We start from the raw sequence: 60,948 nt of genomic DNA, 5'->3' as shown, positions 1-60,948 counted from the left end.
GTCGCGTCATGTGTTACATTAATTTTTATTATATTTTTGACATATCATCAGTCACGTATTCAATTATCTAACTGTTTTATAACAATAATTAAAACGTAGGAGTGCTATGATAAAAATTTTAGAATACAGAATTAGAATAAACGAAAAGATAGAATATGGGTTTTAGATGTTATAATGTATTTTGGGCATTATAAAATTGATGAATAATTCACATTGAAGAAAAATCAATAATAAATTGAGAACAGAAAGATTATTAAATTACTTTCTGCCACAATCATTCAATTGAAGCCACCTGGTGTGGCGCTATATTTGCGTCCTTTCTTTATTTCCCCTTCTTTTCTCTTTCCCATTTTCGTTTCCTGCAGTCCTCAAAAAGTCCCAGCGCGTTTTTCTTTTTCTCCTCGCTGCCCGGAGATGCATCTTCAAGCCTCGAAATCTCCTTTGTCCAACTTCTCATAAAGGATAAGATTTCTGGGTGTTGAGGGTGCTTTCGTTAAATTTGTAATTTTTTTTCAAAAACAAAAAAAAAGTTTGAGGTAAAAAAAAACGAGGATGGTGGCGGAGAAAAACTCGAATTCGAGCTCCGGGAATGGAGATAGAAGCATTAACAGCGAAACCCAGGTGGTGCTGAATGTATATGATCTCACTCCAATCAACAATTACATGTACTGGTTTGGTTGTGGGATTTTCCATTCAGGAATTGAAGGTTGGTCTTTTTTTATTGCCTGATTTCTTTTTTTCTTTTTGCATTTTTTAACATCTGGGTATGGATTATATTAGCTTCCCTTTGGCCCCATCTTGTTGAATTTCTCCGATGTGGATTTTTTTATGGAAATTTCTATTTCTGAGCTGTTCTGCGCATAGCAATTGACATGGAAACAAAGAGGATATGAGATTTTTTCTGATTCATCTTTGGTAGCGTTCTTTTAAATATACATTTTACACTTGCAGTTTTTTTGCTTCTTTTAAAGCAAGCTAAGAATTTTGTATGGAGTTTCTGAGAATGAAGGTGCGATCTTTTGATTGAAGTGCATCTCATGCTCTTGCTTGCTTCCTGGATTTACCTTTTTCGCTGGTTGTTAGATTTACATTTCTATGTTAATTGTTTGTGTTATATGTAATAATGAGTAGATTAGCTGCTTAGGGGCCTAATTATCAATTTATAGATTACCAAGATTTGTTTTGCCAATTGCCCTCTTGTTTTTTGATTAGGCATTTTCCTAAGATACCCGTTTGAGGCAGAATGATTCAGAGGCATTTATTTCAGAACAGTTGGTCTGCAAAAGAAGGTTGATAAGAGTGCCATATAACATAGTTTGGCCTTTTCAGTTCAAATTTGGGGCTGGAAGCCTGGAAGAAGACATTTCCAAGTGCTTGAATAGTTGATTGTTCACAAAGATATGTTTTCTTTTCTGCCAGTAGTGCCTGAAAGAATGCTAGATAAATGCCAAAGATGCAAGTTCTTCTGGATTTATGACGATTGACCATTTTGATATTGTTGGTGTGTGATTTGAGAGCATGTATTCCTTTTTGTTTAGAATATTTTCTGCAGCCAATATTCTTAGTTATTGTTAGGCATTTTTCTTTTCCATTTTATTCTTCCATCGGAATATTGAACGGATCAAAAGCCAAGGTGGGGTAGGGAATTAGGGATAATCTTCTTTAATGGGGTTGGGGAACTTACAGGGATGATAAAATTTTTCTTAAGCTAGTTGGCTGAGATTTGAGTAAATAGGATATATATATATATATAAAATTGGTTGATCATGAAGCTGTATCCACTGGATTTGACTCGTAGAGGTAAAATATGGAGCAATCTGGACTCTCCATATGTCTGTACATGCATACAGCATATCTGTCTCTTTACATGCATGCAGCATGCCAATGAGAAAGAGCTGCAAGTCATTGGTGTATTCTCTGGAGATAGTGTTTGTAGTCAGATTGGTAAATGTTCAATATTTCAACTGATTTTTGTTGCAAGCATTTCCAGATTCCTATATTTTACTGATTGTGCAATCTGTTCACAAGGCATTAATCGGAATTGTTTGTTTCATCTCATATTTTTCTCTTTAATTTTTGGACAAATGGGATCTAGCAAATGATGGATGTCTTAATGTTAAAACAGTCCATGGTAAGGAGTATGGCTTTGGAGCACATGACTTTCCTGTTAGTGGAGTTTTTGAAGTGGAGCCAAAGAGCTGCCCGGGTTTCATTTACAGATGTTCTATTTCATTAGGTCGAATAAATATGCCACAACCTGAATTTCGGACGTTTATCGAGCGTATAGCTTCTGAGTATCATGGAGATACCTATCATCTCATATCCAAGAACTGCAACCATTTTACAGATGATATCTCACAGAAATTGACGGGCAAGCATATTCCTGGGTGGGTGAATCGGCTAGCTCGGCTAGGTAAAGTAGTTCTCTTTATCAATGAACATTCAGCTTTTTCATTAGAACCTGAAAAAGAATAAATTTCAAAATAAATTATATCTTGCAGTTGCATTCTTTCTTCATTATCAACCTGTTATTATTCTATTTGTGAACCCTTCCTATTCATTGATGTCAAAGAACCGCTGACAAGTTGAATCCATTATTTCCTTTGCCATAAATATAGGAGAAAAAGAAAGTTTTCAATCTCATTCCTATATCTATTTTGTGGGTCATTTGGCAACAAGCAGAAAAACAAATTTTTGAGGGCATGGTTTCCAATCCTTGAGCATTTTGTTTACAGGCCACTCCCATCCTTGATGGTGTGGATTCGGGGAAGTTCATAAACATTTTGATTTCAGACATATTTAAAATCTTTTGTACTTCGGTGGCACCCCTTAGGTGCAGCCATTTCATTTTATTTCCTTGTTATCTAAAAGCTATAAAACTATTTGTTCCTTTGCTCACGTAGAGACTAGTTGTTTCACACAGTAGAACACAGCCCAAAATCTGAACATTTTTCTCTGATCCAACATATAGGTTCATTGTGTAGTTGTCTGCTTCCTGAAAGCCTTCAAGTAACTACTGTAAAACAGCTTCCGGAATACCACGAGTGTGCAGGCAAGTGTTCTACATCTCTTTCCTTGAAATAGTTTGAGAAGATATCCATAACTTGTTCATCAAAAAGTAACCGTGTATTGGGTTTCTGCTTCCAGAAGATGGAACCGAGTCTCTCACAACGACAACTCCCCGCGAGTCAACAGAAATTGATGACACAGATCAAGAGAAACATCTCCTGTCACCGTCTAGTGGTGGTGGGGATGTGTCATTTGTTAAAGAGGCTCAAAAGTCGGAAGCGAGTATGTGTCCTAGTCTAGAAACAGGGGAGAGATTCCCTTCAGATAACGCTTGCTGAAATCATTGCAGAGAATGACTTGCTGGGAAGGGAGAGAATGTTGTTGTGAACAGCGTTGGCTTTCATCACCATTTATAAATTGGTCCAGTTTCTGATTGCTTCATTTGGATGTTGTAGTTTCTTCAAATCGTTCTCTCATTTTTTTTCTGCATTTCTTTTTATTTTTGAGTGTACCTCCCTCCCCCACTCAGTTTCCTTTTTCCTTTTTGGTTTGTTCAAAGATTTTGGAACTTGGTAGGAGCCATGTTGTATTGTGTTTGATGTCGCTGTATTGGCGCTTTGGTAGTGGAAGTATTGGCATGAATACGACTTATCCTTGTCTAAGTACTTCTCTAAAACATTCTCAACATAGTACTAAAAATTAAATGACTAAGTTGGATTCACTCAAATGTACAGTTTAGGTAAATCTAAAGCTTGTGATGAACTACCATGAATAGAATGCATGCAGAATGAAGAGAAATAATCTCATACTACTTGCAGATTTAAAAATCCTCAGAATTCTCTTGATCTTAATCCAAAATAGATAAGGAATAATCCTGGGGACAGAGGACATTTAAGGAAAAAAAAAAATGAAGCAATGAGCCCAGATGGCTGACTAGTACGGATTGAGATCAATCAAACATTCACAAACGTTCTTATAATTCACCAACAGTGCTTTTACCAGTTAAAACGATAGAAGACGTAAGAACAAATATGTCATGCAAAAGCCAATCTTGCTATAACATGTATTTTGCACCCAAGAGTTTTGTCTCCAAGTGAATAACTTTTCCGCCCCCACCACTGTACTTTTACTTTTTTATCAGTTTTTTTCCAGATCTGGATATGGACTGTAATTATGAACTGCAACCGTCAAGCCCCAATTTTGAAGTTAGCCAAGCGCACACCTCATCCATCTCTTCCGGGATTGTATAATGCCCAAGCCTGCTTAGCATGCATTAGAACTTAACATGTAGTGAAGATGTAAATTTTTCAGAAACTGCAAAGAAATGCGTAAATGAGGGACTTCAATCACATACCCACTATAGGATCTGAATGTTACATCCTTAAATCCATTTGAACTCAATGCTCGAGATGATTTCTCACCAAATTTATATGACACCACATCGTCACCTACAACCACAAGCACCAAGATTATGAGCATTCCAATATTTTGAATCACAAAATATTTCAGTGTGTAAAACAAGACGTGAGTCTTTGGCTGGAAGAGCTGAAACAGGAACCAAAGACCTCCATAGAAGGATATATGACAGTTTACAACAACCATAAAAATTACAGTCCTCAACAGTTTTAAGTTTGAATCTTTAGTGACTAAGTCTTTAAATTTTTTTTTTAAAAAAGACTCTCTTCAATTAAATTGCTGTGGCAACAACATACTAAGAAAGAAAAATCAAAAGGTGTTCCTTGAAAGTGAAAATCTTCTATACAAGGCAAAAAAATCTCACAGATCAATTACAGAATGACTTACACAAAGTTCATATAACATAGCAGTGATAACCAATTTGTCTCCTTTTGAGAATCTATTTAAGTTTGATTTTCCTTCCAGTTACAAGACAAAACGGCAAGAAGAAGTTTCCAAGTTAAAGTGGTAAAAGTGACGTCAGTAACCATATAACTAGACATGAGGGTATCACAGCCCAAAGTTTACTCAAGCAAGAGAAGAAATGCTATAAACAGTTACCCAGGGAAAAGACTTAGATTGTCAAAAGTTTGAATGTCTCATTTACTCAAGTGAGAAAATAAATGAAAGCATATTTGAGATGTTTGTCTTTTCTGGTAATATCCGGTTAAGAATGCTTTTCCATCGAAGCTCCAGAGCATCACGGAGCTCCAGAAATAACCTTCGTCAGTCAGACGACAAAATTGCTAATATTAGATGGTAAATAGTCTCTTTATCCACAAGATTACATGCCACAAAGGTTTATCACCACCTGCTGGAGGCAGATAAGTTACAGGTGCTGATGGTCACTATCTCCCAAATGAGATACATATAACATAAATCCTTACTATAGCATATAAGATAAGGATCAATACCTTTTCCATGACACAGTAAAATGGGCAAGGATGCAGCACGACTTGCAGCGTCTTCCTGTCCTATTTTGTTACTCAAGATCCTGAATTATTTTAGAAAGGAAAATGTACTTTTTTGGTGAGAGGTGCCAACATTAACCCCAAACAAGAAAGAGAGGAATAACACTATGAGCTAAAAAGATCAAGAGATAATAGATTAGACGTCAAACTTGGAACAAGGAAGCCAGCCACTAAGGCCTACAACTGCACTTAAGTTGGAAGGGTATGAATTGCCGTTCCCATATTTTCCTTGGGCAAAGCAGGTTGCAGAGTAAAGGGAAGTTGCTGCACCCATACTGAAGCCCCCAACAGCCAGTTTAACTACAAGGAAAATTACAGTTAAAGCCACAACAAGCTTGGGAGATAAGCAAGCACTCTGAGGATTATAGGCCTCGGGCCAGTAGGAAAAAGGCATTAAATTTGAATAAAGTCTTCGTTCTTTTTCTACGTTTGAAAGTCCAAGCCAGATTTTTATAATAAAATCAAAGTAAAAAGATGAATATCATCATCAATAGAAGAAAAATCTGTCAAACAGCACTTTAGCTAGACATCAAGTCTCAAGAACTCATTCTGAATCGTCACAAATGGAAAAATTCATTTTACACAATGTCATCCATGAAAGAAACAATCAATTCCATAGAATTTCCTTGCGTACTCTCAGTTTTTATGCATTCCTTAATTCAATAAACACAAGATGATATCGTATCTGAAAGAATATTTCCAAATATCAAAGACGCATAAACAAAGTCTCTATTATAGATCTCAAATGCATTAAATTCTGATTGATACTAGACATCATTCATTGGTATTTTTATGCAGCCAAGTACATTTCTGAAGAACAAAATGACCACTGACCACGCTAATCAAACAAATATTAAGCAGAAATAACAAGGGAAAACAAAGGAAAGAGGGACAACTTTCTATTCATAACAGAGATTGTAGCAGAAGATTATTTAGGAAAAATAATTTAGAATAAACAATAAATGTCTAAGCTCCTATCTTACATTTGATTGGCTAGAAACTTCAAAAAAGAAAAGGAAAGAGTTTATCTCACAGAAGATAGAGTGGAAGTGGCTGTCTAAGCTCCTATAACCATGTATTTCCTTTCATGAATTTTTCAGATGTGTATGCGTATACATGTGTATATGTAGAAGACTTATGAATATATGGCCATGAAAATTTCAAATCAGTATAGCCTTTCCAGATAAAAAGCATCAAGAGATAGGAACATACTGTCAGCAGGCTCTGTTGATAACAAGTTTGCAACATGTGCTGCTGCAGCATCCAAACCCTCTATATCATCTGGAGCATCTTCAGAAAGATCTCCCACATCAAACCCTGATTTACATCAGGATAAAATTCAGGTTATTAAAATTTGGTGTTTGAAATGGCAGAATATAGTTCACAAGAACGAGTTTCAACTCCATATTAGAAATACTTTTCTTGTTCAAAGCGCTAGCAAAGAGTAAGAGTTTACGTGGATGGTACATCCTTCCTCCTATGCCCACTCCCAAAAGAAAGATATAATATCCATACATGACTTTTATCAGGTATCAACTCAAATGATCCTTAAATCCAAATTTGTTCAAGTGAAGCTACATGAATCCTCTTCCTTCCTATTGTAACAGGAAAATTTTTTAAGCAGCCGTGTTTCATTTATTCTTTACCCTAATTTTTAACTTTTCTGCTTTTTTTAAGAAAAAAAAAACGAAAAGAAAACATCTAATTTAACTGTACTTACAAGCTGTGGATGGGAAGCCACCAAATAAACTTATTGGTTGAGTAGGAGCAGTTGGACATATCCATTTAATCTGCATCATGAAATTTCATGCAGCATAATATCATATATATATATATATAGAGAGAGAGAGAGAGAGAGAGAGAGAATATGCAGTATATATTAATGAAATTATCAATGAGAACATAATTAATCTTAATTATTTGAATACTTTGAATGAAAGATGTTTCAAAAGAAAGGTAAGATCACATAAGGATTCCCTAGATTTAAATGCAATTACGCTTACATTTGGAAGAGGAAGAACTTCCAAAAGCTGAGACCAGCTGCCAAACAAGATAATATGAAAAAAATGAGAATTTAAGGCATCCAACTGTAAAACAAGGTTTGGAAATTAACTCACATTCAGAATTTTCATATGATAAACGATAAATTGTTTGAAGGAACCAAAGTCAAAAGTTTGATACGGTGAAAGATCTATCACCAGGGGGTAGGTTACATTCCAAATGATAATCAAGACCTTTTATTAGATTTCAAAGCTCAATGGCCAACATGTGGTCAAATTAAAAGCATATGACAGAAAAGGAACACAAAATTACAATACTGCAAAGAGTAATGTGAACTAGTCTGTTGTTTATACTTTCTGTAACTTCCTGTCAATCAGACTCTAGTTTTGCATAAAACTTCACATCAAAATGACAGCAAGACATAACCAAATGTATCAGAAAATTCTCTAGCATGCAAAGATAGTCACATTATTCTTGTTGTAGGACTAATACTTCCAGTAGATCAGAAACACCAGTGTCACTCTCTATAATATTGATCTTTTAAAGAGAAATCCATCTAATTTTGAAGCAAAAAATCCAATGGAGTCAGAATTATCACGGAAACCCACTTTAACAGCTTCTTATAGAGTTAACAAGTATGTAGGCAAGCAGAGTTTGAAACTTTAAAGCTGTATTTGAAACAAATGAATTCCACAAAAAAAAAATGCAGTTCATTGGTAAATCCACATTTTTGTCCACATTCTAATCACAAAAATGTGGATTTGGAAATCAACTCCACATTTATATGGAATTCATTTGCTCCAAACACAGTGTAATCATTTTGTCTTTATACATTCAAAAGCAGATCATTCTTTTGAGAGAAAACGAAGAAATACACATGGACCCTTTGTATTTATTTAAGGGTTAACTCCCCACAATGGGGTTGACTTTGTTGATCTTTTAGATCTTTTCCCTTCGAGAGAATTGTAGATTTATATACGGGTTGCACCAACTTAATGCCCTATTACGTGTTACTGTATTTTCTTAGGCGTGGTACATATAAAAGCAGAAAATAATATATGATTCCTGTACTTTCTTTCTCTCCTTTCCACAGTGAGAAGGCAGAACTATGTTTCTCCCAAAAGAATAAAGAGCAGGCATCACTAGGGAAAAAACTGACTGGAAATGTATAAAAGTTAAACGACCATATTAATTTTATAACCAATAACAAGGAAGGCCTAGCCAGAAGAGTAGTCTGATTGATGACTACCTAGAGCCATTATCACCAAGGCCATGTAACCAAACCACTGTGGCTTGATGTTTACCCTTGGGCCTAACAACATGGGTTCTTCCAAATTCAAATGCTCTTCTGACACTTCTACCACCTGAAATGGTAACAATACAGCAATAAAATGCTGAATGGAATAGGAATAACAGAATGATTTTAAGTAAAATTCCTCGTCAATTAGATCACCAGGAATCCATAGAGAAAGAGAGAGAGAGAGAGAGAGAAAAAGAAAATAAGATCCAAAAAAGAACAAGGTATCAAAATGAAACCAGAAGCATTAAAACTTACAGGAGACCCCTCATTTTAACTATCAAATAAGTCAAAGCAAATGAAAAAAGATACATGAATTCGTAAAACTTACCAGAACCAACCGAAGGACCGGTAAAGCTCATGTTAGACCCAAAGAAGAGAGAGAAGGCAAATGCCAACTGCTGCGGTTTCCACAAAAGAAATCCTAGAACAAAGGAAAATTAATACTTGTTTATCATAGTAAACAAAAAAATAACATTAATTATCAAAGTCAATTAGTAATCCTAGAAGCTAGCAGCTAGGAGCTAGCACTGAGGCTAATAACGAACCAACAATATCAGCCAAGGTAAAGTTCACCAGTAGTCCAGATTATGTCAAGTTGACATTGAAGTGTTCATCTTGAGCTAAAACGATAACTGTGACAAATGGGTCATTTCATAGAAGAAGTGGAGGCACTTTTTCCTGTGTTATTCTAAAGATGCAATCAACCAAACTGGAGAAATGTATTACCACAAGAGAGCCTAACATTCTACCTAAGACCCACTAACTAGAGTAGCATGAAGGCCATAAGCCATAATTAGAACAGAGCTCCTCCAATTACGAATCAGCCCCTGTGTTGAAATTGTTCAATACCATATTTCGCGTTCATTCTCATTCTCCCTACCTCCCGAAAAATGGAAAAAAACCCGCTATTTCCCTATTTGTGACTAACAAGAGCCATGACACACAGGGAAAATGTAAATTGAAATTCTAGCTCCTTTAAATTTCCAACAGAATAACAAAATAAGGATTAAAGGACAGTAATGAATAAGAAGAAAATAATATTTATCGTTTAGAAAGATTTTAAAGATGAATATAGATTTGAAGAATAGAAAATGGGGGTTTAGGGTTTTAGGTAATACCTGAAAGCTCGATGCCGATAGTTCAATGTGGAAATAGAGACTCTAAATCTCAAGGTCCCCAACTTTCTCTGATAATCCCTTTGTGTTTTTTCTTCTTTTCTGTAAACTGAATATTTTATGCGTCAAAATTAAAATATCATTGTGGGAGATATTGTCAAAGTGCGAGAATCCCTAGGGTGTAAAGCATTCATACGTGTTGGATTCTTGACCCCATTCGTTTGTAGTTGGATCCGGTATGATTACATGAAGATTGGTGAAAGAAATTGTAAAATCTTGAGAAATAATTTTTTGAATTATTAGATCAATTAATGCGGTTTAAAAGTTTAATTAAGTTGAGTTTACCGTTACTAATTTCTAAATATTGTTTATTTTATATTTTATGATTTCAAGATACACCAATTTAGTGAGTAATGATAAATATTTTTATTAAATACCAATTTTCATTTCAAGTTGTAATAGTTATATTATAATTTTAATATCATATGAATTAAATTAATATGATATCAAAAGTACAAAGTTTTAAGCTCATAAATACATACTTTTTATGAAATTTTTATCACACCTAAAAAATTTATTTCTCAATAAATATTTATAAAGATCAATATATTATTTTATATAATTAATTTCATTGGTAGGGAGAGTTTTCTTTTTAAATGAGAAATTGGAAATTTTTTTTTAATCATTGTAAAAACCAATGGAACACTTAAATAATAATAATATTTTCAATATTTTTTTTAAACATAGTCGATAATTATAAATAGATGTTAGCTAATCGACCAGATATGTTCATTAACTGAGTTCGAAGACAGAGTAATGCAATTATTCACTGCATTGCACGTACTTCACGTGATTATTCTAATTTTCATGTATGGGAGAGGCTCTTGTTGCACTAATTCTTTAATTATTAATAAAATAATTATTTTTTAAAAAGCAATTATAATATTTTATGCTAATAACATACAATTTAGATAATATTATATATTTATTATATCTAATTTTCATCTATAAAAAAATCTTAGCGTGTAATTAGTAACCAAACCCAATTAATTTTTTGTATTTATTCTATAAAAATTTTTTCATTTGGAGAATTCTATGGTTTCTCATTATTATTATTGCTTTTTTTTGTATTTATTTATTAATTTATGGAATATAACATGGCAAAATTGAAAACGAAATAGAATTAAGCATGTAAGCCAAATTGACTGCTTAATGCGTCAATATAGTTTTGATTAATTAAAAAGTCAAAATAGATATTCAAGCATACAAAGTTTGATTGTCTAATTTCTCAAATCAACTCCGGTCCTATATGATATGCACTTTTTGTTCGTCTCACCAACTCGGTGCGTTTTGAATTAAATTCCTCGATGGCTATTTTTTAATTAATCAAAATTAATTGATTAATGTACTAATTTTGGGTAATTAGTGTACTAAATTGTTAAATTACTTGATTATTCTTATAAACAATTCAATGGGTGTGCATTAATTTAATTAAACACACGATTTCATAGAATAATTCACGACAAAGAACACCAAGCTACCTGTTTGGACCAAATCCGATAATGTTTATAAAAAATTTATTTGTACCTTATACTTGTTTTAATTATAATTCAAATAATATATAAAAAAAGTGAGCATGTAACAATTTCAGTAAAATTTGAAATAAACCAATTATATCTATACATTCCTCAATTCATTTGTTCTCTTCTAGTACCTAATAATAATTACCCAATAACATATTGTCAACCAAGTCAAGAGGGTCGGCTCTATCTACTTAATTCTTGAAATGCATCAATGGTCTTCTCCATTTTATTTTGCAAATTGGCTTTGAAATTCAACTAAATGACCCAGAATTTAAAATCAACTTAGTTGCAGGTCGTTTTGATTGTAGTGCGGGTACGTTTAGCGACAAAATTATTATCACGAGTCAAAAAGAATAGGAATTATTGAACAGATTTGTGTAAGAGTGGAGTATGATTGATTAATCCTGCTGTAATGAAGGAAGAGAATGATGAAGATGATGATTTTGAATGTTGTTAATCCATTTTTTAGGCTTTTTATCTACATGCAAGGAGATCCCGGTAAGGGAAGAAGAAATTATATCCTGTAGATTTGTGAAAATTTTGGGGGAAAAGATATACCTGATCTCAGGCTATAAATCAAGCTAAAGTTGACTTTAATCAAGCAGAGCTAACGTGGGGAGAGAATTGACATGGCGTAAGAGTAAGAGGACGAGGTGGGAACGTTGCCGTTTTCTTGTATTGTTAAAGCGGCGGAGACGGTGGGATGGTGGCGACTACCGTCGGCTGCCTCGTCTGATAACAAATCAACAACAAGCATCTGTGTCTCAGGCGGCTCATCCACCGGAACTCGCCCTTCAAGCATCTCCACTACAAGGGACATGCTCGGCCGAAGCCTGGCTCGCTCTTGTATACACCATAAAGCTACATAAACCAATCTCTTCACCTGTCTCTCGTCGATTCCTCCGGCATCAACCAGTCTCCGATCTACAGCTTCCATCAATTTCCCTTCTCTCAATTTCTCAGTCAAGATTTTAGGGAAGTACTGCCATCTCCGTTGAGACCTGTCATTCCCGTTTTCGATAAGGCAAACTGTTCTCCGACCACCAATCATCTCTAGAAGAACCATGCCGTAGCTGTAAACGTCGCATTTCTCAGAGATTCCGTTTTCTAATAACCATTCTGGTGCTAAGTACCCTCTCGTTCCTCTGATTGTTGTGACGACTCTGCTCTCGTCTTTCCCCATCAGCTTCGACAGCCCGAAGTCGGAGACGATTGCTCTGTAATTCTCGTCGATTAGTATGTTTTCCGGCTTCACATCGAGGTGGAGGATCCTCGATCGGCAATCATGGTGAAGGTACGCGAGTGCTTTGGCCACGTCAATGGCGACTTTGTACCTCAAATCCCACGACAAGCAACCTCCGCGATGCCGATTTCCAGCGGCTCGTATCGGGAATATCCAACAATCCAGTGATCCATTTGAGATAAAGTCATAAACAAGAAATCGAGCACTGCCGGGAGCAGAATTACAGTAACCAATAAGACGCACTAGGTTTACATGTTGGACGCTAGCAATGGCGGCGACCTCCGATCTGAATTCCTTCTCCCCGTGCTCCTCTCCCTCGATTCTCTTCACGGCTACAGAAGTTCCGTCACTTAGGGTTCCTTCGAAGACAGAAGCAGACGCTCCTTGCCCTAACAATAACTGGAAATTGTTCGTTGCTTCTTCAAGCTCCTTGAATCTGAATTTCGTCGGGAGTCCAGCAACTTTACGAAGAAAACTGTATTCGATCCGAAGCTCTCTGCCTTCAGAAACGAGCTTCGACTCCAAAATCTTTCTCCTCCTGTTGTATCGTCTTCTGATGAAAAGACAAACGAAGACTGCAAGGATCACTGCACTGCCCGCCCCGGTGATGAGAAAGAAACCCTTGGAGAGCTTGAGTATGACTCGAGAGACGATGATGAAGACGACGAGTGTAAGCACGACTGTAAGAGCTATTATATTTGCTTTCTTGTCCTCCATTAGAGCTCCATCATCATCATCATCAACAATTGAAGAAGAGTGTTATGACCAGAGATTTGTACTTTACATTTCTCGAACAATAATTTTTTCTTTTTCCGAGCGGATATTTATATATTTATAAATATATATCTACGTATGGATATATTTACAATTCAAACTTGAAAAGTTATGCAAATATTAATAGTGTGGGGACCAACCGATAAATTTATTTCACCCATCAAATTCAAGCGGGTATATATTAATTAATACATATTTTTCAAATTTAAAATTTTAAAATAATTTTTTTTATAAAAAATCTAAAAAATAATTTATAGAGGCTACTAACGATGCTGATTTTATATTAAATTAAATTACTCTTTTTTTTTTTAATTATAAATCTATATATTCACTAATATAGAATACATAAATACAATTTTTTACATTGTTTTTTTTATTTAATATAAATTTAAATTTATTTATAATTATACTTAATTCTTAATATACATATATATATATATAAAATCAATAAAAAAATTACATATCTCACGTGTCCAATTAACAAATAAAATACTCACATTATTTTATGTACCCATCTAAATTGTTTAATTAAATAAACGAACAAATACTCAGTTATAGTGATTATATTGAAATTATACATAAAATATTGTCAGCATCCACTAAATAATATAAATATTAAGTATGTAACTACAAAATTTAATTATTTATATTAATCACAAAATTAATTATTTGTCTCCGGTTTAAACATAATCAAAAAAAATTCATCATTCCAAGTAGCTGACCCAATCAATCTCTACTTCTCCGCACATTTGAAGTCAAGAGAGACATGCATAGAATAATCAAAAGCTGAGTTGCAGTTGGCGTCAACCTCCCCAGTTCACACGCTTTCATCTATAAATACAAGCATAAATAATTACTGTTAATGGATGTGATATACTTAATACATCGTGTGTGTGTGTATATATATATATATATATATATGTGCAAAGGAAATGGGTATAGTACGGTTAAAATGCATAATGATATCTATATATATATATGTGAATGTATATACAAAGGCAAAAAAAGGGAGATGTGGGAATAGCACCTACATATTTGACAAGATGAGGGATAAGCAGAGGTATGCTGATCGGAAGTAGGCATCATTTTGGTTGGAAAAGATCATCACACTATCAATCCGTCATAAATCACCATTAGATATATATATATATATATATATTCTCAATCAAGTATTTTGTTTGTATTAAATATAGTTTATTTGTTGTTAATTCACGCTTTAAACTATATATTTATATATGTGAATGTAATTATTTGAATTAAAAAAATATATTAAATATTAAATACTTATTTTATTTAAAATATAATAAATTTATTAAAATTTAATCAACGGCAATTACACTCATACGTTTGTAACACCCACCAAAATCTTTTATTTTTTATTTTTTATTAATAAATATAATTATTTATTAATTTATTTTATTTTATTATATTTTATTTTATTTTAATGAAAAAAAAGATAAAATTTATTAAGAATTAAATTAAATATAATTTTTAAAAAAATGAGTAAAAAATTGGGTTCGGAGAATATTTTTGAAAAAAAAAATCAGAAACTAGAGGTCAAAACGTAATTTAAAAAGGTATAAAAAAAAATTTGTTGCATGAAATTCAATTTTAAATCCACCGATGGCCAAATCAGGGTGAAAGAACCAGCCAATTAGCTGGAAAACACCGACGAAGCCCGGCACTGCCGCCGCGGGGGATTTCACAAACTGCCTCCGATGAGGCCCTTCCTGATTTCCGTTTCGCGTAATTTTTTTACCGTTGTGATCACCGTTTTCTTCTCTACAGGTTAACCGAAAACCGAAATGAAACACCCAACCGCAATGTGAGCTGGAGGAGCTGTTACACCGGAGAGCCCCAACGCCGGTGAGTTTCGGTTTTTCGTATTTTTTCTGGCCCACTGAGACCCGTTAGCGTGTGTGCTCGTAAGAATCGATGCAAAATCGACCGAATTCGGCCAAAAGCGGACGAAAATGGTCGACCCAAGGCAGACAGCCGCCGCCGTGCTGGATTTTTGAAATTGGCCCAACGGGCCCTAAGACTGATTTTGGGTTTATTTGGAACATTTGTAGGTATTATAAGCGCGTTTCAGTTACTAGAGAAAAATTCATGGAACTTAGGGATCACCCGTAAGCGCAGTAAACCATTTTGCTTTTCAACGTCAAATCGAGTAAGAACCCATCGTCCTATTTTCTATCATAAAATTGAAGTTTCAATAAATAATAATACGGTATTTTGTATAAATTAAATAGATGTGCGTATTTAATTACGGATTGCTAATGGAGCTCGAACCAGACATTACTCTCTATTGATTTATTTTACAGTTTAAAAGCATGATAATATCTAATTTATATATTTAATAGTTTAAATACACCTATTACTGTCTTACGTGACTACTGTTTGATTTGGGATTTGAGACATGATTGCGTTACCTTATGCATGTTTATTTGTTTATGTGATTATGTGTAATTTGGTAATGGAGACTAAAGGATAACAGGAAAGTGATGTGATTAATTAAACAAATAGAATGACAGCCTTATTAGATATCCTGGGAGATGGTGGATGGACCGGGTACATAGAGAACTCTACCATAAACATTATCTCATATCGGATGGGGTATGGAGACTTGGTAATTTGGAGCTCATACCGAACGGGGTATTGAAGTTTAATGTATTGACACTCATACCGGACGGGGTATAGGGACGACCCTGTAATTTATATTGTTAAGAAAAATGATTTACGTGTAGAGAGAACATCATTATGAACCCCCATGGATACTAGTAAGCTGGTGAAATTAGAAACGGTTATGATTTAGTTTATTGTTCATGGATATGAATATATGATATGTTATATGTTGCTGATTGTTCATGAAGTTATGATATGTATGATATTATTGTATCTATAGATTGTTTTCATAAATTCCACAACGGTAAATAATTTTATGATTGATAAACGAATTTGCTAAATTTAGTGCTCCATTAGTTGTTTTAATTTTATACCAACCTTTACTTATGTGTCGGTTATATAGTGTGATATCCTTACTGGGCTAGTGTAGTTCATCATTTATTTAACCATTTCAGATCAAGAGGATCTGGTTCTAGAGCTCGATCCGTAAGAAAATCGCGAGTAGATGCTAGATAATTTCTATTTTCTATTATGTTTCTTATTTATCGTATTTCTTTCAGATAATTCATTTCGTAATGTTGTTCAATACTTTTAAATCATTGTGTAAATGATGTAAACGTTAATATTTTATCTTGTTTCTGTACTTAAATTATTATATATATATTTTTTGAATTTTCAGAATCGTTACATACATTGTAAGTATTTTACAAAATATTTATTATTGTATATTAAGTTGAGTGGGTCAGACCATACACACTCTGTTGATAATTGGTTTATAATAAATATTTTTAAAAATTTAATATATCAATTTTTTTATATTATAAAAATATTTAGAGATATAATGTAACGGCCCCGGAAATATTAAAATGAAATGAGTATTTAAATATATCAAATGCGGAAGCGAGATCAAAATTTCAGTTAACATCCCTTACACGAAAACCAAAAACGTACTTAAAATATGAAAGGTTAAACTAACTAAAAGAGAAACTCGAAAACAAAGCTATGAGTATGACTACAGAGTCTCTAGGCATCCCTTTCGTCGTCATCCTGCGGAATGGACTCGGGAACCATGTCTTCCTGATCTGAAATGGTTAAATAAGGAGTGAGCTACACTAGTCCAGTAAGAACATCACGATATCTCACCGTCACGGAGGTAAAGGTGGGTAGAAAACACAAAGGACCCATGGAGCATGTTTTACAATAAATCCTTTTATTTATGATAAAACCTTTACCATCCACTTACATCGGTGGAATTTATGAAAACAATATAAGAAAAACAATAACATTATCATAATCATGGAATAATATAAGCTGTAAAACATAACACTTATCACGCCTCTTGTAATTCAATCATTATACAACATATCTTTTTTCTCATTTACCAGCTTACTAGTATCCGTGGGGGTCCATAGGGGTCCCACTACCCGTTAACCTTTAACATTCATAATCAGTTTCTAGGACCGTCCCCATACCCCGTCCGGTATGAGCGCCAAAACCATAAACCTCAATACCCCGTCCGGTATGAGGGTGAAACGGGCCGTCCCCATACCCCATCCGGTATGGGCGCCAAAACCATAAGATCTCCATACCCCGTCCGGCATGTGAGACCACAATCCCGGCAGGGTTCCCTACGGATCCGGTCCGTCCACCATCTCCCAGGATATCTAGTCAGGCTGACCTCCATAATACAATTATCAGTCTACACAATCTTTCATTTTCTTTTTCCTCAGTCAGCATCATCAATTCACATTTAAACAAGCAAATCGTAATTCATGCCAAATAGACAACACACAGTATCAGTTTTTCAGTCATTCACCCATAATTAATAAAAACGTAGTATATGCACACAAATCTGTAAAATGAACACATCAAACCTCATTTTGCATTTAAAACTGTAAACATGCCAAATAACAGTAAATCACCAATCACACTAGACTCGGGCTCCATTAGCCACCTTAAGCAATTTCACACATTCGTTAATTCAAGAAATACCGTTTTATCATTTTGAACTTTAATACCGTGATAGGAAATAGGGTGAGGGGTCCTTACTCGTTTCGGGGTCCGAACACGGCTTCACAGTGCGCCTACAGGCTGTCCCTAATTTTCCCTGAATTTTCCTCGGGGAACTGAAACGCACTACTGGTACCTGCACGTGTTCCAAAAAAAATCACAAATTAGGCCCAGGGCCCCTTTCGGCCCAAATCGCAACTCCGGTACGGCGGCGATTCGCCTCGGGTTGGCTGTTTTCGGCCGAATTCGGCCACACTCGCATCGGTCCATGCGAGAAAACAACCCTAGGGCCCTCGGGGGGCCAAAAAATCACGGAAAAACGGAGCTTACCGGCGGCGGCGCTCTCGGGTGCGGTGGCTCTCCGGCGAGGTTCGTGTTTTGGTGATTCGGCTTCGGTCAACCTGTAGAGAAAAGAGTGGTGATTACGGTGATATAAAATTTGCATCAAACGGAGGCCGGGAAGGGCCTCATCGGAGGCAAAAACCGAGAAGGGTGCGGCGGCGCCGCTGGGCTTCGGCCGTGCATTCCGGCCGTTTGGCTGGGATTTTGGCTCCGATTTGGCCACAGGAGGAATCAGCATGGAAGAACGAGTCGAGGGTACGAAATTTACCTCGATCGGCGGTCGAAAGTTCCTCCGGTGCGGCGGCGGGTGGCGGCGGCCGGCTTCTGGTTCGTCTTCTCCGGCGAGCGGCAGGCGGCTAGGGTTTGTGGTCTGGTGTGGGGGTTCTATTTATAACCCATTGCCTTTTGATCTCAGCCGTCCATTTTATTTTAATCTGGGCCGTTCGTTTTTGATTGAATCTGGGCCGTCCGTGCGATTGCATCTGGGCCGTCCAATCGCGCGATTGATCTGGGCCGTCCGATCGCGCCCACGCGGATCGCCAACGTGGCCCGTTCCGGAGTGATGTGGTCTTGCCACGTGGCAGGCCCCGGTTGGCCGGGATTGCTGACCGGGCCTGCTGACGTGGCTGCCGACGTGGGTTTTTTTTTTTTTTTTTTTTTTTTTTTTTTTCCGGCCCCTTTTCTCCGGGCGCTACATATAACTATATTATTCAAAATATTCTTAAAAAGTTAATATTTTTTGATTAAATAATTCACACGACTTATTTTTTACAAGAGATTGAGAATTCCAATTTAAATGTGCATTTCAATTCAATGGTAAATATAATATTACATAAGGATAGTAAAATTGTATTCTATACTTGTAAGTGGTAATTGAAAATGAGATTCACACGTATTTAAAAGTTGCCATGTATACTATATGTATATACGTATATATACTTTTATCATTTGACTTTTTTCACACCCGTTGCTGAGAAAACTCTACATCTTTCTCCCCTTTCCAAATTATTGATTCACACGTATTTAAATCCCACACGTTTATACGATTAAGGAAAGGTATATATACAGCCAACCTAAATAAATACATTTTTATTTTCGGGAAAGAAAAATAATAAAATTCAACTTCTGCACTAACTGCTGCCAAAAATGGAATTTCGAGGCCAACTGAGGAATTTGAATTTTATTTTTATATTTTCTCTTTATTTATATATTTATTTTGTTTAATATTTCGTTTGAATTAAATATTTTATTTCACATAAGTTTTTTAAGTAATTAATCACGTGGGAAATAATCGAGGAAATTCCCAACTCGTTCCACGGATCACTATGGGCTTCTACGGCGTCGTTTCAATTTCCATGGGCTTCTGATTACCTGCTTCATAATTTGCAAACAAGGACAAAAGCCCAGCCCAGAATCAATCAAAAACATCAATCAGGACGGCAAATCCAGACAGAATATGTTGATGGTGGGACCCATTGTGCTTACGTGGTACTGACGTGGCAAGTTCTAATTGCCAACAAAGCGCAACTCCTGCACCTTGATCTTGCCCTAAAAGCACATTTCCCTTCCCTCCATTTCCACCTTCCCTCTCTCTCTCTTCCTCTCTCCCTTTTGCTCTTCCCCTTCGAGCAGGTAGCACACAGTGCGAAACGGTGAAAGCGGACAGAGAGAGCAGTAGGATGGGTAGCTTCGGGAATGGCGCCGCGGGAAGCGAACGTATTGGCAGCAGCAGTGGTGCGGTGGACAAAGAAGTGGATTTCGCACAGTATTTCTGCACTTACGCGTTTCTCTACCACCAGAAGGAGATGCTCTCTGACCAAGTTCGCATGGATGCTTACTTCAAAGCCATTGTCGAAAATAAACACCACTTCTTTGGAAAGGTGTATATATATATATATACGTATTATATTACCATGTCTCTGTATGAGTTTGTGAGAAGGGGTGGAACGTGGACGATAAATTTATTGGATTAAAAAATAGCGGTTTGGCCTACATTAGTACCTAAATTTCTTAATCTTGTATTGTCAATTTGATTGAGCATACATTGTTTCCTATTTTAGACGAAGCATTAATGAGTAGTCTCTTACTCGAAGGTTTTGTTTGGGACGAATGAACCGTGGGGTTTTATTTCATTCGTAAATGACTTGAATGATGAATTCGTTTGCAAAATGCATTTTAATGTTTACAATAAGCCATGGAACCTCAAACCATTTTGTGGACTTCAATTAAGAACGCTACATTTGCTGAAGCGCAAACAAGAAACAAGACATTCCGATCTTTTTTCTACAAGCTCCTCAGTTCATTTTTTACTTCAATTTTGGAATGAATTAACAATTTTGTATGGATTTCATTTGGAAATGTATGCTTATTTCAACCATGAAAACATGGAAATTCAATTTTGCATGAATCCTAAATGGAATTGAAACATGCATTCTGAATTCTATCAAAATGAATACATTTCCATGTAAATTTTACAAAAATAGTTCTTTTGTTTCAGAATTCCTTTTGTAATATAAAATGCGTGTGCTCTGCTTTGGCAAACAATGCTGTTTGTAGTCCGGATGGTTATTTTATTGTACAGGAGCCTTCCACTTGCTTGCTTCCTTTGCTGTTGCAGGATATTGCTACACCTGCATAGTTGAATGATATTTTCATTTTCAGCTAAGAAAAATGCATGTGCTCAATTGATCATGAAATTCACCTCAAGATGAATTTCATGCGTTGGAATAATTCTAAACACAAAAATGTGGATTTGTAAACTAATTCCAAACCTTTTTTTTTGGTGGAACTTTATTTGTTCCAAAGACGGTGAAACTCTCTAGAGACCCAAATGGATATGTAATTTGAGTTCCTGGTAGTTTCAGTACAGGTTTCACATGTATGTTGTGTATGGATTTGGCTATAGAAGTGGACTGTGACTAATTTGGTGAACTTGTGGTGAAGACTGTCTTGGATGTAGGAACAGGGAGTGGCATTCTTGCAATTTGGTCTGCACAAGCTGGTGCAAGGAAGGTTTATGCAGTGGAAGCAACTAAGATGTCAGACCATGCCCGAACACTTGTTAAAGCAAACAATCTTCAGGATGTGATTGAAGTGATTGAGGGCTCAATGGAGGATGTCATTCTACCAGAGAAAGGTTAGTAGGTTTCAAGTCATGTAGCAATCAAGTTTGAATTCTTCTGTCTCTCTCATCACTTTTGTGCCAAGTATTTCTTGTTCTCATTCTACATTCACATTTTATTAATTGTCAGTTGATGTGATAATCTCGGAGTGGATGGGTTACTTCCTTCTCCGTGAGTCTATGTTTGATTCTGTGATTTGTGCACGTGATCGCTGGCTCAAACCAACAGGAGTCATGTAAGTTAACAGTATGTAGTTCAGCATGTTCATGTTTATATCACATGCAGATATGGTTGTTACCAGATTGGTGTTTTGCTTCTAGTATCCTGTTGTTTTCGTACTATCTGCTATACCCCCAAAACTTGATTCCACTTTCACTTGACATGTCATAAGGCTTCACTAAATGTCCAAGATGTAACATTTTTCAATCAGTTTATTATTCCTCAACCTTGGTTTGATGACTATGAGGAGTTCCAATTGTATAAATTGTTTTCCAGCGGCACATGTTTGTCTGGTTATATCTGGTTCAGTTAACCTAGAGAATTAGTTAAGTTAGTAAATACAACGAAATTATATACTTTCATAATGACCAGATTGGTTAAGTGTACTGTTCAAATTTGGCAACGATAGGCTGGGAAAAAAACAAGCACCTATTTTTATGTTGACTAGAAATTAGAAATAAAATGATGTTGGATGGGTCACTTGGTAGAAGTATATGCAAACCGAGGGAGCTTAACATGTATGCATGGTGGAATTGATAATTGATTGAGGTATATACAATTCTGGTTATATTGGAGTGAAAAATCATAGAATAATCAATAACAAAGCTGATATATTATGGTTATGAGCTACTAGAAAATAAGTTTATACAGTAAAGTGAAACTTATTTGAGAAAGTAGAGATTAAAATTTTGAGCTGAAGGTTGTTAAGCTGCTATTAGCTTTAGGGTACCTTTGGTTCACTGAATGGAATATATAGCTTTTAAGTGTAATAGCTATTAAACAGAAATAGAACAATGTTGTTATGGAATTGTGATTATATTATCCTGTTTGATTGGCAATCAGGAATATTTCATTCAATCTTTATTACAATGTTTGGTTCAAGGGTGTTAGGAGTTGGAATAGAATTATAATAACTTACAAATGACTATAATTTCTATATTCATTAGATTGTTTTAAAAAAACCTATATGTTATTTGTATATAATAAATTTGTATATGATTATATGATAAATTAATAAATTTTTGAATAGTTATTCTAATAAACAAAACTATACCTGATTTTTATTTCATATTATTTTAACTTCATAAATGATTATGGGTCATCCTCTTTATATAATAGAGGATTTTGGGGACTTTATTGATATTTTGATTGACATGTAAATATTTTTTGCATAGGTTTACACCCTTTGGTGCTTGTGAATTAATGAATCTTACCATATGCTTTATTAAAAAAAAAAATTATTTTAACTTCATAAAATTATACAATTTCATATAAACCATTCCAAAAGCTTCTCCACTGTTGAGACTATTCTCGGAATTTTATTATACTCAATTTAAAACAATTTAAAAGTTATTCAATTAATTAAAACATTTCCAAATATCAAAATAATTTTTATATAAAATTCTATGAAGAAATTATTAAAAAATTGATGGGGAAGGATAAAATGGCCTTCAAAACAAAATAAGTGATTAGAATTAAGGGTTTAATTCTGATTCAATATTTGTACATATAAATCAGGATTAAAACTTATTTAGTATTCGTAATACAAAGTTATCCTAATTCATCCAAACAAATAATGTAATAAGTTGCTCTCACGTAATAGTCATTACATTCTTCTCATACTCTTGTTTTATATGGTAAATCAAACTTGTCGTTCCTTATTACATTTTTTTCAGAGAAAATTAATTAGTAGCTACAAGAGTTATTGATAACTTCAAGATGGTTAGAATTCAAGTTTGATCAATTCCATACATAACAAGTGAAGATTTGTTTTCACAGGTATCCTAGCCATGCTCGCATGTGGTTGGCTCCAATAAGGTCTGGATTGGTGGATCAAAAAAAGAATGATTATGAAGGAGCAATGGAGGACTGGTATAATTTTTTGAGTGACACTAAAACCTACTATGGTGTTGATATGAGTGCTCTCACAAAGTCCTTCTCTGATGAGCAGGAGAAATATTATCTACAGGTGAATTTAACATTTTGGTTGTACCTCAAATACTTCGTTTTATATTCAAATACAGTCATGTGTGCTTATGGATGCCAGTCAATCCTAGTTTATGTGCATCAATTTGTCAGTGTTTTGGGTTACTTTTTTGTATGAGTTTTGATTTAGTTGTTTTTAATTCAATTTTTGCATTTAATCTGGATTTAATTCCTTTGGAACTTTTCTTACACTGGGATGTAACTTACTGTTTATGTAACAAAGAAGAGCATTATATTTATCTATCTGTTTTGATTTTATGTGTACTCTGAGAACGGGCTGCAGTATCCTACTCTGTAAAGAAATCATGGTAAAACTTTTTGCAGACATCATTGTGGAACAACCTTCATCCACACCAAGTTAATGGGACGGCTGCCCTTGTAAAAGAGATAGACTGCTTAACTGCAACTGTGGATGACATTTCCATGGTAGAATCGAAGTTATCTTCATCTATCAACATAGAGAGAACAAGGCTATGTGGGTTTGCTGGATGGTTTGATGTCCATTTCCGGGTAAGTCAAGCTTCAGGGTTCATTGTTCACGTGACACAGTGGGATTTGAGTGGCATATACGTACTAAATGTAATATAACTTGTCTTTCATGTTGTGCCAGGGAAGAAAGGAGGATCCAGCTCAGAAAGAAATTGAGTTGACTACTGCGCCTAGTATACACAATGGCACGCACTGGGGACAGCAGGTCTGTGTTGAGAAAAGAATTGTATTTTATTTTCAGAATCTAGATATTTACTATATGCTTTTGGAATTTTTTTAATGCCATAATGCTTTTGGGGTATTTTGGTGGTGAAATGCATTTTCTGTAACCCATCTGGCCCTCTTGTTTTGTTTCAATTTTGCTAGTGGAGAGAGAGAAAGAGAGAGACACTAATCTCCTCTTGCTGGCTATCCCATAGTCCAAGTATAGAGTCATAGACCACTCAACTGCTTCACCAGTTGAATTAATGAATGGAAAATGGAACCCAATTCTATTCAAATTGACGACAGATCAGTGTGTATAATTCAATGGCTTGAATTAAATGATACATGTTTTATGGCACTAGCTGGCAATACTTGATTGGTCCAGCTGAAGATCAACTCTTTTATATGCTTCTTAGTGTGACCACCATGATATCTTTATGAATAGTATATAGTGACCAAGTTTTTTATAAGATATCTTTATGAATGGTGTAAAGTGACCAGGTTTCCATAAGATTCTGGGAATGGTCTGAAACTTCTGAGCATTTTTATGGTATCCGTACTCCGAGACAATCTTTTTCAATGCTTGCATTTTGCTTCCTGTGTTGTCTCTAATTAGCTTCTTTTTTCTTCAGCAATTCTGTTTCGGTTTCCTTCTAATTTTAATTTTTAATAAACAGGTTTTCCTTTTACATCCTCCCATCCATGTTAGTGAAGGAGATGATATGAATATCTCTTTCTCAATGAACCGATCCAAAGAAAACCATCGTTTAATGGAGGTTGAGCTTGGTTGTGAGATAAGACGGTCTTCAGGCGAGTTGGTCCCTCCATTCAAGAAGAAGTTCTTCATAGAGTGATAAAAGGAAACTGATCTTGTTGTCTAATGTGTGATCTCTGTGGATGGATGTTATTGATAGTTGTTCTGTTGCTGACTATTTCCAGAAGATGAGATCTTTTATCCCTGAAATTCCGTCATGAAACGCTCGGTGAGCTTTTTGGCACGAATTTTTGCCTCTCAAATGTTCCAGGTTTTGCTGGTGTGTGTTTTTACAATGAGACCATAGTCCGTCTCGTCAACTGTGCCTTTTACCTTTCATATCATAATACTGTATAATTTCACTGTTGGGAATATATTTGTACAATGTTGATGTACTGTATATAGTTGTATGTTACCGGCCGATGAGAAGTTCGGAGGGAGTATAACGCAGACATTTTGACATCTTCTTTCCCATTTTGAAATTGAATACTGAAATTTCTGTTTGGAAATGTGAAGAAAAGCTATGACGTTCAGCAGTCAACATCTTAGTACTACTGTCAAACTGGTTCTTTTTGACCAGCCTTGCTCTGTTGAAACTGTGGTATATGGGGTTATTCCTTCCTTTGGTTTGGTTATTGTGATTTTTATTTTTTTTTTTAAAGATTCAAAAGTGATTTGAAGCGGAGGGCTGAACTACGCTTCTTACCAATTAGGCCGGACAGACTGGTAGCTGGTATTCGTTGCAACATTTTTTTTTTTTTAAAATCGAAAATTATGAATGTATTCAAATCATAAGATTTGGAGTATTAATAGTTTACTAATCAAAATTTATTACGACATGTATTTAAAAAAAATTATAACTAAAATAATTTCACTAATTTATATTAATATCATAAATAATTAAAGAAAAGCTTTTTTTTTTTTTATAAATAAATTACTTAAGTATTAGCTTGGATTTAGTTTTAATTTTAATAAAGTGAATTATAAAAATTAAATCATATTGTAATCATTTATGATTGATTTTGATCGTTCAATTATTGCAATTATATTTATCATAGTTTAGATCTTTTTATATTTTATTATTTTGTTATTTTATTATAAAAATATTAAATTAAAAAATTTTAATTATTTATTTTATTTCTTTTATAAAAAAAAAACAAGATATTGTGATAATCTTATTTATTTATTTATAATTATTAGTTATCGTAATAAGATTAACACTTTCAACATTCTTTTGAAACGGCACTTCCCGTTCCATTTTTAGCTACACATTTTGGTTGATTAAATTGAAATAAAAGAAAAAAAAAAAAGGAATAAGGAAGAAGACACCAAGTTCCTGCTAAGAATTAGGCATTATTTAACCATTAAAATTTTGATCTTAATTTAATTAAAAATTAATTAAAGCTTAATTTTTTTATAATTTAACTAAAATATCTTCGTACTATTAAAGTCAAAGTAAATATTAAATTTCCATACAAATATCACAAAGAGATTTCATCTCTTACAAACATAACCTTAGAACAGAAGTTTCCATCACATGCCTTTTGGTTAAGACTAGACGTTGCTTTTAGTTTTATTAACCCCAAAATTAAACCACATAAATATTCAATCTCCCACAACTGCATACACACATATATAATCATGTATATATATATATATTGAATCCAATTGCAACTTGCAGAAAATTCATGTATAAGCACTCAACTGTCACTGCATGTTTGGCTCTAAAATCAAAGCTCTTTCTCTCCTTAACTTCAGGCTTTAGAAGTTTTGACAACACCCTATGTCACCTTTCCCTTTAATATATATGTATATATAAGCTTACCCACTTCATCTTTTTGTATAGACTCTATGCTTCTCTCCTCCATCTCTGATCAAGAATAACGATGTACAGGTTATCTTCAACATCATCATCATCAAGCATTACCAATAGTCGGCCGTCTGATGAGTTCTTGGTCAACTTATCAGCAGCAGGAGCTACCATGTCCTCTCCTTCTGATCTTCTGGTACTGCCAGTTTCTGATGCAAGCAAGAAGGAGATAGCTCTGCAGCACAAATCATTGGGAGAGAAAGCAGTTCATCTCATCCCACTTGTTCTTCTTTTCTCTGCTTTCATTCTCTGGCTTTTTTCCCATTCACCTTAATCAAGCCTCTCCTCCATGTTCTTGATTTCCTCCTCATCTTCTTATTTCTCATGGTAAGATTTGGTCGATGTAACGTGTTTTCTAGTTTTCACCCTCGAATGAAAATATTAATTAGATTTTCTAGTTATTATAATCTTATTAACACACTGAGAATTAAATCCTGAATTCTATCAAATTAGGTTACTAACCTGTTCATAAACACATAAAATAATATGTTGTATATTCAATGAAGTTGGACCGTGTAATCGCGCATATACACGATTGTGTATATATATATGTTTCTCAACTTTGCATACGCATATTTGTATATATGTATATACATATGTGGCGCATGTATATATGCACATGCATATATATATGTATATATGTGTGTGTGTGTGTGTGTGTGTGTGTGAGACCTCGTGAAAGACACACCTTGCGGTTTTCTTTCCTTTCCTTTTGGTTGGTTCTGTTTCATCGATAATGATTTTTTAGATTTTAGTAATTGATTTAACATTTTAATTTGCAATTAATATAATAATTAAATGATATTAACATCGAAAAGATTAAAATATTATAAAATAATTCAATTTATATAAATTGTATATATCTCTATAACTTCTATTTAAAAGAATAACTCTAATAAACCCTATTTTTAGTCTTCAAAAATTTACTTTTATTCAGGATATTTTTTGTAATTTTGTAAATACAGATATTAAAAAAATATATAATCAATTGTTATAGCTTGAAACTAATATGTTGCAATACTTACATTTGACAAGATAATAAAAAAAAATTATATAAACATATGTTGATTCCTGCTTGATTTATTTTACAGTTTAAATGTAGTATGGTATCTGCTCTATCTATTTTATGATTTTAAATGCATGTATTACTGTCTCACTTGACCATTGTGTGATTTTGGAATGTAAAATATGATTGTATTACCGGGTGCATGTTTATTGTTTAAGTGATTATGTTCAACTTGATAACGGAGACTAAGAGAAAACAGATAAGGTGACAGCCTCATTAGATATCTTGGGAGATGGTGGACGGACTGGGTTCATAGGGAACCCTACCGTGAACGTCATCTCATACCGAACGGGGTATGGAGACTTGGTCATTTGGCGCTCATACCGAACGGGGTATGGGGACGGCCCGCTTCACCCTCATACCGGACGGGGTATTGAGGTTTAATGTCTTGGCGCTCACCGGACGGGGTATGGGGATAGCTCTAGAATTAAGACTGTTAAGAAGAAGGGTTCACGTGTAGCAGGAACACCCCTATAGATCTCCATGGATATTAGTGGGCTGGTGAAAACGAGAGACGGTGATAATCAGTTATTGTTAATTAACACGGATTTACAATATGTTTTATGTTACTGATATGCATGAAATTGTGATCTGTATGAGATTATTGTCTTTATAGGTTGTTTTCACCGGTTCTCCAATGTTAAGAAAAAAAGGTAAGTGATTTTATTTTAAATAAATGTATTGGTTTAAAATTTGTGCTCCATTGGTTGTCTGTGACGGTGATATAATGTGATGTCCTTACTGAACTAGTGTAGCTCATTCCTTATTTAATCATGAAGATCTGGTTTCCGAGCCTGATCTACAAGAAGACGGCGAATAGATACTAGATACTTTATAGTTTCCTTTATTTTTCTTATTTCTCGTATTTGTTTTAGAGAATTTATTACGTGATATTGTTTAGTACTTTTAAATTATTGTGTAAGAGATATTAATTTTAATCTTTTATTTTATTTTCACACTCAGATTATTATATATATATTTTTTTTAATTTCCGGAGTTGTTTCAAATAAGATCGATCTTACTGTATTTTTCTTTATGAATTAATAAATTCGTAAGTGAGTGGTGTAAGCTCAACATTGATAATTCTGTTCAAGAGTATTTGAGTCAAACTACTATACGTAAACTCATTTAAAATAATTAATATAATTGCATTGCGTGATTCATTTATAATATGAGAATCAATAGATCGAAGTTCTTGGCATTCTTAAATATTTTAAAGTCATAAATAAGATACAACTTAACACTAATAAATTGATACACTCATGATATCAACTTCTATGAGTTTTATAGAATTAATACATGTTCTAAAAGCCCTTAACATCCATTTACACCTAGATGGATGTGATATTGTATGAACTTACTTGTGTGTGTGTGTGTGTGTGTGTTTATATATATATATATAAAATAGTAAGAAAGGAAAGTTGATTAGCTAAGCACTTCTTGTTTTCTATTTTAACGAAACGTGCTTAGTACCACGCCCTTGTCTTTTGGGTTTGATTGAGTACTGCTTACAAGCAACACGTTTCACACAACCAATCCATCTGCCAGCCACGATTTATTTACTTATTTTTATTTTAAAATTACCAAAACACTAATTTAAATTTAGGATAAAAAATTATATTTAATTTTTCTTACAAATATTTTCTTAATATATAAAAATATTATCCAACATTTTTTAAAATTAGACGAAATATTATATAAATAATTTTATAAATTTTGGGGGAAAATTACCCTTTAGTTTACCTATTTTTACTGTTAATTACAAAATTAAATATATTATTTACTATTAAAATTATCACTGAAATTTCAATATTTTCTTTATTATTTATTATATAATTTCTAAAATTTAACATATCATTAAAAAAATAATTATTTTCTTTTTCTCTAAATACCATATTATTTTCTTAAATATATAAAATAAAATTAATTTTTAAAAAAAATTCTAATTAAGCTGATTTTTAGGAGTCAAATTTCGCACGAAACACGGATGTTAACATATTAATAGAAAACGTATATCCAATGTTAATGTTAGAAAGACACAGTCTGTTCGTAAAATTTATTTTTATTTTTATTTTTATTTTTTATAATATTTATAACTAAATTATACTTTTACATTTATGATTAATTAAAAATGTATAAATTAACATGAAATTAATTGTTAATCTTGATTTTTCTAATTAATTAGGTTGTTTATTCTTTTAATCAACCTTCGTAATCTTTGTTATTAAATTTTTCTAATAAAATAAAATCAGCATGTTGACATTTACACAAAAATAAAATAAACATTTGCATGTTGACACATTCAATAAGTCTATTTATGGATTATGGTCATTAGTCAAATCAAATCAAATCAATTTGGCTGGTCCTAGTTGGAAATTTAATTTGTTCTTCTTCTTTTTTTTTTTTTTTTTTTGTTAAGAACATTAACAGTTTTGACCTATATATGCATGCATATACATATATATAATATGTATATAAATGGGTTGAAATTTCTTTAAAAATATTCATGTATTTTAATATTGTTATATATGAAAAAAGGAGATCACCATAATAAATTTCCTTACATGTAATAATAAATATTTCGATTTCAAGATTTTTAAGATAAAATCGTGATTTTTTTTCATAAATATTATACTCTTAACCTAAATAAAATAAGTTTAATCGGATAAAAAAAATAATCTTAACCTTAAATGTCCACGTACACACATATATACATATATATATATATATATGCATATGCATACGTTCCATTAATTTGTAAAATTCGTATGATAAATTTATTGATTATTATATAAATAATCACCATAGTTTAAAAATGTGTAGTGTGATTTATTTTCAAGAAATTTAAATCACTAAAACAATTGTGATTAACAAAATTTAAAGTTAATTATTATTTTTTAACGATTCTAAATTACTAAATTGTAAATTACTAATTAATATTACATATTAATTAATTAATTATTAGCTCGTGCTTTTCCATAATTAATTGAAAATTTTAATTTTTGATTAACCAATCAAATTAAACCTAATTTTTCCAGATTAATAAAAAATTTAAACAGGGTTCCTGAATTGTTGTGGTTATCTCAAACTCTTAAGAGAAGCAAAAGAAATCCAGGAGAACAAAATCTAATTGGGCCAGGCAGGGTGGTGCGCAGTACGCACGAGTGCGTAGAATAACAAGCAACAGTTAATCCCACCTCTACATTCCCCTCTCCGAAACCAATTAGGTATTAAACATGGAAATATAAAAAGCCTTACAATAATAATTAAGACGTAGAATTCATATTTAACCCAAAGAGAAAAATACAACCTGCAACACCACCAAACAACAACAAAACAACTCCAGAGAGTGAAAATCTTTTACAATCCAGAACGGTAAGTGAAAAGTTCTCTCTGTTTTCTCGTTTTCTAATTTAATCGTGTTGATTCTTGATGATCTTATTCTGTTTCTTTTTTATTTTCTTTGTGATCAATTTGTTGCTTGAATTGATATCTGTTTCGTGGAAATTTAAATTTGTTCGTCGTTTGTTGAGTTCTCTGTTTCTCTTGACTGTCTGTTTGGTCGCTGGGAAGACGAAGGAAAATACAAGAAATTAATTTTTGGAGTTTTTTCGTTATATCTCTTTCGGTATGAAAATTTAATAACTTGAACTCAGTAAGTAGTTTGTGCTACGTTGTTTCTGATTAGAGTTCTTTATATTTTATTTTTCTTTGTTTTTTCCTTTCGGCCTCAATGAAGGAAATTTAGATTCATATTTCTGCTTCCGTGTTTAGTTTCATTTCAATCAAACAGAGTACTGAATGTATAAAGTTTCGCTCTATTTTCTTTCAAAATAGAATCTATGTTGTCTCTCTTTTCTTTTCCTAAAAAAATTCAATCTGCCTCAAGAATCGGTTAAACTCCGGGTTATTTTCGTTTCTGTTGTCTTCGTTGTCTGCAAAGAAGCGGACGCAGAGACAAAAGGTCCAAAAGAAGGAAATTAAAGTTCGCGTCTATGCGTTACGATGGTTGATGTCTGGAGAAACTGAAAACATTCAACCGACTAAAGCCAAGTCGCGCCCGTCGATCCTCTCCCCCTTTCTCCCCCCCGCACGGTTTCTGCAATACGAATCAATGTAGGATTAGAAGTTAAGAAAATTTTGATCTGTCTTTCTGTTCCCTAGTTTCTCATGGCAACCATGTGTAGTACAAAGGATAAAACCCTTGTGATGTTTTATTTCGATTGTTGTAATATAGGATAGCTAGATATCTGTTTTAATAGTAGTTATTTCCATGTTTTGGTTGGGTAGATTTCATTATATTCGTTACTGCACATCTGGTGACTGATTTAGGCATCCGCAGATGGATTTTTGACAGCCGTATATAACTTTTTGTACATCACTTTTTGCTGAAATATCTTATTACTTTATTACTCTTTTTTTTAGATTTCCAAATGTGCAAAGCTTATTATTTGAGTTGGAGTTGATTGTTTGTTGTTTTAGCCTCCAGGTCTCCTGCTATTTCTTTTTCTTTTTCTCCATAAACTAATTAATTCAGTTTATAACAGGTTAGCCTGAATCGAAATCCAGGGTGGTATATTTGCAGTCATGAGATTCAAGAAAGGAAGTAAAGTGGAAGTTTTAAGCAACAAAGGGATTCCCTCTGGTACATGGCAATGTGCTGAGATAATGTGTAGTAATGGCCACTACTACACAGTTAGATATGATGGGCTTGCTGATGAGACAGAGAGGGTGTCCAAGAAGGTCATCAGGCCTTCTCCTCCTCCGGAAGTTTCTGGAAATTGGGCTCCAGGTGATGTCGTAGAGGTGCTTGACAATTTTTCTTGGAAGATGGCAAAAGTCTTAGAAGTCTCGGGTAAAAACCACTTCTTCGTCAGGTTACTTGGATCTTCTATTGAATTCAAAGTGCATAAATTTGATATCCGAGTTAGACTGTCTTGGCATGATGGCAAATGGGTGATCATTGGAAAGGTACTCTTATCTTGTTATATCGTGTTTCTTTCACTGATTTACTATGCTAAATTTGTTTTCTTGTTTGAGTATTTATTAATTTAAATCGATGAACTTCAAATTGTTGAGAAGAATGGAGCTCGTTCTGAATTTAAATTCATGATTAGTTATGTTTAAAGTGGCAATTTAAATTGAGGCAGTTAGAAGTGTCTGGGTCATAAAAGTAGCTTTCAACTGTTATACATTGTTCAAAAATAAGTTCTTCTGATAAGAATATGCTAATTAATTTTTATATTTATTTTCCTTGAAATACAGGGTTCTGGAAGTTGTGAAGAGGGGAAACATCCTGAAAATTTAACTCTGAAGTACTGTGACAACTCAACTGCCCAAGATGAGAAGACTAACACTAGGACAAATCTAAATTTTGAAGATGATCAGACTCCTGTTAGGAATGAAGAAGATTTATGGAAATCCTATATTTCTTCCTCTAAAACTTTGAAAAGAGAAAGCTATTTTCAGGTTGAAGTATTTCATGGGGAAACTAAAAAATTTAGAGCGATTGAGAAAGATGGCAGGGTTAACCGAGTTGTTGCTGCAGATCCATCCACTTTACTGGAACAGGAAGATGTGGTTGCATGCCCAAGGGAAATTGTGGGTGAAAAATGCTTACTTGCTTCTATTGACAGAAGAAAAATTAGAATTTCTGAAAAGCAAACACACCGGAGGGACCAAAATTGTGCTGTTGGATGTTCTTTTGCAGAAAACTTAGAACCAAATGAAGCTGAAAGTGTCAAATGTTCTGTTGGTAGCTGTAGCATTGGTGGCAACAGTGAATATGAGTTTCCTCGTTATTTTTCTTCAGGTCCAGTTAAAGATGACAGTCATATTAGTGATGCTGAATCTTGTTCTTCCTCAGGATACAATGAAGGAATTTGTCTTGCCCCGACAAAGGAGGTTTTGGCAGCTGAAATCCATAGGTTAGAGTTGCATGCCTATCGTTGCACTATAGAGGCATTGCATGCATCGGGACCTTTAAGTTGGGAAAAGGAAGCATTGGTGACAAATCTTCGTATTTCCCTTAATATATCAAATGATGAACATTTGATGGAGCTAAGAAACTTAATCTCTAGTAATAACAATGTCCATATCAGATAACAAAAGAATCTTTTACTTCTTTTTTTTCCTTTTCTCTTTTAATCTAGATGTAGAATCTGATAATATTTCCTTTGATGGCTCCGCCCTTTTTGTAAGAAATAGGATGAAGTGTTGTCAATCTTCTTTTGCATTTTACAACATAAAAGTGGTATAGTTGAGATGAATGTAACAGAAACCTTGTGTAGCACTGGAATTTCTTTTAAGTTTGTTTGTCATTTCTTTACTCTCTTCTTTCCTGTATGTTTTATTTGGGTTAATTTTGGACTTCAAGTGGTAGTCATATGTTCCATCTGGTTTGACTGCAACCTATAAAATAGAGGTTGCAAATTAGCAAATGCCTGGATTATAGTTTCTGACTGGTGTAAGTTTCTGTACAGTAGGGGATATGTATGTCACATTTACACTTTTCCATGTAAATCTTCTGATGACATGTGGATCAAACTATAATATCATCTCAAAATGACCTGTTGGTAACATGTTTCCCATCTTAATCATATCATTGATATAGTGGGTTTCAATATTGCAATGATCAAGATGGCTGCTTAGTTGTCTCTTATCCTGTGATTTATCCATATCATTGGCAGCATAAGTGTTTCATTTAAGGACACTATTGATGCTTCCCCTGCATTTTCCAGGACTGGAGTAGGAGGCTTGTTCGCCTTGCTTCCAAATGTTCAAAGATGAAGTAGGGTTTTGCCTCCTTTCTTCTCTTGGTTTAACTGCTGGGGCAATTTAATTACGATGGCATTGTATGAGCCTATTTATGTCGTTGCTGATTCTTGCATTTCAGGCCACCTGTGAGCCCTTGATCTCTGTCTGCTGGGGGCATCAAAACAGAATCCTGTGGCTGACATGGGATAACCTGATAATTATTGCTTGCAAGGTTTTATTTCAGACCCTTACTACATCTGTCAAGAGTCATGTATGAAAATATTCCTGTTCCTTTTTCGTAGTTATTTTATCTAATGCTCTTAATTTGAATAATTTTTTTCTGAAAGAAAAAGGATAAGAAGAAAAAAACAAGGCACCAAGGAGTTGCCACCCATATACAAGAAAACAACAAGTTCTCTTCATTTGGATGTTTTACACCCTTTGTTAAATTCTGGATGCTTTGGAATTTGTTGAAGTTTCATTGGAAGTCTTGCAGATAATGGATTGAAATCCTTATGACACGTACTTTTGGGATGAGGACAAGTACAAAACTTGTTGAATAGTGAACCGTGTTTGTATATATTCTGTAGATTTGCTAAAAAAAGGGACCAGTTTTTGGTGAAGCATAGCAGAGTGATGAAATGCCTTTATCTTTCTCAAATTTGGTAGAATTTATCATGTAATAGCACCTTCTTCCAAGAGCTCCTAGATCATACGACAGTATCTTCTTTATCTCAAGTGGCAGGTGAACTTGAGTTTGTTCTTTCAATTTCTGGATTTTATCTTAGTACTCATCATTGTGTTTCTTATCCTACCAGCTAACCATTATTCATGCATGCCTGGTATGCTTTAATGTTGTCCACTTACCAAAAATAGTAAATGATAGCTATACAACCTGTTAGCTGATTCCCATTCCCTAGTCAAGAGGATATTGGATAAAACATGTATGTTGTTTCTTGTGCTATCGTCTGCATATAATTCGTTCAAGCCTCTAATAACTTTATCTGGTACAATTACGGAGAACAGTAGATAACGTCGTAGGCTGCTGGCGGCTGAGAGGATTCTGAATGAAACATGAGTTTCAGAAATTGTTCTTTCTACCACCTGATGAGACAGTAAGCTACCAGTTATATTATGTGCATTTTTTTTACGACAGGAATTACTGAAAATAAATTTCTCCTATTCCCTTTCATGAGTACTTATGTTGCAATATGAACTAATGCAACTATCTACACATTGAGAAGAACTAATAGAGAGAAGACAGTGGTAGTCTTTTTATTGGGAGTGCCTCCTTTCAGGACTATTTGTTTATTAATGGAGAGAACCTTACCAATGGGTGGTGGTATGTGTCCTAAATTCTCTGTGAGTATCTGCTTTATTGGATTTTTGAGAGAAACTCATTTGCTTTGGTATCACAATTATTGCTTAAATGCTGATGGAACTTTCACGAGAAGCTCTTCAATAATTCTGGTGATCTTATTTGAGATGGTTTTGCTTCTTATCCATTTGTAGTTCTGAACCTAATATTCTATGTATCTTTGGGTTAAAGGATGGAATCTTGGTCTTGTGATTTACTTGTTTCAGTACCGTGAGTTCTTATGTACTGTTTTTCATTGATGCTATGGTATCTTAGCCTGAAAGTGTTCTCTCCTTTTTGACAAATGATAAAAATATATCTTTCCTTAGAAGAAGTGTCAAATATGATATGCATGCAATTGGGCCGAGCTTAGAGGAATATGTTATACATTGTAAATGACATGATATCTTGGTAAAGTTGTATGCACTATGAAACCTTTGTGACATGTTAGGGAACTAATAAGTTGAATTAAATTGAATCCTGAATCTTTTTACTGGCTTGTTTGGTCTCAGGATACTTTTCTCTAACGGATAGTCATTCTTTTCATTAAAAATTCCTGAAAAATGTGATGAGTAATAAAATCTTAACCATTGCAAAATTGATAGAACACAAGGCATAATTGTAAAGCCGATGCATGATTTTAAACCTCATGTCTTCAGAGCCTCCAATCCACAATCATATTTTCTGAAGAAGTGCATCTTCTTGATTGGGAGCTTTTTATATGTATTTTTCTACTGGTTTTTACTGGCCTTTTTAACATTCTAGCTTCGGTATTTTGTGTGGCTTCTGGTGCATGTCTGTTCAGGAATTTCAAACCTGCTGGGTGATTATTATTAGACACACTTTGGAGCTTAATGAAAGCCTCTTGAGCATTTTTGTCCGGCAGTGGTCAGTAGCTATTGCTATCTGAAGGGCAAGAGATAGAGGCTGTTGCTTAACAGACCTTGGGCCTACTTCAACTATATGCTTGTTCGTATGCAAACATCTGGGGGTCCCGAACATATTTCGATATTCTTTCAATAGATTGTAAGTTAAGAAGTCCACTCATTGTCTTGGTAAGTAACAGACATCTTATGCTTATCTTTTATCAGTTTAGGGTTCAACCGTCTTTCATAATCTGGAAATTCAGAAAAAAAAAAAACTCTGATGTGTCATCTCAGCATTGCTGAACATATCTTTGAACACCACTAGATGACATAAAATGAGTGGTGGAGCCAGACAAAGACTGCATTAAGACAAAAAGTTTTAACAGCTTTTGGTATCTCCAATAAGTTCTTCAAGAACACGACGAAAAACACTCTTGTCCAGGAATGTCTGATGCACATTGAGATTTCTCTTCATTTCTTTATGCTGCTAGCATTTATCCAGCAGTCATATTTTTATTTAACAAAGTTAAACAAATCAAAATTAGTTGGGTTATGAATGTTGCTGATATCTTGTGTCTATCTTATTTGAGGGAATTAACTTACTTGTTGAAATAGGATTCATCTGCTTTTTGTTTGACTCACATGTCCACTGACCACGTGAGCATGTACTCTATATATAAATTATTTCTACGGTGTATGGTGATTCTCTTTGAAGAGTTCTTGTATAATTATTGCATGGAGGAGATTGGAATCTATCTGGATCATGTCTTTACTATATAAAAAATGACAGCTTGATTCTGGAACATCCAAACTCATCGTAGGTAAATAAACTGGAATGTGAAGTGGTGTTTATTTGGAAGGTTAGACGGGCCTGTAATAGATGGCTAGCCCGACGAATGGCGGGGTCTACCGAAAACTCTACTTTTGGATCATGTGCAGCAAGATGGGTCAGGGGCCTTCGGTGACAGATTAGAATTGGCAGTTGAGAAACATTATCCCTTCTGGCAGTTAAGTTCTCGAGCTTATGATATTTTGATTCTATTCACTGTTTTAAAAACATCATAATTTAGACAGAGAAAAAATAAATGTAAGTTAGTGTCTGTAATTCGAGCTATTAGTGTCATGTTTGGTTAAAAGAACAGGAAAAAGGAAATTCCATGATTAATTAGAAGTATAAATTGGAGTGAAAGCTTGGATAGAAGTCTAATCAGAAGTGTCAGTGACACTGAAAAAGAAACCATCTTCCTCTGTAAGCCGACATCTCCTTTGTTTGATTAGCCACTTCAAACTTTGATTATCACCACCATGAAAAAACATTTCAAATCAAGTACTTGTTGCAGTCATTCATTTTAAGAAAAGTTGCATTTGGGTGTTTATTATATGATATGATATATCATCATTTATGTGCTGTAATTTCCATGCTTCTTCACTGTTTGTCTTGTCTCATAAATAATAATATTTATTTTATTTTTTACTTTTTTTTGTTTTTTTTTTCTTTTTCTGTTTTTCTAATTTTGTTCTCAAGGTAGGCACTGGCTTATACATGTATAAGGAAGGATGTGGAGAGTACACAAAAAATGAGTACTTGAGGTAGAGCATGAAAGAAATGGTGGGCAAATATCACAGGTGGGTATGTCACTGATATTAGCCACAGAGTTTCCGAAGGTATCTTTTGTTTTGAATGAGAGCACAAAGAGTTTAGGGACAGGATATGAATTCCGTATCACTATTATATATATATATAGATTTAGGGATTGATTTTTCAGAAATAAAACTAATATATAGAAGAGGGGAAAGAGAGGGAAAAAGAAAAAAAGAAAGAGAGAGAGAGGGTACAAATGAGTAGTGCATTAAAGTGGCTCCACCAAATCCTCTGCCATTGTCTCATTTGCTTGGTCTTCATAATTAGTATTCCCATGTGATGATGCCTCTCTGAGACACAACGAGGGAGGCACTGCTCCTACCGTTCGGATTATGCCCTACCATCATTTGCCCCTGTTTCTTTTTTTTTTTTTTTTTTTTTTAATATATATATATATATATTTACCAACACATATTCAAAAATATTTGGTTTATTTTATTATTTCACTATATAACAGTCTGATCTAATGACTAATTCACATATTTAATCATGCAAAATTTATATATTACATTGATTTAAGTTTGAGTAAAATTGATTAGTATAACATATATATATATATATATCAGAAGATATGGCATCTGTTTACAGGATTTTAGATGAATTAGATGAGATCATTGCTCAAGTTTTTGGTGCAAAATATGAATTGTATTCAAATAGAAGGATGTAATAGTTCATTGATTTAGTCTTGGGTGCAAAATATGATTTCTCTTGCAATTTATGAGTCATTTATTCAATACATAATATTCTAATGGTTTACCATTCCAATTCAGGAACTAATTTAATTTAATCCATGTAAAATTTTATGCTATTAACAGGGGAAAAAAAACAAATAGAAATACCAAATGTATTGGTTGAAAATTCTACTTCAAAAGCATCTTTGTTATTAATAAGATTTCTATTTATTTATTTTTTCAAAAAACATATATATATAGATAGATAGATATAGGTAGAGGCATGGCCAGTTGGCCAACTATGCCCTGATTGGCTTCAAAGACGGTCCACAATTATCCTACTGCTGTGTTGCTTTGCTTCCTTTTATAATTTATATTTAAATACTAATTGAAATTAAATAACTAAAACATTGGCATGACATATTTGTAAGTCTCCCAAAAGCATAGTAGATTCTATAAATATAGTTTAGTTAACGTTGATGATTTTGAATTTTATCAAAAATATAAAATTTATTATTTTTTAAATTTATTATAAATAAATTAAATTTGATTTGAATAAGTTTATTATATTTCTAATAAAAAAAATATATATATATATATATAGTTCGTAACAGTTAATTTTTTTTTAAAAAAAAAACAATTAGTAGACTCTACAAATATTGTAAATTCTAAAGTTGTGTTTGGTAATTAATATAATATAAAAGACTTGTTAATTCTCCACCTTGATGTTTTCAACTTTTTCTCTGAAAATTCAACCTACCTACCAAACAGAGCTTAAAAGAATAGCACCAAGTCACATGATTGAAAAGGATATTTGAGAAGAGAATCATGTTGCCTTTTGATGTTATGGAAATGAATCAGTCTCAGTCTGAGAGAGGTTTTGGATCCTCACATGTTTTGTCTTCCAGTACTCTCCCTCTCATCACATCCCCATATTAATTTATTGCTCTCTATCTATATACATACACATATATATATCTACACATATCCTACTGTTCTACATCTAATATCCTATATTCAATACTATAATTTTTCTGGGTATCTTTGTTTATAACAATATGATATACATACACACATACTGTTGCCAACTACTCTCCATTAATTTACAAACCCTTAAATATTATCTTACTTTTAGTTTTTACTTATTTTGAATATATACATGTATATGATTCCTTTTTTTTTTTTTTTTTTTTTCTATAATTGACTTTTAAGAGAAAAAGAATGTTTTTTTTTTCTACATCTTAAATAACTGCAGTGACTAATAATGAGATTATAGTGATGAATTTACACTTTTAAACAATAACTATAATTTAAATTTAATATTTACCATAAAAAATTTTACTCTCACCATTTTTTTTATTTTATCTGGGTATATATATATATATATGTGTGTGTGTGTGTGTGATTGTGTGTGTGTCTTCTATTAATGCTGCAACAGCACATTCAGACCTCCCATTTATTATATTTATTCTCTGAGACCAAAATGTTCATCTCTCTGTCAAATATGAAAATACCCAGTACAGTAATTCAGTGTTCTTCCAATTGTTGTATATTAAAACTAACCTAAAATCCCTAAGCAATCATATGTATATATTTATATATAATGCAAAAAATGGCAGTATTATAAGATCAGAACTAAACAGTGCAGAGACTGAGATATTCATCAAAAAGAGAAGAACAAGTTTGTATATATATATATATATATATGTGTGTGTGTATGTATTTATATAATTGAGGCAATCATGCAAAGCTAGAGGGTTGGCCTTTTGGTCTACAAGGTTTGAGACAAGTTTGCATCAATCCTGGCTACAAACTTTGCCTCCTCACAATTTAGCTTTAGCTTTTACAGCAGGGCAATGAAAGGGTAGCAGTAGCAGAGCAGACAAACATATATATATATATATATGGTGGGATTAAACTAATACACACATAAACTAATTTACCTGTATATATATGTACATACATGAAAATATGATATACTATATATATAGGCTTTTGATTAATCTATATATATAGATATATATACATATCTACATATAGCCCCTGCATGCATTTACTAGGGATCTAATTATAAATCAAATTAAATAATTTTATATAATTTTTTATGCTATTGATTATAAATAAATGTTATCTTGGATGCAGTTTCTAGGTGTTTTGTTCTTGATAATATTTATTATTCTCATAAAGTTCAATTTATTGGTATTTGCATCCTATACATGTATATAACATTAAATGTGCATGGGTTACTACTTGGGTACCTCTCAATTTTATTTTTTATGAAGGAATTAACTGTACATTGAAATTGGATTGCATGATTATATATATATATTAATTTATTAATAATATTTTAATAAAATAATTAATGTTATATCAATAATATATATGTATATATATATAGGAGTTTAGAGAGTTGGGTCCATTGGAATGTAGAAATTTGTCATGTAGCAAAGTTGGGGAGACATTTTCCAAAATGTTAATATGGAGGCTGCATGCACAAGTGAACAAAACATATATATATATATATATAGATATCATTTGCACCTAACTATAATTATTAATTAAAACATTAAATTTAGTAATCAGACAAAACCAATTTTTTGTAATTAAGACATTATTTTTTTGTTTTATGATTTGATTTGATTGATTGATTGATTAATAGGGTTTCCTTGTTACCCAATCAAAACACAATTTTACTTGCAATTAGGGTATGTGTCTCAAATCACTTGCATAATATATAATTCAGCCCCCTAATTTTCTCACATTTTAATCATTTTTTATTCATATGAACTTATTAATAATTAATGTCTATTGTAATTAATTGATTAATAGCATCAAAATCATATTAAAAAAAAAAAAGATTTTGTCTTTAATCAAATTGCTAAAATTTTAGGGAGAATTAACATTAATAAATCAATTTATCAAATGCTAAATAATTTTAAATATATTTATAAATACAAATGTTGTATTTATAATTAAGTAAGGAGTCACTCATCAAAACTTTTCTTTTTCAAATCAACATTTCATATCCACTGTTTCAAAACATGATGATCTTGAGAGAAACCAATGCAAAAAAGTTAATCAAGGAATTGAAAATTGGATATACCAAGTCATTATGAATGGAATCACATGCTGGATTGCATGCTTTGATTTGATTCCTTCAACCAAAAAAAAAAAAAAAGTTGAAAAGAGGACTTCAAAAATAGAAGAGACCCATATATATATATATATATATATACATACACACACACACACACATATATATATATATACCCACACCCACATGCTTTCCTTTTCTAGGGACAATCAAATGGAGATCAAGCAAGTGCATGAGAGAAGATCCCAAAAAAGAAAATACAATAAAAATTTAAAAAAAATGAAAAAATTGTTCTTTTTTCTCATAAAATATATATATATATATATTTTTACTTGTTTGCTTTTACATTACCAAATCAAAAGCTCTAAACCCTAAAAAGCAACACAGGAAATATTTTTAATTAAATAAAAGTACATACAATACATTGCTTTAAAAGAACATTTCATTTGCTTTGGGTAATGCAATTAATGTTCTTAATTATTATTATTTTTTTTCTAATCTTAGATTTTCTTATATAGATATAAAAATGTTTGTAGTGACACAAAGATTACAGATTTGGGTGCCTTCTCTTCTTTTCTTGGATTAAGATGCACCACCACCAACACCATATCCTCTCCCCTAGAAAATTTCAAGGAAACTTCTCTCCCTTACCATTTTCACTATCACATTTTTCCTCTAAAAAAAATGGTTCGATTTCAGTCTTAATATAAAATATAAGGATGAGTCTTCCTCTTTCCGTAATGTATTTGAGAAATGATTTCTCGAAATTATAAAAAAATAAAATAAATTATTTTCATAATTAAAAGATAGTGAAGTTAATTAAGTTGAACATGAAATGCATGTTGTTTCCGCGTAAATTTGTTTTTTATCCTCAATTCCTATAATTTTAAAATATAATATTGCATTAACGATGAAATAAGAATGAGAAAACAATATCAAGAGTTAAAAAGGAAAAAAAAGAATAGTAATAATATTATCTTTGTTAGAATTTTATGGGTAATTGAAGGGCCACGTGATAGGATAAGGATAAGTTTTGTTGGTCCAAACAATTTTTGTCAGATGTTAGGAAGTTTAGACACTGACAGGTTATCAAACTTACTATATTTTGAATGTTATTGTCTATAACTTTATTATATGAGATCTTGTTTTTCATACGAAAAATTCTTAAAATGTTCAGAGGTTCTTTTATTCTCAAGAGTCGAAAGTTAAAATTTGTTTCTTCTTAAGACAAACGACTCTAAATTCTTATTTAGATTTCAATTGTACAAAGGCACCTTCCTTTACAACTTGTGGTTATTTTAGAGTTACATAGGTATCATAATTTTAACTTCATAAAAATTATAATATGTAAAACCAACACTAGTGAATTCCATTATTGTGATGATGGTATTTGCTTAGAGGTAGATGTAGCAGTTTTATCACAAGTCTTAAATAATTAATAATTTCAAATTTTTCTTAAAGGAAAAACTTTTAGTATACTACAATCAATCATAAAGTTTCGCGTAGTAGAAATTATCACGAAAGAACAAAGTGACCAAAAGTCTTAGATTTAGTAATTACGTATATCAAGATTATCTTCATATCTACGTGGACTATAGTCAAGTAGAAGTAATGAATTGATAGATTTTAGCATCTTTCGTAGTAGTTGAAGCATTAAAAATTCATAACGTTGGTTGATATTAGTAATTAATAGTGGTAGAAGTGGATTACTTAGTATTATAAAACTACAAAAGTTAGCTTAGTTTAGCTTATAAGGAAAAATACTTCATATATTATCATTTGAATTTGAATATTAAAGATAATATTTTGAAAAAAAAAAGTATTTAACGTTTCAAACCGATACGAAAGAATACATTTTTACGATCACCCATTAAAAAATTTAGACTTTACGTATAAAATTCAACATAAAAATACGTTTATAGAAAATTTTAAAAAGATACGATGTAATATCAACGTGTGATTTTGCTAATAAATCAAAATTCTCATTAAATAAGCATATTTATTTTCTTTTTCAATTTTAAGAATTACTAATCTTGGAGTGTTTAACGTGTTGGTGCAAAATTTGTTCTCACAATATTTTGACGGTTAAATAAGCACGTACCTTTTCCTTATGAAGACATATATCTAACTATTTATATATATATATGTATGTATATATAGATACATATATGTGTAGATAGGAAGTAGAAATTGAAACATAGGTTGTCAAAACAGGAAATTTATGATGACTTAAGGGTGGTCTAACTCTACCTTTTATACACACATACATATATATATATATAAATTAATAATAATTAATTTCCAGCTCATTAATAAAATTTCTGATTTATTTGTCAACCTTGTGCCTAAATTTCAATTGCCTTGCATGTGAATTAATTCAATACAGTGTTATTTAATTAATTTTATTAAATTTAAATTGACTTTTTTTTTATTAAATTAAAAGCTTGTCAAACCACATTTCTTGACACATTAATTGTTTTTTTTTTCAAACAGGACTTTGTAGCTATAGATCATGAATTTGATTTTTTCTTTTTTTTTTTTTTTGAAATTTATGAAGTATGGTGCTCGAAACATTCTTTGAATCCAGACAACTATCAAATACATACATATATATATATATATATATGTATTAGGTGTAATCATGTATTGATTTGTATTATTTAATTTATAATTAATTGTTTTTCTTTTTTTAAACTAAGAAAATATAATCGTGAAAATGGAGAAATTAGAAATGAGAGGGTAAAAAATAGCCAACAATTAAGATTCAAGAATGCATGGTGTTACAAAACTGTGCAAGATATACATTACATGCACAAGAGAGCTACCTAATGGTTAAGTTAGTCATTTAACTCAATCCTACAATTCAAAATTACAAGAAAAGACAAACATTATGGTTAAAAAAAAAAAATTACATGCCAAGGTAAATTATGATGGTAAAAACCCATGGGCATGAAGGGGTCGTCGGTATGGCAAAATATCCTACTATGAACTCTATTGGGTAATGGGTATTTTGGTCATTTTTTTTACGGGCATACCTTACTCCCACCCACTCACACATCCAATACGGTACCGTTTCAAGATTAGATAGAGAATTTAATCTTAATGTTTTTTTTTTTTTTTTAATAATATGAGAATTTATAATTCAATAATGGGTGGGGGTGGGGGTGGGGGTGGGGGGGTGGTGTTATCTTTTATAAGCCCTGGATTAAAATAAAATAAAATTAAAATTTAAAAAAAAAAAAAAATCATGTAAGTGGGTCTTGAAGGGTGGAGTGATCAGGTAGATTCTGAAAGATAACGGGTGCACCGTATTGAGGGTAAAGTAGCATCAGGACCGTTGGTGCATGTTGATATGATGGGGCCAAACGAAACGACAGCCGTTGAAGTATGACGGCAAGGGTTAATTTAGCCTGCAGCATTGCTAGATTTTGGCCGATGCATGTGCGGACCCCAAGCCCAAATGGTATGAATCCAACGGGGTGTTTGGCTGCGCGTGCGACCCCATCCGAGAATCGAGCTGGGTTAAAATCGTTAACGTCGTTTCCCCATATGGCCTGATCGTGATGAACGGCCAAGATCGGGATTAAAAGTTCGGTCCCACGCGGGATCTTGTAGGGTCCAAGCTCCACATCAGCTCTCGCCCGTCTGATCGTTGCAATAGTTGGCGGGTACAAACGTAAAGACTCGTTAAGAATCATGCTAAGCTGCACCCCAACACACCGGAACATTTAAATTTTTTGTTTTAAAAAATAAAAAATGAAAAAGACAATTATGCACCTGTTGATGTTTTAGAAAATGACAAGAAAGCCACAACACAGAGCAAAAAAGCTGGACCTACCGTTTTAAGCTTGATGACATCATCCTTTGTGGGTATGTCACGTGATCCGCACACCGCGAGCACCTCCTCACGTGCTCGCACCTGCCACTGTGGGTGCATTGCGAGTAACACCGTTGTCCACGTCAGCAGGTTGGACGTGGTCTGTTTCCCTGCGAAGAAAAAGCTTTTGCACTCCTCTACGATGTCGTTTACTGTGATATTGGGAGAAGAATTTGAGGCGTCGATCATTAAACCCAGCAAATCCTTCGGTCCTCCTCCCTCTGGTTTTTTTACAGTAACCGAATTCCCACCCCCCCGATTCTCTTTTCTTCTGTCGATCAGCTTCATCAACGATTTTTTTATTTCTTTATCCAATTTCCACGACTTTATATTTCTCCTCGTCGGAAAGAATCTGAGAAAATCGCCATTTTGTAGTGTACCCAGAAGAAGACGAAGATGAATTAGTTAGTCCTTTCATGTTTTAATCAAGCAGTATTTACAGTTGAATAATGGTCATGACGGTACTCTTAAGTTGATTGGGGGCGCGAATTTTAATGTGAAAGAGACGGTGATTGACGACGATGATGATTACAGGCCTAATTAACATTAATTAATTAATTGATTAATTCTACTGACCTGTAACCAGGAATGAAGACTTTTTGGAATGCTTCGGCGGCGAGCTCCATTTGTTGAGCTTGTAATCTAAAAATGGCTTTACCATCTTCGTAGCTACTGCCAAATGCTGTTCTCGTAATCACATCTTCTGTTAATGTCTGAAACCACTCCGACACTTCAATCTCCACCTCGCCGGAGGTCGACATCGCCGACGACCATTTCTCCAGCATATCAATCACACTGGTAGCTACCACCGGGAGCAGAAGCTATAACAGTACAAGTAGAAGAAATTTAAATCCATGGAGACTTCGATTAGTGGGTTGTGTAGTTTGTAAATGACGTTAGGAGTAACGGGTAGTGCTTACTTTGAGATTTTCCATGTGGAAAGTTGGAGAAATGATTTTGCGGTGGTGAGCCCATTTTTCGCCTTTGAGACTGAGGAGACCATCGCCTTCGAGCTGGCGGACAAGAGGGGGTGCCTCATTTTTCTCGTAGAATTCAGACTTGGAAGTGAAGATTTCCCGGATGAGATCGGGATCGGAGACGGTCAGCCGGACGGTGGGACCAAACCAGACTAGAAATGTTGCACCTGATAGATAATCAGAAGGAGAATGAATTAGAGAAGAGATTAAGAAATATAAATAGATGAAAAAAAGTTGAGATTAAATGGGAACCAATTAGTATGAAGTAATTATTATCAAGTGTAAGGAAAAGAGGAAAAGAGTTCAGAAATTAACATGTTGACAGCCATTAATTTCAGAGAGAGCATGGATAGTGTAGACCCTACAGAGGGAGAGAAAGAAAAGGGAAGAGAGAGCAAAAGCCAAAAGGAAGTGAGGAAGAAGACAACTCAAACTATGGGGGCTAACAGACACAAACAACTTCATTATCAAAAATTCAAGCTCCTAAAAAACAAGAAGAAGAAGACACTGAGAAACAGAAAATTAAGTAAATGATAAATCCACATGAACATATACAACTCTTCACTATAAGGGACTACTGACAAGATAAATTTGACAAATTGATTTTCCTCCACAAGTTTCTTTTTTTTTTTTTTTTTGAAAAATAAAACTACACATGTAGATGTATACCCACATAACAAAATTTAAATTTAAATACAGTGATACAAATATATAAATGATAATATATGTATCAAAAGGTGTCAAGGCAGAAACAAAATCTGAATTATTAAAAAGAATCAAAAGGTTTCTTTTAAGGAGGGAGAGAGTATCATGCAAGAGAAGTAAGTTTTTTTAAAAATGAAGAAGAGAAGAAGAAGAAGAAGAAGAAGAAGAAGAAGAAAACAGAAGAGGAAGAATCCAAAAACTCAGAACTTCAACATCAAGCCTTCCAAGCTCTGGGATAAAAAAAAAATAACAAATAAAAAATAAAAAACCCTGTAAAGCATTATTCATATATATATATATATATAAAGGTACTGAAACTGGAAAATAAAGCCATTATAAAGTCGCAGATTTTGAAAGATAACATCATCAACCACGGCAGATAAACATCACAAAAGCAGCAAAACCGTGTAGCTTTGTAATGAAGATCAAAACTAACAAAATAAATTTAATTTCTAAAGAAAAACAAAAAGCCTGGAAAACCTCATAAATTTTCAAAAAAAATCAAAACAGCTTACGAAATGTGGAGTAGATGACATAAAAAGAAAAATTAACTGTGTAATCATTAAACAAAATCTTGGTAAACAAAGAGAGAAAACCTTGGTAAACGAGAGGAAGAAGAAGAAGAAGAAGAAGAAGAAGAAGGGAACCCACCATAGATTTTCTTCCAGTGATGGTAGAAGGAGAGGACTCTAGGAAGAATATTGTGAGAGGAATTAGGCATAGGCTGAGAAGAAGCTTTTAACATCATGCCCACAAGCTCCTTGACATTGCCAATGAAGAAATGGTAAGGGGGTCCTCTGATCCCTTGCTTCGAGAAATGATCTTCAATCTTTCTGGGTCTCCACCATAGCACCAATACCACCTTTAGAACAAAAAACACTACAACTAAAGAGATGATAACTAGCTTGAACCAGTAGCACAACAACACACGATGATCATCCTCCATCTTAGCTGCCACTCAAACAGACCAGAGAGAAAGAGATAGAGAAAGAGAGAGAGAGATTAGAGTGTGATTTTGTTTAGTGCACTGTGCGTACACACTTCTCCCTTCTTGCTTATTATAAGAGCAGTGGAGGTTGCTAGCTTGCAGACCTTTCCTTTTCTTTTCCTTTTTTTGTTTATTGTTTTTTTTTTTTTTTCTCTTTCTGGTTTTCGCTTTTTATCTTGTATTTTTACCGAGAGAGAGAGAGAGAGAGAGAGAGAGAGAGAGAGAGAGAGAGGAGTTATAAGAGGCGGAAGGAAGGAAGCAAGGCCAACGGCGTAGGGGCCGCCATTGGAATTCTAAGGGTCAACGAATGATGAGTTTTTTAATCTTTTTTAAGACACCCTTTTGTCTTTTCCTAATATTAGTGTGTGTGTGTGTATATATATATATATATATGTATATATGAACATACATATTATACGACGTTACGTATTTTTATTTTTATTTTTTTATATATATTTACACACTTTTGCTTCAATTTGAGCTCTCTACTTTTAAATTTCTTTTATTTTACGTAATTATAATTTGTTTTATATTTTCCTAATTTCTTGAGGGAGGTGAAATTTAAATTGAAACCATCCACTAATTAATTATATAATAAGGTGTGATTTTTAATGAGATTCACGTTATTATTGATTTAATCAAATTGTTATTGTTCGTAAGATGGACATTCTCATATAAAAATGTGCCAATTGTTAATATTTTTATACCTTTAAAAACCTAAAATAAATTCTCTTGTAATGTGAAAACTATACACAATATCTATTATGCATATGATAAAAAGTCTCAACGTAAAATATGGTGTGATATATATATATATATATATATGTATATGTCGAGAAAGAAGACGATCACTTCCTTGGGTTGCTTGGAGGCGGCGCTAGTGATGGGTGACGGTGGTGGTCGTTGGAGTCATGCGTGGGAGGAGGGGGGGCCGAGGAAGAATGTCGTCTAATATAAAAATTATGAAATTAAAAATGAAGTAAATTAATGTACTAAATAAGAAGAAATTATTGTATTAAAGAAAAATTAAATTGAATTAAATGACAAAATTATATTATTTATAATTGATTGCTTATTTCCTTTTATATCGTATAAAATTTGTATATATATATATATATATATAGTAATAAATACATATTAATTAAAATCATTCTTAACAATACGTATAAAAATTAAATTATAAACTTCAAAACGTGCAAGAAGTAAAATTGGATTTTAAAAAAATATATATATATAGTATAAAATATTGGAGTATTAGGAAATTCAAAAGCACATTTACATAAACTTTTTAACATGGTGGTGTAAGATTATATATAAGTAGGTGGGTAGTCAATTATATTATGTTAAAAAAAAAATAGTATTAATTAATCAACTAAAACTTTGAAATTTAAATCATATTATAAAATTAAAAAGTGGGCAAAAGGCATAAAACTAAAAATGGGTTATAGGTGGGCATTAATTTAATTTTTAATGAAAGGGGGCACCTGCTCCCTATGGTACCATTCTCTACTTATTACATACATAGTAGCTGTGTGATGAGATTTTTTTTTTAATTAATTAATTAATTAATTTTCAAAATTAAGGCATGATTGAAGGGACAACAGATGAGCATGAGGTGTATACATACACACACACATATATATATTTTATTGTTTAAATATATATTAAAAAATAAAACAAAATTCTTCTAGAAATTTATGTAATAATTAATTTGAAAACTATATCAGCGACTGTACGTGTTTTAAGTTACATAAGAAATACAAATTAATTATGTATTAAATGATAATAATTACTTATACACACACATATATATATATATATGTATTTCAACAAAGATTTGCTTATATTGATAATTAAATGTACATACATGTGTAAATTAAAACTTGTCACGCTTTTAGAATTCCTTGTCCAAATTCTATTTGGATATACGAAAATGATCATGGTATTAATTTCCAAAATTAAAATTTGGTTATTTATTTAATTAGATGATTGTGAAATATGATAATTAAATGTACATTAATTTTTAAATATTACATATTGATATGAATATCCCCGTAATCAATATGTAATATTCAATTTAGTATATTGGTTGTATTGCATTATTCAAATTTTTTGACAAAAAAAAAAAAATATTTTATAATAATTAAGTGCTTTTAATTTGGATACCCAACATATTAAAATTTGATATAATATTTTTTTTCGTTTAAAAAAAATATGTAATAGTTATAAACATTATATATATGAAAGTAATAAAATTAATTTTAAGTTAAAGTATGTTCGGAAACTATCATTATTAATTTTGAGTTATGCTAAGATGAAATGTATTATTATATGAGCTTTGGACCTCTCCAATGAAATGTGGCTATCAACTCATATACATACATACGTACATACATACATATATCTATATATATATATATATATTTATGTATACACACACCACGAGACAAGAAAAACAAAGTTTGATTTTGTTGTATGCTTGTTAATTAAGAATATGGTGATGATAAATCTAAAATCTACGAGTCTGCCCCACATTCCACCCATAAAAAATATATATATATATATGAATCATGTATATCTTATTGGGTCAAACTTATAATATGTATATGCGTGTATATATATATATATATATATATATATAATTTTTTAGTAAAAGGTATTATTCTTTTTGAATAATTATATTAAAGTTTTTATTTATTCACAGTGAAATATCAATGCATATAACATTCCGATTGGACCGATTGATCTTTTTTCTCTCTTTGTTTTCTTCTTCCAAATCCACATTACGTTACTTTTTCTCCTAAGTCCTTCTCTTTTCGAACGTAGCAAATATATACATACATATATCTTTTTCAAAATATGCGAGGTGATCCATGTATGTAATTTTTGCCTCTGGTCTTGTGGACATGTAGAGTGCGAGATATCGAGAGGTCATCAAAATAATTAACAAATACATACATATATATATAATATAATATAAAATGAATTTCTTTTAGATAATACAATATTGTTATTAAATTTTTCTTTTTAATTTACTTCTAAGTTTCTATTATGGTAATTACTAAAATCGTACCACATTTAAAATTATTTATTTTATATTATCATTTAATTAACGAATTATACAACATTTAGTTCAACGGTATTTTTATATTTTTAATTCTTTTTTTTGTTTTTTTGGGTTATTTTTATCGTGACAGATTAGAATACAAATTTATTCAATTTAATAAACGGGGTAAAAATTCAATGTAATAGTATAAGTTATATTATAATTACATATATATATATATTAGAGGTAAGATATAAGGTGTATAAGTGGAAATAGTTGAGAATTGAATATCATAAGAGTAAAATTGATATTTTTGGTTGTGATGTTAGAAGGAAGAATAGGAGAGGGTTAAATTGAAAAGGGTAGTTGTTGCTCCCTAAAAGAAGATTTAAGGAGAAGGGGAGTTAAAAAAGAGAAAGTGAGGGCACAAAGGGTGTTATTAATTTGGAATGTTGCTCTTAAATTTGTGCACATGGGAACAAAGCTGTCTATTACAGGGTTTCTTTCTGTGCTTTAGGTGGGAAAATATGCTCTGCTTCACCCAACATTAAGGCTACCCACAAACCCCCCATCTTCCTAATCTTGTCCTAATAAACCCAAGACATGTTGGGACCATCTGCCCCTCCAAAGGCTCTCTACACTTTCAAAAAAATAAAATAAAATAAAAACAGTTAGAGCTAGTACCAAAAGTTTCTTTGTGGGATTTTATTTTTTATTCTCAAAAAAATTTCATCTAATATTAACAAATTACAGCTTTTTTTTTATTTATTTATTTAAATTATTGTTCCGTCAAATTCTAATTCAAACCCACCAGTAATTATAAGTTTTAAATAACTTCTGTTGTATTAATGATGTTAAAACAAATATAATTAAAATATTAACAAAATTTATATGATAATATTAAAAATATATTGTATTTTTGAGGTAGGAAAAAAATATATTTTTAAATTTTAAAAATAGGGTTTGTTATTTAATTAAGAGATACGGTTGACACGCACATCATATGTTGTGCTCTTGGCTCGTCGTTGACAAATTTCCGGTCAAAATTTTGATGCCACAGCTGTGAATGTGATATGATGATGTATTAATTTCTTATCTTTTTTGCTTAAATTTTAGCTCAAGAATTAGTAGAGACAAAAGGGATAATAATAATAATAATAATGTGTTTATGACGTCATCTTGGTGGAAATTAAATGACCGGAAATTATTGGAGTTTTGAGTCTTCAAATTAGGACCTAACTCAACTCAACAATCTTTGCACTGTGGTTTTGAGTCAACGTGAAACCCAATTTACTGATTAAGATGGTGATATATATACAATTATATTTATAGGGTTTATTAGATTAGGGCACACGTACGTACATGTGGGTGTATGTGCGTGTGTGCGTGTGTGTGTATATATATATATATATATATATATATATATAGAGAGAGAGAGAGAGAAGGAAGGGCATCCCAATTGAAGACTTCAAGGAAGATATGAAATGGTCCTTGAATGGCCTGTTCGCTGTCTAACTTTAGTTGGGTAGGAGGTGATCATACAAATGAAGCTTTTTAAAAAGGAAATTAGAGAATCAGACTGGATTTTCTGCACTTGCAAAAATAATAAAAATTTATAAAATAATAATTAGAACTCTGCAAAAATAAAAAAAAAAGACTAAACGACAAAATAGAATATGCAATAAATAAATAAACAAACAACGTCCTGGATTTTTCGAAAATTATCAAATTAAATTATCCAATCAAGGAAAGCCTGCAGAAATTTTGATTTGCCAAGAAAATAATAATAGTTTTTCTGGGTTTAATTTTATAAGAATCAAGAAAGTAATAATAATAATAATAAGTAAAAGAGAAAGAAAAAAGCTGGCAATGGGTTGCAGCTCTGGAATCTGGATGTTATGTTGTCAGAATTAAAAAAAAAAAATTAAATACGGGGAATAAGCTTAATCTCGTTAGCAGGTGATTAATTAGACACTTAATTAGGGTTTAATTCGGATATAATTGATTACCTTTTAACTTATATTATAAATTTTAAATAAATTATTAAAATTACTTTCAAATTTGAGAGGAATACGTAACACCAAATCTTTTTAAGTATATAACTAACTAACTTGTAACATTATATATAAAAATAACACAATCATGATTTTGGACTCACTTGCCTTCAAAACCAACTACTTTATTCTTTAAATAAATAATTTTGAAATTTATTAAATAAGAATAATAAATAAAACCAAGAGAAAATTAAGAAATACGCACATAAGATTCAAAGTTGTACAATCGATAGTTTTGTGATTAAATTAATAATTTATTTTATTATATATAAATAGTATATAAACAATGCGAACGATTAAATTGACATGAAAGAATTTAATTTATTATTTACAAATATGCTAATTCACGGGTTGATTAAAGGCGGGCGTAATAGATCAATCACAAACCCTCTCTATATTGTTATTTTTTTTTAAATAAAAAAAAATTAATTTTTAGGAGTCAATTGTAATTTAAACTATAAATATAATCTCTTTATAATATAATTGAAATAATAAATTGAATCAATATATAAAGAGAGGAATGATAGTACGTAAATTAATTCATTAGGTTAGATTACGTATTGTCATACTTATTCACATATATATGGCTCTCAAGTTACACAGATGGATGGAGCATAATAAAAGATCTAATGTCAATATCTTAAATTCTAGTGGCCGATGCGTTAAAGATAAGAATAATTCATTTTTATAGATATAAAAAATTTGAATATCTCGAACGAAATTAGAGAAGGCGTCGAATCTCGCCTTCAACAGGGTTATTTAATAAGAAATCAATGAGGAACGCACGATAAATTTAAATTCTGCAATCAGACGAAGAAATCGAATGAATCATTTTACAAATTTAAACAATTTAGGGTAGTTTATTACGTATTGGTTAATTAATCAGGGAATTGAAAACAATAAATTTGGTTCAAAATTGTTAGGTGATGATACCAAATTGATAAGTCAAGAGGTGATTAAATTGATTAGCACAACGAGCATGCGTTAGCTCTCTCGCATGCTTATGCCTAAGGAAATGGATTTGTATTGGGTTTTGATATCTACCTTTTGCTTTTCCCAATTGACAATGTTTGAAAATGATGTAATCTAATTTCTAATTAGGCTTTCTCCACTAACTATATATATCCATATATATATATATATACACATATACATACATCTATTCTTACTTAATTTGACTAATTCATAATTCCATCCTTCTTTTCATGTCAAAGCAATAATCATTTCAATTTTGGATTTGAATAGAAAATTTCTACATTTTAAATGGGAATTTCATAATTTCTTTAATTCATAAACATATATATATATATATATTACTATTTATATTTTAAAACACTTGTTGGATACTCTTGGTAAAACCCAAGAAGAAATATTGATTTGATGTTTTTGCTTAAATATTTTAACTTTATATTCATTGTGTGGTTACGTCAACCCTCAATTGAGTATTGAGTGGTAGGACAAAATTCCGTATGTCATTCATATTTTGCACTTAAAAAGTATATATATATATTATATCTATATAGATGTAAAAACAAAAGTGTAAATAAATAAATAAATAAATAATTAAACAATTCATGAAATTTTAAAATAATAATAAAAAATTGCAATTTGCAGAAAAACAGTTATGTTTTGTTAACACTTGTCAAATTGACGGGTTTTCGTCCACGCAATCAACGGTGTGACGGGTCCTGCTTTTCCACCTGCTGTATTAATCGGCAGTATCGAAAAATTCCCCTCATCGAATCATATATTGACACGTGTTAACCAATCATTTAACGTCCCTTCTTCCCCGTTTTGTCCTCATACGAGGCCGTTTCGTTACATCAAAACCCCAAAGCCTGTCCCTCCCCCTCCTCCTCCCCCTTGCCATTGCAGCTCGCCCTTTGTTTTTTTTTTTTAACCGTAAATTACATTTTTACCCTTCCATCTCTCCTCATTTTATCCTTCTATTTTTTTTACTCATTTTTTTTTACCGAGTTATTATAAATTTGTATTAAATATATGAATATTATAAATACTATAATATTTTTTATTTTTATTTTTATTTTTTAAAAAAAGAGAAGTGGATAAGGTGAGAGAAATGGTAGGGGTAAATATGGAAAAGAGAAAAGGAAGGTGGGAAATCACATGCACATCTAAAATCTCAAAATAAAAAGAAACAGTAAGGTCAGATTTTGTTTTTGAGTACAAAGATAACAACCTCTGGCAGTGATACAAAGAATCACAGTCCAAAAAATCCGTACCTTTATATATATATATATATGTATATGTATATGTGTATGTATATGTGTATGTATGCATGTATGTATATACCTTCCAGCCCTCGTGAATGGAGGGGGCAGTGGTTTTCACTTTTTCAGTTTAAACCCCTCTTTTATATTTTATTTATATCACACTTCACTGCCATCTATTATTACCCATTTAACCTTTTTCCCCATTCCCAATAACTTGTTATATAAATTAATTAATTAATTAATTAATTAATTTCTTAAGAGTGATTAAGAAAGAATTTAATTAAACTAATTATGGGGAAGATTAAGGTTTTAATGCCTGCATAGTATATAAACAAGGTACTACATTTCATGCCACATGTTTTGTCTCTTTAAAACCATCTTTTGTCTATTTATGTCTCTCTCCAACACCCATGTTTTTTTTTTTTTTTTTAACTTTCTGCAAACCCACTAATTATTACTTAATTACTGTTTAAATTAAATATAAATTAGTAACTTTAAGTTTAAATGTCTATGTAATTAATAGTTAAAACTTAATTATCTTTACATTATATTTTGAATTTGGTTAAGATTACTAAACTATCTTCAAGGTCGAATATTCAATTTTTAATTACGACTAATATTTTCATGAGTCTGTCACCGAAATCTTAATAAAATATAAATAAGTTAAAAATTCTCTAAACAAAATTTCTTTAAAGAAAGATTTTATTGATCGTCGAAATTAAGATTTTAAATTTAAATTAATCGTTTGATCATACTAATCAAGTAATGATAATTAAAACAAGGGCAAGTAATATACACAATTTGACGGTTATTGTAACCATAATGTATATAGTCAATTTGTAAATATATTAGTCTAAGTTACTTAATGTTGTTACCTAAATATATAGATAATTTGCTGATAAGGTATATTATCGTGTAAGAGTTAGGATATCACTAATAAATTTTTATGATCTCCCACTTCCTATTAGATAATATTCGTTATTATCATTATCTTTTTTCATGATTATTTACTTATCTGTTTTATAAAATTCACTATTATCATAATTCATATGATTAATGAAACTCAGATAAATAATTCAGCTTACACGTAAATTTTAGAAAAAGTTAACTAAACATCCTATTACTTGCAAATTTTACGAGATTTTTTTTAGATATTTGATCGTAACTGGACCTACTAAATATCATCATATGGATCTCGATTAATCAAATAATCTTTTATTAAAATGCCGTCTTAATGATATTATTTGTTGCTATTTGCAAAGTATTTAACCTCAAGGTCACTTTTTGTTTCCATCTATAGCATAATTATTAAAATCATATTAATCATTGAATCGATAATGATATCAATTCACTTATTACATCATATAAATCATAGTTTTATTAGTCAAATTATTAGCTCAAAAATATACGTAATAAAGAAATAATAAACATTGTACCATTTAAAATAATAATTTTTAATAGTATTTAAATTTTGTGCTAAACATTCTAAATTTATTATTTATTGATTATTAGAACTTCCGATCTAAACTTATTCTGGGTTGAAAACTTTTTTTTGTCGTAAGAATACTTTCATAAAAATCGCTTCGATTGTTTTTTTTTTTTTTTTTCTTCTTTAGAAGAATATTTGCCACTTTGCTTGGTTGACTTGGACCACAAGAGTGTTATAATTTGTGAAAAAAGACAAGCAAAATGAAAATTAATCAATTACAAAGATTCTTGAACCTTGATTCATTCCTTGTGAGGATAACTATAAATCTAATTATGGTTCCTATGTTCTTGTTTAGAAATGAATAAAAGTAACAAAGGATTCCCACATTATGATTCTATAATCATCATCTTCTTCTTTATATATATATATATATAAACAAGAAAGTTGGAGGAGGAAGAGATGGGAAATTTTGGAAGGTGTATTCAAGTGTAGGTCACCCACAAAACCATATTTAGGAAAGCTGGTCCATGCAAGTTGGGTCCAGATTGTATAGGTTGTTTGTTTGTTTATATCAAGTTTTCATATTGAAGTTATTGAAGTCTGGTCTTCTCCTCTTTTGCTCTACTCTCTGCAACTATTCTTACGAGTTGGACTCATAATTAACTCTTTCCCCTCCAAGATTTCAAACTTACTGTTCGCTTCCTTCTAAAGTTCATATGTTTAGGATCCTAGCCAATTGAAAATGATAACAAAAGTAAAGTATTAATGGGTTGTGACTTGTGAATTATATATATATATATATATGAATTTTGATGTATTGTTTTTTGAAAAAGAAAAAGAAAAGAGTGAAAAAGAGAATGTAAGATGATGAGATTACAATAACTAGGGTTGAGAGAGGAGTAGGAATAGGCAATAAATTCAGGTTTCCCTATTTCTGAAAGCCTCCACCAACAATAAAAAAGGAAAATGGGAGAGACAACGACACTTGCTTCCTATCCTTACCCATCATTTATATATATATATATATATATGCCTCGATGTACATATATTGTTTATGTGTAAGCACATGCTGCTATACCACAACATGTCCTGTTCCAACCTTACATGAATTCCACAACTACACTGTGTCTTCTCTAATCAGCCCTCTTTACCCCACCACTCCACTCCACTCCACTCCATGTATACATACATCCCCTGTACATATATGTATATGCATGTTTTCTCATTCATCTCTGATGATGCACTGGATTGTTTCACATGATGGGCCTTCCTATGACTAGTCTCAATCTCCCTTAACAAGGGCTGAATCTCCTCTCTGTATATAGATCATATGTCATATATATATATATATGTAATTATATTTGATTGATAATGTAAACGTTTTGGATTAATTTGAATGAAAATGGAGATGCATTTGGGTGTGACAGATTCATTAATTTTACTGGGGAAGGAGGAAGAAAGGAATGTGACCTGACAGGAGCTGTTTTGTTGGGGTGTTGATGGCATGGCATGTGGCATTCATGAAAAGGGTATTATCCCAATATGTTGTTTAACACAAACAAATTTCCAAGACACTCAAACAAAAAGCCCTTCTTCTTTTTCTTCAGCTTTTTAAAATATTATATATATATATATATATATATACAGAGACATATGATGTATCATACGACATGTAAAATCAGAAAAGAAGAAAAAGAAAGAATAGCCAATTCACCAAAAACAAGTAAGACAAGAGGGTCAGAGAAGAGAGTCTCCATTCATGATAAATAGCAATTTGAAGCTGACTAATGAATTATATATTGCATAGATACATGAAAAAAACTAAAAAAACCCAAGAAGTGAATATGCATTTGGGTCTGGTTTATGTTGATTTTTGAATTGAAATTAAGTAAGAGTGATTCAAAAATAGACTTTAGGTTAAAAAAAAAGGGAGCCCAGAGGAAACGACCACCCACCGACAGTAGTAGGCCCAGAGAAATGGTGCTGGTTTTAAAAGGAGAGTTAAGGGAGGAGCGTAGGGATGGGGCCTCGGGAAGGGTCATAAGCTCCTGGAAATGAGGACAGTGTCCCTTTGAGCCCACCCCACCTTGTGTAAACATGCTGGCAAGGCCTAAGACCAGCTTTCAATTACCCCACACTCCTGGTTGGACTGATGGGGATGCCTTTGTGCCCATCTCCACAACACTATGCTCACTAACCCATAAAACCGACATAGATAAAGACCACTCCTTTTAACATTTTGGGGCTACCCTAAAACCCCTTTTGCTCCCTTCAAACCCCCTCACTTCCACTCCACTTATCCCTTCTCATGGCTTCATAGAGTTCACAAATCAATTCAGATTTTGCCCCTTAATGATAACCCAGAAAGAGAAACTACCTCAAGAGTATATTCCTGTTACCATATATGAATTAGTTTGTGCCATGTGGCCCTTAATTTCTTGTTGGATAAATCTTTTCAAATTATTATTGTTCCTCCATACCCAAATAAGTATAGATACACTTTTGGATCAACTTTTAACACTAATACAAATCTTTCTTTGAACTTAATCTCTCTTTTTTGTGAAACAAAAAGTACAACATTCTACATAGTTTGGTAAGCTAAAGAGATTTAGTAGGAGGCACTGCGATTTTTCTAGGTGGCATCTTCCTTGGCCCAGCCCATTCACCTAAAAGACTGTTGCGGTACGGGCATTTAATCTTTGATCTTTTCTCTTTCCCCCTTAGGAACCTGCGTTGATTATGCCGGACAAATTCTGTAGTATATTTTGGTGAGTTCAATCATAAACATGGAATATATTTGTGCATATATATGTCAACATAATTATTTTTTTTTACGAGAAACAAGTTTAAACCGGCAATCAATAGTCATCTCCCTTTACCTCACATGTATGTCTATATAAACATTCTCATCTTCGTAATAATAATTATGACACAAATCCAACATTCTACATATACCTAACATTTGATCATCATTTTCATTGATAGGTTTATTCGGGGTGTGCAGGAACTTTGCTGATTAGTACCTTCTGGGTTTCTGCACTTGTGTACTGGCAATTCTCCCCACAGACAATTTCTGTTTTTAAATAGAACGTGAAGAAAGACAGAGAATCCATA

The 60,948-nt window shown here is 32.4% G+C and overlaps 6 protein-coding genes across 25 annotated transcripts; 3 read left to right on the top strand and 3 right to left on the bottom strand.

Moving 5' to 3' along the window:
• The first annotated feature begins 284 nt into the window (after positions 1-284).
• LOC110812708 (deSI-like protein At4g17486) lies at positions 285-3,671 on the top strand. Of its 3 annotated transcripts, XM_022039538.2 has the most exons (5): positions 566-706; positions 1,213-1,289; positions 2,126-2,413; positions 2,972-3,052; positions 3,148-3,450. In XM_022039538.2, exons 2-5 carry the CDS (start codon positions 1,244-1,246, stop codon positions 3,345-3,347), a joined length of 615 nt encoding a protein of 204 aa, XP_021895230.1. In that variant the 5' UTR covers positions 566-706; positions 1,213-1,243; the 3' UTR covers positions 3,348-3,450. The 3 variants fall into 3 exon arrangements, with proteins under 3 accessions (XP_021895229.1, XP_021895230.1, XP_088063163.1); XM_022039537.2 differs by lacking the exon at positions 1,213-1,289 and having other exon boundaries at positions 285-706; XM_088207037.1 differs by lacking the exons at positions 566-706; positions 1,213-1,289 and adding an exon at positions 1,332-1,501 and having other exon boundaries at positions 3,148-3,671.
• Positions 3,672-3,797: 126 nt separating this feature from the next.
• On the bottom strand, positions 3,798-9,993 carry LOC110812647 (alpha/beta-Hydrolases superfamily protein). Its single transcript, XM_088207036.1, has 10 exons — positions 9,855-9,993; positions 9,065-9,157; positions 8,686-8,800; positions 7,439-7,475; positions 7,156-7,225; positions 6,648-6,752; positions 5,585-5,735; positions 5,379-5,458; positions 4,364-4,457; positions 3,798-4,268 (listed from the first exon to the last, which is right to left on the bottom strand). The coding sequence occupies exons 2-10, from the start codon at positions 9,093-9,095 to the stop codon at positions 4,181-4,183; spliced, it is 771 nt and encodes a 256-aa protein (XP_088063162.1). The 5' UTR covers positions 9,096-9,157; positions 9,855-9,993; the 3' UTR covers positions 3,798-4,180.
• Positions 9,994-11,872: 1,879 nt separating this feature from the next.
• LOC110812646 (Protein kinase superfamily protein) lies at positions 11,873-13,494 on the bottom strand. Its single transcript, XM_022039467.2, has one exon. It carries the CDS (start codon positions 13,392-13,394, stop codon positions 12,042-12,044), a length of 1,353 nt encoding a protein of 450 aa, XP_021895159.2. The 5' UTR covers positions 13,395-13,494; the 3' UTR covers positions 11,873-12,041.
• A 6,482-nt stretch (positions 13,495-19,976) lies between these two features.
• Positions 19,977-25,465, top strand: PRMT10 (protein arginine methyltransferase 10). The gene is made up of 7 exons (XM_022039535.2): positions 19,977-20,308; positions 21,372-21,564; positions 21,680-21,785; positions 23,549-23,738; positions 24,080-24,265; positions 24,366-24,449; positions 25,126-25,465. The coding sequence occupies exons 1-7, from the start codon at positions 20,108-20,110 to the stop codon at positions 25,300-25,302; spliced, it is 1,137 nt and encodes a 378-aa protein (XP_021895227.2). The 5' UTR covers positions 19,977-20,107; the 3' UTR covers positions 25,303-25,465.
• A 5,893-nt stretch (positions 25,466-31,358) lies between these two features.
• On the top strand, positions 31,359-38,306 carry LOC110812662 (Plant Tudor-like RNA-binding protein). 18 transcript variants are annotated; one of them, XR_015813273.1, is made up of 7 exons: positions 31,359-31,513; positions 32,686-33,109; positions 33,404-34,065; positions 34,879-34,928; positions 35,034-35,126; positions 35,921-36,009; positions 37,057-38,306. XR_015813273.1 is itself a non-coding variant. In XM_088207367.1 (5 exons), the coding sequence occupies exons 2-4, from the start codon at positions 32,726-32,728 to the stop codon at positions 34,925-34,927; spliced, it is 1,095 nt and encodes a 364-aa protein (XP_088063493.1). In that variant the 5' UTR covers positions 31,359-31,513; positions 32,686-32,725; the 3' UTR covers position 34,928; positions 35,034-38,306. The 18 variants fall into 18 exon arrangements, 2 of the variants coding, with proteins under 2 accessions (XP_088063493.1, XP_021895174.1); XR_015813272.1 differs by having other exon boundaries at positions 36,193-38,306; XR_015813270.1 differs by having other exon boundaries at positions 35,034-35,639.
• A 6,950-nt stretch (positions 38,307-45,256) lies between these two features.
• On the bottom strand, positions 45,257-49,241 carry BAS1 (Cytochrome P450 superfamily protein). The gene is made up of 5 exons (XM_088208079.1): positions 48,735-49,241; positions 47,322-47,545; positions 46,978-47,222; positions 46,363-46,753; positions 45,257-46,228 (listed from the first exon to the last, which is right to left on the bottom strand). Exons 1-5 carry the CDS (start codon positions 49,027-49,029, stop codon positions 45,770-45,772), a joined length of 1,614 nt encoding a protein of 537 aa, XP_088064205.1. The 5' UTR covers positions 49,030-49,241; the 3' UTR covers positions 45,257-45,769.
• Between the last annotated feature and the right edge of the window lie 11,707 nt (positions 49,242-60,948).

This window comes from Carica papaya, chromosome 7, assembly GCF_054855325.1.
Source record: "Carica papaya isolate Zhongbai chromosome 7, ASM5485532v1, whole genome shotgun sequence".
NCBI classification, from domain to species: Eukaryota; Viridiplantae; Streptophyta; class Magnoliopsida; order Brassicales; family Caricaceae; genus Carica; species Carica papaya.
This window is presented reverse-complemented; position numbering and strand designations above follow the sequence as displayed.

Bases quoted from the DNA above. Each gene is read 5' to 3' on its own strand.
- LOC110812647 (XM_088207036.1), bottom strand. From the start codon at position 9,095: ATGAGCTTTACCGGTCCTTCGGTTGGTTCTG. The intron at 8,801-9,064 runs GTAAGTTTTACG...TTACCATTTCAG, and splicing joins CGGTCCTTCGGTTGGTTCTG to GTGGTAGAAGTGTCAGAAGA. The intron at 4,269-4,363 runs GTATGTGATTGA...CATGCTAAGCAG, and splicing joins ACATTCAGATCCTATAGTGG to GCTTGGGCATTATACAATCC.
- PRMT10 (XM_022039535.2), top strand. From the start codon at position 20,108: ATGGGTAGCTTCGGGAATGGCGCCGCGGGAAGCGAACGTATTGGCAGC. The intron at 20,309-21,371 runs GTGTATATATAT...CTTGTGGTGAAG, and splicing joins AACACCACTTCTTTGGAAAG to ACTGTCTTGGATGTAGGAAC. The intron at 24,450-25,125 runs GTCTGTGTTGAG...TTTAATAAACAG, and splicing joins GCACGCACTGGGGACAGCAG to GTTTTCCTTTTACATCCTCC.
- LOC110812708 (XM_022039537.2), top strand. From the start codon at position 553: ATGGTGGCGGAGAAAAACTCGAATTCGAGCTCCGGGAATGGAGATAGA. The intron at 707-2,125 runs GTTGGTCTTTTT...ATGTTAAAACAG, and splicing joins TTTCCATTCAGGAATTGAAG to TCCATGGTAAGGAGTATGGC. The intron at 2,414-2,971 runs GTAAAGTAGTTC...TCCAACATATAG, and splicing joins GAATCGGCTAGCTCGGCTAG to GTTCATTGTGTAGTTGTCTG.
- LOC110812646 (XM_022039467.2), bottom strand. From the start codon at position 13,394: ATGGAGGACAAGAAAGCAAATATAATAGCTCTTACAGTCGTGCTTACA.
- LOC110812662 (XM_022039482.2), top strand. From the start codon at position 32,726: ATGAGATTCAAGAAAGGAAGTAAAGTGGAAGTTTTAAGCAACAAAGGG. The intron at 33,110-33,403 runs GTACTCTTATCT...CTTGAAATACAG, and splicing joins AATGGGTGATCATTGGAAAG to GGTTCTGGAAGTTGTGAAGA.
- BAS1 (XM_088208079.1), bottom strand. From the start codon at position 49,029: ATGGAGGATGATCATCGTGTGTTGTTGTGCTACTGGTTCAAGCTAGTT. The intron at 47,223-47,321 runs GTAAGCACTACC...GTACTGTTATAG, and splicing joins TCCACATGGAAAATCTCAAA to CTTCTGCTCCCGGTGGTAGC. The intron at 46,754-46,977 runs GTCAGTAGAATT...CGATTTTCTCAG, and splicing joins GTCTTCATTCCTGGTTACAG to ATTCTTTCCGACGAGGAGAA.